We start from the raw sequence: 72,089 nt of genomic DNA, 5'->3' as shown, positions 1-72,089 counted from the left end.
GTGGTTATGTTGCAACTCCACAGCCATAATTTATTTTCTTAGGGTCAGTTCAGACTGAAGAATCAGCGCTGAAATTCCGAGCGGAATCCGCTCTAAGGTGCAGAGGCAGGCGGATTCAATGTAAGGTATAGGGCACCTCCACTCTCGGCTAAAAGAATTGACATGTCAATTCTTGGAGCAGAGAGCCGCGGCACCCTATACATTACATTGAGGCAGGTAGAATTTCGAGCGGAGTCCACGGCGGGGATTGCAGTCAGTGTAAACTGACCCTAATATAGAAGACAGTCCAGTAGAACCAATGGTACAAGGATCAAAAACAACCAGAGTCTCTGGAACCATTATAAGGTCAATATCCTACTATCTACTATTCATGTTTTCTGTGACCACACTAAATTCATAGGCTTCAATTAATAAAAGTCCTTACCTGGCTCATCGTATATAAAGCCGATGTCAAGCTAATAAAAAGAAGAAAAAAAACCAAAAACATTGTTCATTAGGTTTACTGAATAGAGGATGAGCTACTGCAACAATTCTCAAAAGATTAGGGGTGTACTTTTTATAGATGGGGGAGGCCTCTAGGCAGGAATACAATGCTCTGGATGCTGTAGACAATGGATATACAGTAGCAGATAATTATATATAAAATATAAAGTATACAGCAGAAGTCATCCTAATATTCCCAGAATATTTTTCTACTGATACAGAGATGGAAGGGATAGGGGTATTAAGGAAACTCTTTAAAGGGAATCTGTCACTAGGGTTGTGCTGCCTTAAATGAAAAAGCGAAAGAAATAATGAACAAGAGTGTGTATTACTTATATCTTCAGCCATTCTCCTGATATGCAGGAGAATGGGCTTTAGCCAGCACCACTGACTTCTCCCCTGGCTGCTGATTGAGAGCCATCTACCTATACAGAGTATACATAGACAATTGCCAGAGAGTGCTGGTGCTCATGAATATCCAGCGATACTGAGCTCATTCACATAATTGTCCTTGTAATTCAAAAGGATTTCTCTGAATCAGCTGCACAGAACAATGTCAGTGACACATCATTTGTTCAGCGTCTGTCACTAGTTTATGCTACCTTAAGAACTGTCAGCTGTAATTCATGTTTCAAACTGCTGACACTGTTCTAGAACAAGGAGACCATGGTACCTCCCATATATCTCTCTTTGCTTCCAGAAGACAGAAAAATGCTTTTATTTTCCAGTGCAAAGTGTCAAATTGCTGAAGTGCTGAATGCTCCCCTCTCATCATCACTAACTATGCTGGGATTTAGATTATAGCTGACAGTCAATTAAGCAGGGACAGGGATGGAATGGGGAGCGAGGAGGGAGCCTGGAATAGCCTCTGACAGTTGGCACTGGAGAAGAGCAGTATTTTCCTATGCTATAGAGCACAGATGGATATTTAAAGGTACCATGTTTCCTTGACCTAATAGTGTTTGAATAGACCACTTTTGTCTAATGTGCTAAGGGCTATGCATCGCCCTTACCTAAAGTGTGTTAAACAAAAAAAAAAAAAAAAACTAGAACATTAGAGTGTTCAAACATAGAGATCAAAGGAAAACTAGTGTATAATAATTAACCATATGCATTTCTTTATTTAATTTACCTTGAATTCTCCGATCAGGCTGTCTGCTCTTATGGATCCAGAATTGAACAACTGTAGAAAAGCATAAGAATAATACACTATAATAAATTGTGAACTCGAAAACTGTGTGCATGTTACAGTATCTTTACTATCTATACTATACACCAGGCAGCATCCATGAGTAAAACACAACAAAAAATAGTACTGTGTAAGTCTACATCATCAATACTGATAAAAAGATGTCACGTACCCGCAGTATGACGGACTCATCAAACAACTCCGATGGGGTCATGTTGACATTGTAGAAAAAAATCTGTTCAATAAAACACAGGCATTACAGGACACGGGAACAGGCAATGATGGTAACCACAAATATATCTCTTATATACATTGCTACGCCCTGTAGTTCTAACATTGAAATATCCACAATATACACACCACACACATACCTATGTCTGTCTTGAAATTATTTATAGATACTTAAGCCCCATACATGTTACAAAATTCAGCTGGACCAGAGCTGGCCAACTATCCAACATTTGTAATGGTCCCCCTCTGACAAACAGAGCTGTATTTACAGCCTGTAATGCTCTAGGCTCTCAGACTAAATACACCCCATTCTGGCGATTCCACATGCGTCAGAATTTTATATTCATTTAGCAAAAAAAAATTTAGCAATAAAAGCCTGATAAGGGGTGAGGTGCAATAAGATTTCCGAGTCCTATCCATTCAATCTAACCCTGTTGCAGACTAAGCTTGGGTTGTCCAAGCTTAGAAAAACACGGCTACCCTCTTCCACCTCTCATGTCCTCAGTTTGGATGTGAGTTTTGCAGCTCTAATGAAGAGCTGAATTGTAATACCCACACAAACCTGAGGACATGGGTGGTGCTGTTTGTGAAAGAAAGTAGCTGTGCTTTTTCTAATCCTGGAATCCTGGATCCTTTAATGGAACCCATGGAAACAACCTGGCAAGCAACCACTTCTTTCATAGACCAGTAACCAGATTTCTTTATGTAGATGGCTGGATTTCCCCTAGATCCAAGGAATAAATTATGTTAGAAATGTGTCACTTGTGGGAAAACCTTAACATAATTCATTGTGTCCTGAAAACTTTTATTATTTTTAATTTAAAGTGGATGTCCTAGAGTAGACAAATAGGGTTTTATTATGCTGAAAAGCACCCCTATCGCATCACTATATGTAGTGGGAATAAGCTGCAATCCCAAGGTTCATGGACATGAGTGTCACGGTCTCTGTGAGGGGAGGAGGGCAGAATATTCCAATCCAGGACATCCCGTTGCACAGAAAAGTCCTATAAATAGAGTCTAATTACAGGACTTGGAGAACTTTAGAAAATAATAAATCCCAGACAATTACCTACACGTGTACGTTCTGTAAGAGCTGCAGACGCCTTTTTGGCTCTATAGCAATAACTGGTTCCTGCACTAGATGGCACAAAAGGAACAAATACAGTAAAGTGTGATGAGAACAGACACGTACCTCATCAAAGAAGGGGTTGTTTCCTCTCTTGATTCTTGTCCTGTGGGTCTGTCCGGCCACACTGACCTTCACCACAGGCTTAATGTTGTTCCCGGATAACTGGCGCCCTTCAATCACCCGGATTCTGATCTGTCCAAGGAACATTTAAGGAAAAGTATTTGGATTACTGATAAATTGTACATCTAGGTCTAAGGGCCCTATTACATGGGACAATTATAGTGCGGAAACTGTTATATAGTACGGATTTAAACGATAATCGTCCTGTGTAATTGGAGGCAACGATCGAAAAATCGTTTGTGTGTCGTTGATTTAGATCGGACCCTAAAATCATTGTTAATCGTTCACTGTAATTCCGCATTTGTTTACTAATCCTTCCGTGTTATTGCACATCGTTCCTTCTTTTGCTGGGAAAAGATGGAGTAAACAATCTCGTTCTGTGTAATATGGTGAACGATTTCAGGTTAATGAAAAACAATGCGATTTTTTCTTTTGTTAACCGTTAAATAACGTTTCGTCTAATAGGACCCTAAGGCTGCTCATGTGCTGACAGCTATTCCCTCCAGCTCCTCCATAAAGAGGCACACTTAGGGTGGTATTACACAAAGCGATTTTTTTCAATTAACGATTAACGATAAACGATCTCCAACGATCGCAATAGCGGTTGCCTAATAATCGTTCGACTACAGGAAAGATATCGGTATATTAACAAAATTCAAGAACATCGTTCAATTTGCGATATGAACAGGGAACGGCTAACGTCTATTCAAACGACGATTGCGAACGATGTGTAAAGACAACGATAAATAGATTCAAAACTATCGACCAGCGACCAATCGGTCGTCGTTTCGTTGTCTACTTTACACTTAAAGATATCGTCAATACGAACGATGAACGATTATTCGATAATCGCTTCGTGTAATACCCTTAGGGCCCTATTCCACCGACGTATTGCGTTAACCGTAACGACCGCTATTGCGAATACCTGAAAACGTTCACTCATTTCCATGGCGATAATCGTACATGATAGTATTTGCGATCGTTTCTTCGCTTATTCGCTATTGCGTTGCGATCTATTGTGAACGAAACAATGTCTTATTCAATGCAAACGATTTGCAAACTTTTGCGAACGAGCAATGATAATATGTCCAGGTATTATAAAGGATCAACGATTTCTCGTTCGGTCGTTAATCGTTAACTGCATTTCAACCGAACGATTATCGTTTAGATTCGAACAATTTAACGATAATCTGAATGATAATCATCCGGTGGAATAGGACCCTTAAAAGGGGTACTCTGGGCTGGGGGGCTTTTTCAGCTGCACGGCCGCTTCCTGGTCTCTGCAGGGGCTTAAGACGTGATGTTTCAAGTCTGCTCAGCCAGTCAGTGGCATAGGCGGGATCCCGCCTCTGTCACTGAATGGGCTGAGCGGTCTTGAAACGTCACATCTCAAGCCTGCGTCAGTGACCAGGAAGCGGGCCGGGCAGCGCGGACCGGAGCAACGCAATCCGGGACCCGGCGCTGTGCTGTAATATGGATGAAGTCCATCTCTTACTATAACAGGGGGTATCTTGGGCCCATCAGAAACTACAATTGCCACCATGCACCGCACAGCCTTATAAGATTTCCTATGGAAATTTACCTGGAAATCTTGGGCTTTGTGGACAGGATCCTTCTGGTTTTTCTTTCCTTTTGTAAGACGTCGGGCAATTTGATTGTCTGCCTGCCCCAGGCAGCCACCGGTGTACTGGGATTGAAACCTGAATCGACAACATCTCCGTCTTCTTCATCCTCATTTCTAAAACATGCAAAAAAGGGCCAATGACAATGATGAAAGTGTTCCAGGACATCAATCAAGGCTAGCGGGCGGGGAAAGGCCCCTGGGGATCGACTCTTGTGGTTCAGGCAGCATTAAAGTGATAACAAGTTCATACTTCAGGTTCATACTGAGGAAAAGAGACAGAAATTCTGAGTGGAATTCCCACCACAGACATGTCAATTCTTTCAGTAGAGAGTGGAGACACCCTATACTTAACATGGAGACACTGACGCAGGCGGAATTCCGAGTGGAGTCAGTGGTGGGGATTCCGCTTGGAATTTCTTTCTCTTTTCCTCAGTGTGAACACAGAAGGTTCCTCAGAAGGTAATACCATGTTATCTACATACCAAAATATTGTAATTTCATTACAAATGTCAAAAACTTTTTATCTGGACTTGATCATGCAAGAACATTTAGTTTCCCTAGCTTCCTGATAGCAGCAACATGACAAGATGGAGAGATCTTATCAGAATGTCCATTGACAAGCCTCCACTTTCAGCCGGTGTGGTTTTTTTGGTTAAAAAAAAAAAAAGAAAAAAAGTGTATTCAGATGAATTATCTAGAGATTAGCAAATTACAGGTATGTACAAAAGAGACAGATTAGCAATTGTAGAGAATGCGTGACAGCTATTTACATATAGCCACTCGCTAAAGGGCAGTCACGGAAGTAACAGTACACTGTGACGTGCTAGGTTTTCTGAACACACCCAGACCGACACGGTTGGCAGTAAGTAAATGGTGATGCGTCGTGTACATCTGACTTGAAGAACAGGTTTTGACAACGGTAAACTAAGGTTTTGATTTACCATGAAACACATGCAGTGTAAACTCAGATTAGCCGCCCAGCTGGCATGTCCCGTATAGGTGCATGGATGACTATGGACAAGGATTTCCCCATGTCCCGTATAGGTGCATGGATGACTATGGGCAGGAATTTCCCCATGTCCAATATACTGTAGGTGCATGGATGACTACGGACAAGGATTTCCCCATGTCCCGTATACTGTAGGTGTATGGATGACTATAGACAAGGATTTCCCCATGTCCTGTATAGGTTCATGGATGACTATAGATAAGGATTTCGCCATATCCCGTATAGGTGCATGGATGACTATGCACAAGGATTTCCCCATGTCTCGTATAGATGTATGGATGACTATAGACAAGGATTTCTCCATGTCTCATATAGTTAAATGGATGACTCTAGATAAGGATTTCCCCATGTCCTGTATAGGTGCATGGATGACTGTAGACAAGGATTTCCCCATATCCCGTATAGGTGCATGGATGACTATAGACAAGGATTTCCCCATATCCCGTATAGGTGTATGGATGACTATGGACAAGGATTTCTCCATGTCCCGTATAGGTGTATGGATGACTATGCACAAGGATTTCTCCATGTCCCGTATAGGTGTATGGATGACTATGGACAAGGATTTCCCCTGCTCACACTTTTAAAAGACAGTTTTCATAATTGAGAATCTACTTTGTACCAAAATTTTTTTAATCTGAATAGTAAGAATACTTCCACACAATGCTGACAATATACCAAATGCAGTAATACCTCGCTCCATTCAGTATCCAAATAGTACTACCATGCAGTGGCTCAATAAAGCAAACCATTCACTGTAAACTATACTGCAATACAATGCTTAGTGTGCCTGTCACCTTTTTTTTCCAGATTTTGTAGACACATGTCAAAAGTTTTGGTCTATCAGGTTCTGAGTATCCAGACCCCAACCAACTGTTAGAAGAAGAAGGAAGTAAAGCGAGCAGCTATGAGCTTCTCTCCAGGCTCTCTGTGTGCACAACCAGGATGATCCCAAAGACTTTCTTTGCCGGTTTCAGTTATGTGGCACAAAGCAAAGAGAGATCACACAGCGGGCACTTTTTCCAGCGCTTTCTAGCTATCGATCTGTATATAATCACCCAAGACCATAGCTGACCAAAACATCTGACATGATTTTACAACAGACTGTGGCAGCCATGCCCATATCGCCAATTTAGTAAATGGAAGTCAATGAGACTACCTAGACAGATTTAGTAGCTGGCTGGAGAGTGGATGACGCTGTCCTGCCTCGGCCACTGATTGGTTGGACAAGCCTGCAACATCACAACATCAGGTCCTGCAATCGGGACATAGTGGGTGAGATACTGGAGATAAGTTATTTTTAAACATCCCATCCCCAGGCATATACACCATGGGCCCTTGCCCTCTCATTTCGTGACAGGAACTCTATAAACGAAAATCTGCAAGAAATTTGTAAGACTGACATGCTTCAAATGGCATTTTCTCCATATGCTATAAAGGTCTGGATAAGAAAAAACCTTTAAACAAGACAGTTGTATGGTCAGTGATATAGATCCACTTAAGATCTCTATGGCAAGACTTCAGAAGAGGCCATGCAGTCATGAGAAGTTCTCAGTAGTGCAGCCTTAGGCTTTAAATCTCTAAAGAATATATAAAGAATTATAAAATTTAAAGGATTATTTAAAGGATTATAAAATACAAGACAACATGTCTTTTTTTTTTTTTCTTTAGGGAAGGCATCTTTCAAGCAATTCTCTGATAACACTCATTTAAGTGTTTAAAAGAAGAAGAAAAAACATAATGCAAATAAAAGCAGTCACATCTACTGCAGGACGAACTATCGTACAGTTTGTCATTTATAAAATATTTCCTCTTTAGGTTATGGAAAGAAAAATGCACAAAGACAGGAAAGTGTCTCTATGAAATAGAACTACAGTACAATGCATCATTATGGTCACGGACATTGTTATCTCTCGACAAAACGCAGAGCTAAATTTCCTGCCTCTCTGCGCTCTCTCACCACCTGCCATCGGAGGAACAGCCACGCTAAGTGACCGGGGGATTCCAGACAATGCCAGCCTTTAATCAGGAGAAAACTAGTCCGTAAATTTCTTGAGGATGATGAAAAGGATAATACTTGAGGATATTAAATAGCCAGTAAGTCTAGATAATAATCTGACAAGCAATATGGCCGCCATTACAGCTCACGCAAAGGTTATCGCCCAGGTTCCCCAAAAAAACAAATAAGCACTGGATAGAAGTTAAACAGATCCACACAAGGTCTGCCATCCCTGGAATATTTTAAAGGAACATTCCTATCAGGAACATTGATGGCATAGACATACATCATACCATCACAAGATGGAGGCCCTCCCTACCAATCGCTCTCAGGAGCCGGCAACAATTACATGGGCTGGTTTATATAGTGTACGTAACTCCTATAGAGGTTAATAGCAGTTGCATATACATAGTTGGGCTATGTTCACACAACGTAAGTTCCGTGGGAATCCCGGCCGTTGCTACAACGGCCGTGATTCCGCCGGAACTTACGTTGTGCTGCCTTCTGAGGGAATCCCGGCCGGAGTGTATACACATAGTAGAAAATTGACATGTCAGTTTTCTGGGGCCACTATTCAACGAATAGCGGCCACAGAAAACCCTGTTAGTGCACACTGTGGAGCGAGCGGCTCCGGCCACACGCTCTATAGTGTGCAGTGGAGAGTTCTGATGTGGCCGCGCACGGATGTGCCTGCACCAGAACTAAGTAACGCTAAAGATCATCCGTCCAGTACTGCAGTACCGGCCGGGATGATCTTTTCAGAGACCTCAGAGGTCTCATACATTGTGTGAACATACCCTTGCACTGCAAGCTATGCTTTTTCCATAGCATTACATATGGCTCCCAGTGCTACACTGTTCATAGAAACATCATCGGGAGTTAAAGGGAATGTATCAACCTAAATTTCTTTTACTGATTAGAGTCAGATACTAAAAAATGTTGTTGTTTTTTTAAATGTTTCTATTTACTGACTATAGTTTTTTTTATTTTAATGTTTATTCACTGTTATGGGGGCTGCCATCTTGCCTGAGCTGTTTTTAACAGCATTAAGTGACATGCTTTACAGCAAGCCTCATGGAAATAGGCAACAATAGACAGAGACCGTCCTCTTGAGATGAATGTAAAACGTTACTGAGCGTGCTGTGTAGTGTGCGTGCACAGTCCCTTTAAAGTAAACTGGGTAATCGACTGCTTGGTTGTTTCAGCTTCTTGACCACCTCCAATGGACATAATTGGGCTTGAGGGGTTGGAGGACCCTCAAATTTGTAACCATGCCCTGTGCATATGCCATAAGCATCCAGTAACAGCAATTTAAAAGGGGCACGTCTGCATTTTTTTTTCTTTTAAATAAACTGGTGTCAGAAAGTTATATAGATTTGTGATTTACTTCTATTTAAAAACCTCAAGTCTTCCAGTACTTATCAGCCACTGTATGTCCTGCAGGAAGTGGTGTATTCTCTTCAGTCTGACACCGTGCTCTTTGCTGCCACCTCTGTCCTTTTCAGGAACTGTCCAGAGCAGTAGAGTTTTTTTATGGAGATTTGGCCATGTCAGGAACTGTCCAGAACAGTAGCAGAGGTGGCAGCAGAGAGCGCTGTGCCAGACTGGAGGACTTCCTGCAGGACATGCAGCAGCTGACAAGTACTGGAAGAGTTGAGATTTTTAAATAGAAATAAATGACAACAGAAAAAATAGCTGAACTACCCCTTTAAGCACTGTACAGGTAGTGCCCTTAGACCAACCATAAGCAACCTATGTTTAACAAATTAGCATAAACCCAGACCCTCTTCTGGTTTAAGCCGGGATATTGGAATAATTTTTTTAAACAACACATTTGTGGGGAATAAATATACACTGACAAACAAAAAAAAAAAAAACTGTCTGGCTTTCCAGGAGCAACCAATCACAGCTCAGCTATAATATTAAAACCTGAGCTGTGATTGGTTGCTTAAGAAAAGCCAGTCAGCTTGGCTGTTAGATTCATTAATCCCCTAGCAACCAATCACAGCTCAGCTTTTATTTTAACAGATGTTATTAAGAGATTAGAGCTGAGCTGAGCTAGTTGTTACGGGCAACCCGTATTTGCCTTTCAAAGTGACATTTTGCTTTCTTATAGAGAAGTGTTCTGATCAGGGGACCATGCTCATAGTTGTTTTTTATGTACTAATACAGTATATTGGTAGTGGTTGTCATTATGAGACAAACCCTTTAAATTGTAAAGGTTTTTTTTTCAATATACTTTATTAACCTGTTCAGCTTCAGTTTTCTTGTAGAAGAATGCCCCCCGCCCCCCCCCCCCCCCCCCCCAAATCCTAAATAGTCATTGCTATGCTGAATCTGTATATATCTGTATAGCTGTATTAGATGCCATTTTAGAGACTGAGAGCATTGGGTACAGCATCCAAAGCTATTTAGATGCACAAAGCACCGGTAACAGCTGTGTGCTCGCTTCGCTGTTCCCAATGCTAGCTATTAGTGATGAGCGAAAATGCTCGTCCAAGCTTGCTACTCGTTCGACTATTAAAGGTACTCGAAGATGCTCGATGCTCAGATGAGCATCTCACGATACTCGAGAAAATGGCATCATCCTATTCCTGCAAGTATGGGCGCAAATTTCTCAACCAATCAACATGCAGGAGACTCTTTGGTACATCGTGCGATGACGTGGGACCCATACATGTCGATAGCGATTGGTTGGCCAGATCAGATGACCCTGCCATATAAGTATCTGGGACCGGCGGCGCTCGGCTCACATGCATGCTGAAAAAGATAGGGACAGAGCTGCTGCTGGTCAGGGAAAGCGTTAGGGAGGGAATTAGCATTCCTGTAGGCAGGGATACTAGTCAAAGAACCCAACAGCCCTTGTAAGGGCTTAAAAAGATTTAAAAAAATTTTTTTTTTTTTATTACTCCAGACTGCTGGCTGGGACTTGCAGTGCAGCTAACACGACTTTAGTAGCTCACTGTGGTGGTCAGCTGCTGGCAGAAAGGGGACATTAGGTGCTGCATACAGATCTCAAAGAAGTCCTCAGTACCATTATATTTTATTTTGTGGCTGGTGCTGCTGCTGTTGTATATTACAATAAATAACCAACACCGCACTAAATCTATAGAATGTAACAGCTGTTGTACATTATATTGCAGTGATTTGTAGTACAGCTGCATAGAACCTCGCTGCTCATTATCCTGTGTAACAGGTGGCATACACCATATAGCAGCACTTACACACAGACTCTATATGACCACCTCCAAAAACTAGTCTGACCAGTATCTGTCGTCATCTGCAGCCAGTCTACAGGGTTGCTTTCTTTTTTAGAGCAGCCATATCCAACCTCACTGGTTATTGTCCTGTGTAAGAGGTGGCATACACCATATAGCACCACTTACACACAGACTCTGTACGACAACCTCCAAAAACTAGTCTGACCAGTATCTTTTGTCATCTGCAGCCAGTTGACCACCAGGCTGTTGCCCAGAATTAGGCATAATGGTGCGATTAGGCAGCCTCAGAGGCATCCATACATGCTGCCCCTGCGGTTTCCATTTCCGTGGTGTTTCAATCATTTTCTGAGGTTGACAGGTTTTCACGCAACCTTTCCTGGGCCGAGCTTGGGTCCTCTGCAAAAATGCTCCCATTGACTTCAATGGGGTTCGTTACTCGAAACTACCACCCGAGCATCTGGAAATATTCGTCTTGAGTACCGAGCACCCGAGCATTTTAGTACTTGCTCATCACTACTAGCTATATATTTCTTAACAGCTTCACCAGATGCCATATCCAATGCTCTCAAATCATGGGGTATACCATGTAGAGAGCACCAGAAGAAGTTCTAGTGTATGAATAGCAAAGGCTAAAGATGCTAAACATGTCAATGAAGTATAATTAATAAAAAATAAAAAAAAAAATCTGTTTATGCTAAATGTATACCGGCGCAATGACGCTATACTGAATCTATTTGGGGTCTGTATACAGTAGTTCCTGCAATTTTGAAGGTAGGAATAGGGCTGCAGACTGCATAATTGTTCCCATAAAAAAAAATTCTAAAAAACCCTACAGAAATAAGTAGGTGTGAAAAATGTGCAAATGTGAGTCATAGCACTGGGGCTAGGCGCAGGCATGTCCAAAGTCCGGCCGGAGGGCCATTTGCGGCCCGCGTTCCGAACTTTTACGGCCCCCCAGGTATCCAGCTTGCTATTATCTGCCTGTGTTATAAAGCATATAGCATGTAGCATGTAAAATGGTCGGCCCTCGCACATGTTCACTTCATCAAATTTGGCACTCTTCGAAAAAAGTTTGGACATGCCTGGGCTAGGGAGAGGTTACTAGACAGTATAAATTAGCTATACAGGGCTTCTCCCGGAGAATGACTGCCAAAGGCAATGCAGCTAAGCGGCCTTGCAAGGACACCATGAAAAAGACAACAGAGGAACTGGAGATATTTCCTGCCCATCCCCATAGTAAAAGCAAGAATTATGCATCATTTTTCCTATCAGGCTCGGGGGGGGGGGGGGGGGGGGGGGTTATAAAAGGCTTCAGAAGCCTTGGTGCCTCAGGGGCCACTACACTATGTATGGAGCTATCTGCTTCCTGCTCCTGAAAAACCCTCTAACACATGGGGGTCCAACCTGTGGCTCTCTAGCTGTTACAATTCTACATTTCCCAACATGCCTGGACTGCCACATCCAAAGCTTTGGCTCCTCAGGCATGTTAGTTCCCTAATACCTGCAAATACTTATAGCGGCTTGGCACTCATTGCTATGTAGGGGGCCAATATAAAACAGAAAAGGGTAAACAGAATGTTAATCGAAACACATAATCTGATTATGTACCTGCATCAGTTTGCACATTTGTACCTCCTGGATCATTTGGATTATTGTTAGGGGACGCAGGAGGTTCATAGGAGACCGACAAATCAATAGTGGCCTGTGAAGGAACAAAATAAGAACGTGCTAGACAAAAAAAAAGTGCTTTTTAGCCATAGCAAGTAGCAGATACAACACGAGAATTAGAAGTCTGTTATACAGTTTCTTTCGCATGCACTTCTGGGGGAATAAAACACCACCACCAACCGCTCTACATAAAACGGGCCAAAAAAAAAAAATCTATAACTCACCCCAATGGGCTGCCCCTTGTCACTCATCAAAGCTAAGCCTCGGAACGGAAGGGATCGACCGGGTCCTCCAGCAAAATCTTTAAGGGATATAGTTGCGCTTCCAATCAATCTGATGGAACCAAACAAATTTCAATCTTTCAAACAAAACATATTTATTATTTGAGTTTATTTTTATTTATTTTTTTTATAATAAAATAAAGAACATTGATTGACTTTTCATTCAACTCATATGGGGAACAATATCAAATTTCTTGATTATCCATTTTTCACAACTCCCATAGGCATTTTTCACAACTCACATAAATGTCTTTTATAGGCCGTATTAGAGTCACATAGAGCCAAAAATACTCCCCATATATGCAAAATTATGGCATTAATTTACATAATAAGGCTATGTCCACACAACGTATTACGTTATCTCTCCATCTATGGGATCCTGGCCGGAGCGTATACACATGATATACACTCCAGCCAGGACCCCTAGCGGCGCTGCAAACAACTGACATGTTTTCTGCGGCCGCTATAAGCCTGAGGGTGCGTTCACACCTACAGGATCCGCAGCAGATCCGCAGCAGATTTGATGCTGTGTTATTTAAATTAAATCTGCTGCGGAAAATACGCTGCGGATCCGGTAAGTGTGAACGTACCCTCAAGCAGTATTTGTGGCCAAAAAAAAAAAAAAAGACTGAGTGAATATAGCCATAAACTGCAGTGGTGAGTGCCGTATACATGAGTGGTCACATCTCTGTTTAGTCTCCTCCTAGTTGTAGCCACCTTTTTTTGCCTTGCATGGGAGAACAGATACCTATGGGATATTCTATATTTAAAATGGGAATATGGGAAATTTTGACTGTTCAAATTGATCAATACCCTACTAACTCCAAAAAAATGGAAGCTCCATTTGGGTGGCCTTGTCTATGTGCAAATTACTTTGTTTCGATACATAACATGGCATAGATTACCCCAAAAAAAGACCAAGATGTCATCTAGTCAAACATTAAAAGTTGTAGTGATTGTCCATTCTTCTCTGGGCCTGGTTAGGGCACCTAGAAATACTATGAAACGGAAGGAAGATAAACCAGTGGGGACCACTGATCATTCTGAGCCAGTTCATCTACTGGAAGCACAAAAAGGACCAGACAGATTGCCAGAAGGTTCAACGGCCTTCCGTGACTCTTAAAGAACAAAGTCATTAAACGCCAAGCTAGCTTGTAATATGCTTATAATTTATTGCTCAGAAAATATGTACAGTACCCCTTACAAGTTTCAGATGGAACCAAAGAAAGTTATTTTTATGTGCGGATCGCCGTATCTAAAAGCCGTTTAATTGGCTTTCCTAATAATGCGTGATAAGCGACAATATTATTCTCGTAGTTATTGCACATAGACCCCACATTACTATTTAAAATATGTAAGGCTATAATTTACACACATTAACGGGAAGGGGAGGGGGGACCGTATTTATTTGTTATAAAACAGCATCTCTATTGTCCTTAAGCTGTAACTGGTATTGCAGCTGTTTCCCATAGAGCAGTGATGTACAGGCCCTTTCCTATCCCTGGACAACCCCTGTGCAATAAATATATGCAAATACAGTGGTACCTTGGTTTAAGAGTAACTTGGATTAAGAGTGTTTTGGTTTAAGAGCTCACAGGTTTTCAAAATTGTGACTTGGTTTAAGAGCATTGCTTTGGTTTAAGAGCTCCCTGTATTGGGTGGGAGGGCAAGTTGGGGAGGGGCATGGTCTGCATAGCGGGGTCTACAGCCCTGTACTCTGACCCAGGAAGTCTCCCTCACCTTCTAAATCATAGCAGATCCACTTCAGGCTTGGGCTTGCATCAGGGGACAGGACTGTGGGGGTAATCTCTCCATAGCTGTAACCCCTCTCTCCCGGACAGAGAGCGCTGCATGTATGTGCCCACATCTGTCCTGCTCATTCCTTCATGCTCCCTGCAGTCTCTGTCAGCCCTTGTGTTTCCCATTCTCCATTACCGTACAGTAACTTATATCATCACATATTCTGCTGTTTCTGAATGTTTGTTTCATCTGTTTTACATGTTATTAAGAATAATAAATCATTATTTTTGGGGTGTGGAATCAATTGTCTGCATTTCTCTGGTTTCTTATGGGAAAATTTGCTTTGGTTTAAGAGTGGATTTGGATTACAAGCGCATTACCGGAACGAATTATGCTCGTAATCCAAGGCACCACTGTATATGTGTGTGTGTGTATAATATTATATATATATTTATATTTACATACATATACACACACACAGTATATATTTCATTCACACGACTTGTTGCGTTGCAGGCGTTAGAAGGTAGACGTGCACTGTCAGAAAGGTTACAAAGTCCTTAAAATAAAAAAACTTGAACGGATGCCCAGATGGTGCTGTAGCAAGCAAAGTTTTCTTTGGAGAGAAGTCTGGGAAATTAGCCAAAGTAACTAACTGTATACACATGAAATATGGAGGTCCTAGAGCAGAAAGGAAAAGGTCTCAGAGTAACGGTGCGTACAGGGGGAAGTTCCTCCATACAACCGAACTTAAGATCTAGCACATTCATTGCTTAGATGCAAATGAGACAACATAATTCCATCCAGTAACTCCAGGGCCTAGAAACATTAATATACATTCTGACATTTGTAGATTTTTTTCAAACTTGTTTTTATAAATTTTTACAAAATTACAGGGTAGGAAGGGTGGCGGGGAAGGAGCGTTGGAGAAAACAAAAGTTTTGTAAAGCTGTTTATAAGGTGAAATAATCCAAGATGGGTCTTCAGAGTGTGAATTACAAGTAAAAACTGGAACGGGGGAGGGGGGGGGGGGAAGGGAGAGGAGACGCACAGATCCTAATGAGAGCACAAGTGTAAAGATAGTAAGCACATTGAACCTAAAGTGGATTTAGGTTAGAGGGTCATTCCCTATGAGATTCTGTTCTAAAAACAATGTGGTTGTATTGAAGCATCTTCTCATACAATCCTTTATGTGGGGTATAAGTGGTCTGTTACCAAGTGCCCATAGGTCAAAGAATTTTTTAACTCGAGATTTCTAGGAGATGCCTCCAACCAATTCATCTGCAACAGGAAGGTGAGTTTTTGTTGATGTATTAGGTGCTAGCTAGGTTTGTAATATTGTTTTCCTAGCCACTGCCGAGATGTGAAAGAGCAGGCGTGTACAGTATGTCTACGAGGAATATTTGTGTCAGTTTCAGGAAACTGACCAAAAAGAGCCCAGGTAGGTTACAGGGGAATGTATGGGGGACATGTGTTGTGGCAAAGACATGAATGGTTTAATGTGGGGGCAATGTGTATTAGTGAGGTCCAACTCCTCCGGGATCAGCTACTTGAAGGGGCTTCAGCACTCATGCAGGTGTCACAACCTCTGTAATATGTGGCAGCTAAGTAAAACTTAAAGGTGTTTTCAACGCTAAAAAAAAACATGGCCACTTTCTTCCAGAGACAGCTTCACTCTTGTCTCCAGCTTGGGCGAAGTATTGCTGCTCAGTTCCATCGAAGTGAATGGAGCTTAATTGCAAACTGCACCTGAACTGGAGACAGGAGTCGTGTTGTGGCCATGTTTTTGTAGCACTAGATAACCCCTTTAATCGGGGTCCACATCTCTTGATCAAAGTGGGCTGTGAATAAATAGAATGTCCCTCTCTCTGGAGGACCTGTCCTGTTTCCACCAGAAATGACCCATGTGCACCAGACATAAGGCTCCATTTCTCCATAGGCAAAGCAACGAGAACAAACAGGACTAGAGCTCAGCTGCAGATTACTTTGCCTGTCTTTCCTATAAGGGATTAGATGGAGGAGGGGAATGAGAGCTGTGCAGGGTGTGTGGTCACATGAACCAGCTCCACATTGCAGGGAGGTTGCATTAGTTTGTTTGGGAATTCACTCCTATTAACAACCCTGATATTTATTTATTTAATTATATAATATAATTATATATATATATATATATATATATATATATATATATATATATACACACACACATACATATACATATACACACACACACATACACAGTAGACAGTATACATACTATAAAAAGCTATTCAGAATATAGTTACTGTATGATGAACTAAGAGGAACTATGGCAGCGCTCTGTGCAGACAATTGTGCTCAGTAACTGGACAATCACGTTCCAAGAAAAGGAAATTATATAGAAATGTTTCGCAACATTTTGGGTACAAACATTCGGGCCAGATGTAGTAGAGCTATCAGCACTAAGCGTGGCATCACATTAGGCAATGCTTTATCCATGCCTTTCATGAGGACTCTGCATTTATTAGGTGCTACCTGTGGGATCTGAATGATTTCTGTAGCAATCTCTAACTTTGATAAACCTTAAAGAGATACTCCGGTGAAAATCTTTTTTTAAATGAACTGGTTTCAGAAAGTTATATAGATTTGTAATTTGCTTCTAAAATCTCCCAGTACTTATCAGCTGCTATATGTCCTTCAGGAAGTGGTGTATTCTTTCCTGTCTGGCTACCTGCTGCCACCTCTGTCCATGTCAGGAACTGTCCAGAGCAGGAGAGGTTTTCTATGGGGATTTGTTGCTGCTCTGGACAGTTCCTGACATGGACAGAGGTGGCAGCAGAGAGCACTGTGTCAGACTGAAAAGAATATACCACTCCCTGCAGGACATACAGCAGCTGATAAGTATGGGAAGAGTGGAACATTTTAAATAGAAGTTACAAATCTATATAAATTTTCTGAAATCAGTTGATTTGAAGTAAAAAGATTCTCACTGCAGTACCTCTTTTTTTTTTTTTTTTTTTTTTTTATAATGTAGATCTACTTTGAGTTTGGCGCCAGAATAGATTACAGAGCGCCCATTCTGCCCACTTCCTGGCACATTATGAGACAAAGCATCCTGCTCCATTGCACCCATCTCCAGTAAGAGACCCAAAGTTACGCAAGTCTGCTTTTGATCTTACCCTGTAGATGGAAGCTATAGAGATGTACCAGGAAGCCCCATCCCATAAGGTATAGCAGTATGCAGTGGGGGCAGGCAGAACAAGTGTTTGGAAGCCTATTCTGGCAGCAAATTCAAAGAGATCTACATTAGAGAAAAGATTAGTGTGCACAGTGCGGCAAGATTCAGTTCTCAAAAAAAAAAACCTGCAGATTTAAGGTGTCCATACAGTTTCATACCTGTCAGCCAAAAGATTGTCCTGTAGATCTCTCCTGGTTTACTGTGAACAATCCCTTTAATCCCGAACTATAAAATAATCCCAAAATGCCCCCTTGCACGGTCCCTGAACACCCTGGATTTAAGTGTTTAATCTCTACCATTGAAATCAATGGAGTTTTTGTGAAATGCAGGAGAGGTCAGGTCCTCCTCAGTGAGACACACTCTTTGCACCTGTTACCGCACCGATTACTAGGAATCCTATACTGGAGACACCCCTCTAATAAACCCTTACATAGGAGCATGGGCAGCATAACCAACCTGTGGCAGACGATGGCAGGACTGGATTATGGTTCATATAGAATAAAGGCGGCTGCACTCAGATGGGGCGCTTCCCAATCTCAGCAGGACAAAAACTAATGATAACAGGGAAGCCTCTTCAGATATACTGAAAAAAGTGTAAGCCAGCCAGGAAATAATGAGTAACAGAGGAATGTGCAGCCATTATTGCTAGCAGCAGGGCGGACATTATCCCGGAGCGTTACCAGGAGACCACAGAGGATTCCTGGATATTCACAGGCCCATACCACAACTAATATAACCCTAACTTTCCTTTCCAAAGACAAAAAACTGTTTCCTATAGAGCCAAGCTATATTTAAGAGAGGGTTTAATAAGGAACAAATGTGTGTGCGTATGTATGTATGTGTGTGTGTGTAATATATTATATACATATATAAAAAACTTATTATATACACACATACATATACACATATATATATATATATATATATATATATATATATATATATATATATATATATATATATATATATATATATATACACATACATACATATATACATACACACACACACACACACACACACACACACAAATATACACACACACCTGTACACACACAGTACAGAGAAACCTTATATTGTACAGATGACTGTGATGGAGGGTCAGCCAGGATGTGCTGTGTGCATGTTACTTTTTTGTTGTTAATAAGGAACTGTCCATAATCCACAATCATGTGACCATAAATATACAAAGAGAATATTGTAGTGGGGGATTGACTACCCGTGGGAATGGATGAAAAACAGGGATAAGTGAATTTACAGTACTAGCGAAGCCAAGCGCTTGTAAGCTGGCTGCCTTTGAACTCAGTGCCGCTTCATGCAGCTCCACTCCGTGCCTCACAGTTTCCCAGGACTGGATTCAGCTTTTCCAGGCACACGGAAAGGAGCAGCATGGAGTTCAAAGGCTGACAAGTCGACCGCTGAGCCTAGTACTGTAAATTCGCTCATCCCTAATGAAAATACAAATCACTGAAAAGGTTCCCTAGTTGTAGAATTGTCCCCATCTTTCTTTTAGGCCGCAGATGGGGAACCTTTGGCCCTCTAGCTGTTGCAAAACTACAATTCCAATTATGCGCAATGGCACGATGGGAATCCTCATCCGCTGCCATAACAGTAACAATCCATAACTAGCCTAATAATAAAATCACAGTTTCTGGAACTTTCACATGAGTTGCATGGTTTTGGCCATATGGGAATAGTACTGCACCTGTACACAGATGCCTTGGTGTTAGGGTGTGACTTTTGTAACAGAGTGAGCCCTGAGCACAGACCAATTTATTAGCTGAAAGGGATTTTCCGGGACTTTATATATCAGGATAGGCCATCAATATCAAATCGGAGGAGGTCTGACACCTAGTACCCCAGCTGAGAGCAGGCAGTTGTACGGGAGATGTACATCAGGGAGAAGGGGCATATCTGTGCCTCCTCCCTGGCGTACGCCCAGGCCACAGCGTTCATAACTCTCCCCCTTGCATGTAGTTATGTTCCTAATGCTACATTAGGTCTGGTTACTGCATCAGGTAAGTTATGGTTTTATTACTTATTACCTAGCTGACCAGCCAAGGGCATCTACAGAACTATACTACATTCCTTTATTCCATAGTCACCAGGCCATTCTAAACAGAGACGTTAAAGGGGTATTCCACTCAAACATAACTTTTCATATGTTGCTGCTCATGGTAAGACTAATTGTTAATTCCTTCCATACTTGTTATTAACTATTCAGTCTCCTTCCCCAATTCTGAGCTGCCGCTTTCTGCTGAAGGCACAAAAAAACTGTATGCAAGCCTTTCTCTATGCCCCCCCCCCCCCCCCATTGTGAGACAGCCAATGTAAACAAGTCCCTGTCAGGTTGTATCTGCAACATTGTAGCTTCTTTTTAATGCTGGGAGGGTTATTCTGAGGTCAAGTTGGTAATGAACTCACTGTGATTACTCCTCCCAGAATTACAAAAAAAAAGCTACAATGTTGCAGATACAGTCAGCCAGAGACTAAAAAACACCATAATATAAAATGTCACCTGGGATTGCATTTTATTTTTCCCATCGACTCTAAGCTAACATGTGGCTGCAGGATTTTGAGAGAAAAAAAAGCCATCTGCCTATTATATATATTTTTAGTCCTAGTCCAGCCTAATGGAAACATTCGCACCCTTCTCTGTTTTGGACCTTCTCCTCTTCCAGGCTAAAAACACTGACCAAGCTAATACAATCCCAACCTTATACATAACCAAATGAGAGTATGCAAATAGTCATGTTTGGTAGACAAATAGATCAGATGTCGGATATTTTATCCCGATTCCCCACTGTTGTTCTCCTTTAATTTGTCTGTCACTATTCAATGCCCATTGTTACATACTGACTCATGTACAAACAGCAGCTCTGAATGTCGCTCATGGTGGGAATATAAGATCCACACCTACCGCTTGTGTATTTTCTTCTATGAGGTGAACCTCTCACCCCACCCATTCTATTTGCTGATATCAATGATACATACAAAAGATAAGCTCCCTAATACAAATATACCAGAGAAGAAGGATGTATAACACGTGAAAGGGAAACAGGAGGAAACAAACAAATGCAACCCTAAAGCCGCTATTACACGGGGCCATCGGTGGGTACAAACGAGCGCAGACATGTCAGCCGACAGCAAGCAAATAAGGGGGAGGGGGACCTGTCCGAGGGACAGAAGCCCATAGAAGATAGCGGTGGTCTGCTGCCGCCAGTCCTATTACAAGGAGTGACGGCAGCAGATCTTTGCTATCTAGATCGTTGGTTTTCAACATGTTAAATGACAACGATCAGCCAACATTTACTGGCTGGTCATTGGCTTTTAGTACACAAAGCGATTATTGGTTGTATTGGCCAATAATCAGCCAAATACGGCCGATAATCTCTTTGTGTAACCAAGTCAGTGTAAAAGTAGATCTTGGAATCTGACAGACGAGAAAAGGACATTGGTGATGTGTATAGGATAGGACACAAGCAAAAATACAATAGAGTTCTTCAGGTCATGCCATAAAGCATCACTGATCAGCAGCCCTCCAGCTGTTGCAAAACTACAAAGCTTTGGTAGTCCAGGCATTTTGGGAATCGTAGTTGTGCAGAAGCCGGAGGTCCAAAGGTTCCTCGTTCCTGCCCTAGAGGAAAGCTAAAGCACATCCAACTAAAGGTTAGGGAAATCGGCTCTCAAGACTTTTTTTTTTTTTTTTTTTAACGTTGGATGTTTTAGTTCTGCAACAGCTGGAAATCCACAGGTTACACACAATTTCACTTTAAGGGTAGCTTCACACGTACCGTATTGCAGCTGATTTCCTGCGGCGAATCCGCAGCAGATTTGACTAAATGAATGAACACAGCATCAAATCCGCACTGTAAAATCCGCAGCAGAAAATACGGTACGTGTGAAGCTACCCTAAGAGGCACGCAAGACATAAGAAAAACACATAACCTACTTGTCTTTTCCAATAGTTTCAAAATCCTTCACGACAACTTCCAAAGTGGAGGAGAAGTCGAGGGGTATTCCCTTCAGATCAAACTCAATGAGCTGGAAGATAAAAGAGCGAGGCAGGATATATATGTAGCTGTATGCTAACCACAATAAATTTACATCATACCACAGATACCAACATCACACAAAGCTCACTCTCCACCCCGGGTCATGAGATTCTAAATCCAGTTAGTTTCCTTACACGCTTATTAGTTCCAAACAGTGCTTGAACTTATGGGCAGAAGAGAGCGCTGATAGTAGGCTGGATAATCCAGGAATTAGACTAATGCTACAAGCAAAACATCACCCACCAATATTAGCTGAATAACTGCTATAGGAGAAGGGGTATCTTAAAGGGGTATTCCCCCCAAAATTATTTTTGCATTAATACGTTGCCCACCCGTAGCTTTCCATCTTTCCAATATACAGTTATTAAGGATTCTGCACAGTTTTGCTGTTATCCAGCTGCATTCACCTCCACGGATTGCAGAGAATCATCAGACCTCAGTCCACACCGACACGCTCCCTGCTCCTGGCCCGCACCCTCCGAGACGGCATCACAAGTCCTCAGTCCCAGCACAGTGAAGTGACTGAGAACACTGATGCGGTGGCTGCTGTTACAGAGGGAGACAGTGATCAGTGCAGCTGTGACTGCATCCCTCTGTAACAGCAGCCACCCGGTCACCCCAGCCCAGAGCTCACCCCCTGTGTCCAGAGCCCCCCTCCCCCCTGGCATCCCTCACTCACTCGCAGCATAGCCTCCACACTCTCGCGGCTCCGCCCCCCCGCAATCGCCGCCGACTGGCTCCGCTCCTCCCGCAATCGCCCGCGTCCCCGCCGGCTCCGCCCCTCCCACAATCGCTCGCGTCCCCGCCAACTCAGCCCTGCTACGCCGCGTCCCCCGCCCCTCCCGCAATCGCCGGCGTCCCCGCCAACTCAGCCCTGCTACACCGGCGTCCCCGCCAACTCAGCCCTGCTACACCGGCCTCCCCGCCAACTCAGCCCTGCTACACCGGCCTCCCCGCCAACTCAGCCCTGCTACACCGGCCTCCCCGCCAACTCAGCCCTGCTACACCGGCCTCCCCGCCAACTTAGCCCTGCTACACCGGCCTCCCCGCCAACTCAGCCCTGCTACACCGGCGTCCCCGCCAACTCAGCTCTGCTACACCGGCGTCCCCGCCAACTCAGCTCTGCTACACCGGCGTCCCCGCCAACTCAGCTCTGCTACGACGTCCCCCCATCTCAGCTCTGCTCCGCCGTCAACCCCAACTCAGCTCTGCCACGCCGTCACCACCAACTCAGCTCTGCTACGACGTCACCACCAACGCAGCTCTGCTACGCCGTCACTGCCAACTCAGCTCTGCTACGCCGTCCCCCCATCTCAGCTCTGCTCCGCCGTCAACCCCAACTCAGCTCTGCTACGCCGTCACCACCAACTCAGCTCTGCTACGACGTCACCGCCAACGCAGCTCTGCTACACTCTCATCATCTCCTTCATTGTCTCAGCTCTGCTACTTCACCATCATCAGGCAGAAGCATTGCATGATGGGAAATGTAGTTTCCTATCTTGGATATAGACCATGTTTTAGAAAAAGTTGTAACTCAGGAACGACAGCAGCTAGAAAGATGGGAGACGGCTCAAAATACTCAGGGGGACTTGGTGAGTAAGGCCAGCTAGGTTTGGGAGCATTACATTTTTTTAGCTCTTGGGGGGAATACCCCTTTAATGAGACAAGCCTATAAAGTAGATGACTATTATATGTGTACAGGCACCTTCAGGCCAAGCCATCTTGTCCATGATCTATTTCTCAGCCAAAATATTTCTGTGGTGTGAGAGGCAACAGATACTCCATGTTGTCTCTCTAGGGATAACATGCACTTATGATCAAGGCAATTTAGTGGTGCAGTTGGGTCAGATCACTTTGACAGCTTATGTACAGAGAAAGTTGCAACTACCAGGCTCTGCAGTATATATAAATAGTTCACTTATAATCACCCTATATACACATTCATACAGTATATACTGCAATAGAGAATGTATCTTGCTGAAACAATGACCACATCAAGGAGACTCTTGCATTATTGCAAGGCGTAGGATGTAATAACGGCTGAAGTTTCTTAAAGTGTAACTGTCGTTTCAGGGTCATTTTTCTAAAAACAATAAATATTAATAGTACAAGCAATTTTAAGAAACTCTGTAATAGGTTTTATATACCAAAAGAGTTTCCTTCTGTACTGAAAATGCTGTTGTGATGTGTTGGGTTGTGTTGTGATCATTATGGTAAAAACACTTCGCTATAGATGTTTATTAAAAAAAAATAAAAAATTGGAAAAAAAAAAAAAAAATGCTGTTTTCAGAAGAAGCAGGATTTATGTGTCCATCATGCTCTATAGAGAGGAGAGGGGCTGAGAGGAGTGAGTGAGCACGGAGCAGTCCTGCACAGCACAACACCCTGCAATCTTCTCTCAGCAAGTTCCTAGATAAGCACCGACCTTTCTGACCCCGAAATCCAGAGCTGAATTGGATTAATAGCACTCTCGGGTGCACCACCATTTATTACCTTCACATACCCTAAGAGGATGCTTAGAGAGGAGTTTTCCCTAGTTCTCAAAATTATTTGGAAAATAGAGAGATTTTTAGAATATGAGATTATTTGATATAAGCTTAGGCCTCAATCACATGTCAGTATTTATTTATTATTTTGCTGACTGAAATTTGTGTTCGCATTTTTACATCCGCAATCTGCTAAAAACCATCCGGATATGCGGATGTGTGAATAAGGCCTTAATCAAAGAACAACTCCGAGATATAATTTTAGTGCAAACCACAAAAACAACACTTCACCCGACATTACTCACCTGATTCCATACTGGGTTAAGTTCATTGTCTATAGACTTGGTTTTCTTTTTTTCTCCTGTAAAGAAAAGAATAGATCAGTACATGAAAGGTTCAATGTGATATATACAATAAATGACTATATACAGTTGTAGGTCATTGAGTATTTTACCCTCCAGGATGTGGACTCCTTACATTCCACATTAGTCATGGCAGATGGAACTAATAGATTAAATGTAGTTTTACGGAAGCGGTCACATTCACCTCTCAGCTTGTAGTTAGGAATGGAGTTTGAATAACAAACAAACAAATAACAAATAATAATAAATATCATCATCATCATCATCATCATCTATATCAGGGATGTCAAACTCAGGCCTTCCAGCTGTTGCGAAAGCTTTAGCTTTGGCTGTCCAGGCATGATGGGAATTGTAGTTTTAAAACAGCCGGAGGGCCTGAGTTTAACACGTCTGACCTACTGTATATCATCATCATCATCGAGCTTATTATAGAGCAGTGTTTTTTTTAACTCTAGTTCTTAGGTCAGGTAATACCTTGAGGCTATCCCCTATACAGAACATGTATGGCAATACCTGATGCACTTATTATACCACCATCACAATTTTCACATATACGATTCGGACACAGTGGACCCTCTAGTCATTTCTCCCCCAATAGCGACGCAATGTTGCAAAGATCCCAGCAACATTGCACATCTACTGGGGGAGAAGGGGGAGTTTGGTATTCGCTGTGTTCCAAACACATATACTGTACGATAACCCAGGCTCAGGAAATCCTCAAAACATGACCTGCTGGGGGTTCTTTGGAACTGGAGAAACACTACTATATAAATGAACATTATGGAGTTAATATATGAGTGTCCCAAAGCACTACAGGAGCATGGTATTCCCGCAGTGACCAAGAAATTTTTTTATTTCTCCTCCTTACCTTCTAAGAGTCATAATATGAGATTCCTTAGGGCAGTGATTAGAATTATTATGTTGGGGATGTTTTTTCCATTTTCAGGACTAACACAGTCTACACTGCAGCCACGGAAGCCTTCAGGGAGGCCTCCAGCTGCCATGGTAACAGACTGGCACCCTGCAACACAAATCAAGGTCCGACAGCTGCTGCACCTGTCATTTAGCCCTTTAAAGGGGTTATACAGTGCTACAAAAACATGGCCACTTTCTTTCAGACATAACACGACTCTTGTCTCCAGTTCAGGTGCAGTTTGCAATTAAAGGGATTATCCAGCGCTACAAAAACATGGCCACTTTTCCCCCTACTGTTGTCTCCAGTTCAGGTGCTGTTTGCAATTAAGCTCCATTTACTTTAATGGAACTGAGTTTCAAAACCTACACCCAAACTGGAGACAACAGTAGGGGGAAAGTGGCCATGTTTTGTAGCGCTGGATAACCCCTTTAAGCTTTATTCACCTCAATGGAACTGAGCAGCAAAACCCCGCCGAAGCTGGAGACAAGAGTGGGGCTGTCTCTGGAAGAAAGTGGCCATGTTTTTGTAGCACTGCATAACCCCTTTAAATGCTGCAATTGGTATTGATTAAACAGTCTGAAAAGAAAGCTCAAACAGCTTTTTTATTTTTAAAACTCATGTCCATTTATATATGACACCTATACTACACCTTAGAGGGGTTGTCCAAGATTAGTAAAACATGGCTGCTTTCTTTTAAAAACAGTGTTAGATCAGCCCCCAGGTTGTGTGTGGTATTACAACTCTGCTCCATTCACCTCAATGGAACTGAGCAGTAATGCCACACAACCTTAGAATAGGTGTGGTACTGTTTCTCAAAAAGGTAGAAGCCATGTTTTCTAATCCTGGATAACCCCTTTAAGCCTCCAATACACATTAAATATGAGCCATTAATACTTGCCAACCAAAAATCTTATGTGCATGGGGGCCTCCTGAATCTCTACTACAGATCAAGATAAAGAAGGATCGGGCAAATTGAATTTTTAACTGCCTGATCCCTTTGTTCTTGAAGAGATAAGCCACCAACAGAGAAGTCTAGTAATGGAATGCCACTTCCTCTCTCTATTCTGAGCATGAATAGTGTTGAGCGGAGATGCTGAATTGCTCCTTAAATAGATATAGACCATGCACCTGCAGCTCCCGCCAATGCCCGCACCACAGCCCTGGTGTTAGGATGATGTTTGCTATGGGGGCCAGGAGTGAAGATGAGAGCAGGAACAAGGAGATGTAAGTATTTGGAGAGAACATGGTGCGCCCTTTAGATCTGCCCACTGTTCCAGGTGTTTGGGAGAGTTGACATATTGATGCATACAACAACATTCCTGAGGATTAGGCAACCAATCCCACGTACTACAATATATACAATGTATCCTCAGGAATGTAGTCCCCGACCACAATATGGCTGCCTGACCAGTCTACAGACCAAAAACCAGCATGCATATTTTGGAACTGATTCATTTCTTTGCTGTTGAACCCAACATTAAGTGGATACAGCCATTATATGGATACAGTGACATTGCACTAATATACATGATCATTTGACCACAATTCTAAGAAACATGGAAATACGTACAGTGATACATCTTCACAATACACCGTGACCAATGATCCATAGAAACAATGATTGTACAGGGGTGTGAATCACTACAAAGCACAGGAAATCCATGGGTGGAAATAGTGATAATTCTTCTACTAGCGGCAGCATGTAGGCCGATGTGGTCAGTGTATTCAATGCATGAGCTAAGAAGAATAAGGGTATTGTTCTAACTATAAGCAATAGGGAAGTGATAGTTCCCTAAATCCATGACACAGAAGAATATAGACATAGCGTCATACCAGTAAGTCATGAATATATAAATATATAGAGACCTTAAACGTCCTCTTTATGTTTTTCAGGATTCCTGATTAGTTTTGGAGAAGCGTGGAGGAGTAATAATAGGATGACAAATAACAGATATGAGCAACAAGTCTTATAAATGCACAGGAGTTATTATAGTTGTGAACTGTAAGAACAGGTAGTAAAGGTAACACTATATGCCACTTTTTGATTGGTGGTGGTTATAAAAGTTAGGCCCCTTACTTATCATAACCTGGAATATATTATATAGAGTTCAAATGTTCTGTAGAAATGTATATAATGCTCAGTATTCTATTAGCAAAGTAATTTCTGTGTAGTATCACTATTTTGGCATAGAGCGGTTCAGTGCAGTATCTGGAGGTATGGGCGCGCCATCTGCATCACATTAGACCTTTAAGTTGTAAGGTCAGCTCCAGCCTTGTAGGTAAACCTGATAGTATTACTGCTAGAATCCACCAGGATTTCAGTAAAATTACACAGATTGGTAAATTACCCGACCATAAATCTCCAACTTATCCTCTTGTCTGTTAACTCTTTACTATCCAGGTATTGATGACCAAATAAGTGTGTTCAGACAGTTCCCTGCCCGCTCTGGTTGCACAGTTATAACAAATTTTAAGTTTTTAAGGGGATTTCTGAGAGAGATTTCTTTGGCACCATTTCTATAATTTTATTCATGGGTGAAATATAGAACAAGTGTACAATTTACGATGTATAAAGAAATCCTACTGCTAGGGCTTCACAGCAACTTGTTGCAAATACATCCGCAATGTTGTAGCCAGTGCTTCTATACAAGTAATGGTAGTAAATGTGATCACCTTGTGACCCCAAGTACCCTAACATATTGCCATTATTGTCCCATGTAAAAAGGCCCAGCAATCAGCTGATAATGGGCAAATGCTTGTCCATTGGCTGGTCACATCCTTTGTGAGGGTCCCAAAATCATTGTTGCACATCCCCCTATGCATACAGGAGATGTGATGCAGACAATGGCTGCACAAACTATTTAGTAATTGTTCCTGGGGCTCTCCAGCGCCAATTTCTGGCCTGTCTAAAGCATTCCTCCCGATGGTCTCTCTTTTGGAGGGACAGTCCTTAAAGGCCCTATTCCACAGAACGGTTATCGACATGTCACTTCTTTCGGCGGATAGCGGAATACGCTGGCCCATAGAATGGGGTCTATAGAGCCGGTGGAAAGGCGCACGGACATACTGCGGAATTCCGCTGAGTTTATCCGCGAGAATTCCTCAGTATGAAAACACCCAAAGGGTATATGCACACTGAGCAATTCTTGAGGAATTAAAGCAGAAAGTTTTCAGGTAGAATTCAAGCAGAATTTAAGCCCCCCATTGACTTCTATAGGATTCCTCTAGCAGATCTACAGCAGAAAATTCTGCTCGGAAATTCTGCAGTGTGAACAACAGAGCAGAAAACCCATTGAACACAATGGGATTTTTCTCTGTACATATTTTACGGGAGGAATTTCAAGAGCTGAATAGACTAGTAATTTCAAGCAGAAAACTTTCCTCTTCAATTCCTTGCCTATTCCTCAGTGTGCACATACCTTAAGGGTTTGTTCACACTGAGTAAAAGTGACAGAATCCTGTGGCAGAGCTCTTCGCTGCGGAATACCGCCTGCCTCAATGTCTGGGAGGGCTTGCGTGCCTCCGCTCAAAGAATTGACATGTCACTGGCTTTTACTCAGTGTGAACATACCCTGAGTGCCCCTTTTTGGCCATCCAAAAAGTTGGGCAGTATGATAAAAAGACACCAATGAGCACCAGTCGCCTTGTACATGGTTAATCAGCACTGTCATGCTGTCATGTGAATGGACCCTTACCACAACAAGACTTTCAGCAGAAAACTACACTTGCTGGATATGATTGTGATCTCATTCACCATCAGCCATGACCTCAGCAGGACGGTATTGCAATCCTATGTTGGGTGGGCACATTTGTACCCTAGCCCAATACAACAATGAGGTGTTTATCTTTTTTAAGTTTAAATAAACTTTAGTTATGGGAAGTGCATTTTATTCAGGACTCAGAAGTGGCACAATCTGTGCTATAAATGGTAATGCCCCTTTAAGGATTATGTTGAAAAGGTTATAATAAGCAGAAGCAGAAAATGAACCTGTAGTAAATAAAAGACAACGACTATGTAACTATCTTTAATTTACTTTCTTTATGGACAGTGTAATCTGTTCGGACGAGATAATACAAAGTATATACAGTATATCTACACACTTTATAGATCTATCTATATACTGAAGTAGATATTCTGCTTGTTAAATAGGTTTCTCCCAGTACAAACAATGCAGTAACTATTAATAACCTATGGAGAGAACTCGTACAGCGCAATACTACACTGAGGAAACGCTGTGTACACAAGGGAGGGGAACACAGCTCAATTGTCCAATGAATAAACAGAAGATGAAAAGAGGTTAGGCAAATAGCCGGCTGCGAAGAACGTGAGGTTATAGGGCCCGAGCCAGCCCTATGGAAGACGACAAAGCCTGCAATGTCCGCCACACGTCCCCTGTGCCTCTGGAATAAACAGGGAAACTCCAGAATCTGCTTTGACAACATGCGGCAATCTTTATGAGGCAACTGAAGTAATAGCAATTCCCTATTACAGTCACTGCATTCATAGGCCGAATGATTCATCTGAAGGGCTGCACGAATTGTGTCAGCCAAAGGAATATAATATCTCATGCTGAAATCTACAACATGGGCATCTACATGGATTACCAAGTGCAGTGTACAGGAAAGCTGGGGCTGAACAGGTCACCATTTCATTATACTACCCATGAGGAGACGACCCAGGCCTTCCCTCAGGGATTCTTATATCAGGATGTCTTTCTATTTAGAGCCGTCTGCTGAGCTCAGACATTGTGGTTGGAAAAACTGCCAACATTTAGCTTATTCTGCATTAGCCGTGTCAGGGGAAAAAGTAAGAATTTCCCACAGAGCAATCATTTAATAGGAACGCCTCAAGTGGATGACCCCTTCCTTAAAGCTTTAGCTTTGGCTGTCCAGGCATGATGGGAGTTGTAGTTTTGCAGCAGCTGGAGAGCCAAGGTTCCCTACTCCATAATTGCCAACAGTCCGGGACTGTCCTGATTTTGAGGAGACAGCCACGACAAAACCATGTCCTGGGTATGTCCCGTAAAGCCCAGTCCCCACCGTGGGAAGCCCCACCCCTTTCCAGTGTGAGTGATGTCACTCATGCAGAGCAGGGAGAGGAGTCCCTGGAGGTGTGTAATATACTAGGGACCTAATACTGGGGTGTGTAATGCCTCTTTTGTGTTGTTCTGACTGTAAATTCTAACTGGAAAATTTTAAACCCACATCCATGATAGGCCACACCCCACCGAGACCACACACCCAATAAGCCACACCCCTTTTAGCGCTAACGTGTCCCTGGAAAAAACTGTTAAATGTTGGCAACTATGCTACTCCTGGCATATGCCATAATAAGGAACACATAAAGGGGTTGCCCTGTCCTGCCCTTATGCAGATGTTATAGGGGTCCCCAGGTCAGGCCTACCTTAAAAACCCAGGTATGAAACCCATCCGAAGGACTACGAACAACCATATACTCTATATTCACCTTCAGTATGTAGGTAGAAACACACAAAGGCTTAACAGACAATCAGAAGCAACATGTATAAACAACACAACAACATGCCGAGATTTGTGTCTAAAGGTATTCTACAGTCTGAATTCTACGTGCCCACAGGATATAAAACAGGTTATGGAGGAGCCAACACCCAGACTAGCACTGAAATGCTGAGTGCTTGAAAGCAATGTATGAGCCGAGCTACCAGCGGTAAATACCAGACATATTTATGGAAACTATTCACAAGCACTTACATGGGACGGGCTGGGCTTTATAGGTTGCCTAAAATACATCATTATATGGTAAGTAGGTGCATGATTATACATTAACAAGAAAGCGAAAAAGTCCCGGGAGAAGGTATCATAACCATTCTGGGCATTGTATTATGCCACTTTACAAAACTATAAGAAGTCTGGATTGGTGGAGGTCGGATGCTGAGGCCGAGAAGAGCCAAGCAGAAATTAAAGGGCACAGTGCTCATCAGCCTTTTTAGTCATTAGTAGGGATCTCAGCACCCGGACCCAGTGGCGTAGCTACTATGAAGGCAGGGAAGGCAGTTGCTATGGGGCCCCGCACTACAGGGGGCCCGGGGGCCCACCTCCGCTGTCTTCAAGGTAGCTATGCTACTGATAGTAAAGCACCCTGCCAGAGATGCAGAAGGGAGCGTCTGCAATCCCCTCTGAAACACCTCCGCACCTCCCCCTGACACAGGCTCAGAGCGTCCTGCACCAGTGTCCCCCTCTACACAAGTGGAACAGTCCTGGGACGTTCCGCTAAGCCCCGCCCCCATAACGGCAAGCCCCGCCACCAGCGCCTACCGCGGCTGGGATATTCGCTCATGGCAGAGTGCACAGGGCCTGAGGAGGAGACACAGCAGGAGGATGGTAACTATCACTGCCAGCTGGAAGTCACCAGCTTCCCTGGCATCCTGTATCATGGGGGTCACTCAGGCTCAGCTTCCCTGGCATCCTGTATCATGGGGGTCACCAGCTTCCCTGGCATCCTGTATCATGGGGGTCACCAGCTTCCCTGGCATCCTGTATCATGGGGGTCACCAGCTTCCCTGGCATCCTGTATCATGGGGGTCACCAGCTTCCCTGGCATCCTGTATCATGGGGGTCACCAGCTTCCCTGGCATCCTGTATCATGGGGGTCACCAGCTTCCCTGGCATCCTGTATCATGGGGGTCACCAGCTTCCCTGGCATCCTGTATCATGGGGGTCACTCAGGCTCAGCTTCCCTGGCATCCTGTATCATGGGGGTCACTCAGGCTCAGCTTCCCTGGCATCTTGTATAATTGGGGTCACTCAGGCTCAGCTTCCATGGCATCTTGTATAATTGGGGTCACTCAGGCTCAGCTTCCCTGGCATCCTGTATAATGGGGGTCACTCAGGCTCAGCTTCCCTGGCATCCTGTATAATGGGGGTCACTCAGGCTCAGCTTCCCTGGCATCCTGTATAATGGGGGTCAGCAGCTTCCCTGGCATCCTGTATAATGAGGGTCACTCAGGCTCAGCTTCCTGGCATCCTGTATAATGGGGTCAGTCAGCCTCCCTGGTATCCTGTATAATGGGGTCAGTCAGCCTCCCTGGCATCCTGTATAATGGGGTCAGACAGCCTCCCCGGCATCCTGTATAATGGGGTCAGACAGCCTCCCTGGCATCCTGTATAATGGGGTCAGACAGCCTCCCTGGCATCCTGTATAATGGGGTCACTCAGCCTCCCTGGCATCCTGTATAATGGGGTCACTCAGCTTCCCTGGCATCCTGTATAATGGGGTCACTCAGCTTCCCAGCATCCTGTATAATGGGGTCACCCAGCTTCCCTGGCATCCTGTATAATGGGGCCTCTCAGCCTCCCTGGCATCCTGTATAATGGGGGTCACTCAGCCTCCCTGGCATCTTGTATAATAGGGTCACTCAGCTTTCCCTGCATCCTGTATAATGGGGTTATCCAGCTTCCCTGGCATCCTGTATAATGGGGTCACCAGCTTCCTTGGCATCCTGTATAATGGGGTCACCAGCTTCCCTGGCATCCTGTATAATGGGGGTCACTTAGCCTCCCTGGCATCTTGTATAATTGGGTCACTCAGCTTTCCCTGCATCCTGTATAATGGGGTTATCCAGCTTCCCTGGCATCCTGTATAATGGGGTTATCCAGCTTCCCTGGCATCCTGTATAATGGGCTCACTCAGCTTCCCTGGCATCCTGTATAATGGGGTCACTCAGCTTCCCTGGCATCCTGTATAATGGGGTCACTCAGCTTCCCTGGCATCCTGTATAATGGGGGTCACCAGCCTCCCTGGCATCCTGTATAATGGGGTCACCAGCCTCCCTGGCATCCTGTATAATGGGGTCACCAGCCTCCCTGGCATCCTGTATAATGGGGTCACCAGCCTCCCTGGCATCCTGTATAATGGGGTCACCAGCCTCCCTGGCATCCTGTATAATGGGGTCACCAGCCTCCCTGGCATCCTGTATAATGGGGTCACCAGCCTCCCTGGCATCCTGTATAATTGGGTCATCCCGCTTCCCTAGCATCTTGTATAGTAGTCAGTATAATGGAGGTCACCCCCCTAGACTCAGAGCTGCCCCAACCAGCAGGGACTCCAAACGGCCTGCTACCACTCACCCACCCCCACCGCAGGGCACAGCGTCTCAGCGCTGCCGAAGGCAGGGGGACAGCTCCATATCGCCGGTACAGGTAATATGTTGGGGGGCCCCATACACTTTTTTTGCTATGGGGCCCCATGAATCCTAGTTACGCCCCTGCCCGGACCCCTTGTGATCCAAACTTCTGACCTGTCTCTATGAAATGCTATAAGTTTCTTGAAGGTTTAGGTACACTTTAAAGCGAATGTATCATCAGGTACAGAGGTACAGTGTAGCATATCAATAGAATGGCGCTGGCGCAGGGAAGGTGATGCCACAGTCCTTTTTATAAGCAGCGGCCCGATTCCTGCGCACGGCGCCAGTCTATTGTCAGGCACCGGCCCAGGCTGAAGCATTGGAGGGGGGCAGCCTGTCACCAATGGCAGGAAACCCCCTCCCCTCCATGACGTGGCTCCATTGACGTAACCAAATTATGTCCTTGTACTTGGACATGCAGAAAACTTAAAAGCAAATGGACCATCAGGTCACTTCCCATACAGGCCAAACACTAGTTTCAATGATAGCCATAACTTTTAGGGTAGCAGACATAACAATGGGTATTGGGCCCAATAGCTGAGAATCAAACTGCTTTATTGAAGTAGATTGTAAGGTGCGTTTATAGGTACGGAAATGGATGGGACGCAGTATACTGTAAAATACAAAGCACTGAGATACCAAAGAGGGCAAGAAAGGATGTAGAGTATGAAGTAATGACTATAGTATTTATACCCTTTGATTTCTTAAAGAAGGATAATAGTGGTTATTACAGAGGTTTTTCTACAGGTTCCACAATTCGTCCTTGGATAATGTCCAGTTCAGGCCATCGTCTGCCTCATACATTTACACGGACACACTATACAGACCAGAGACGTGAGCTCCTGATGTATGCAACTCATAGATAATTACCTGCATTAATGTGGAATAATACACTCTAAGCTGTAAAAAAAATCCACAGTCTCTCTACGGTAGGTTTGTAGGTTCTCAGTCTCTGGATGTAATAGAGACTGTGCATATTCCCTGACCGCTAGCAGATATACTAGATATACTAATATATATTATATATATATATATTTATTTATTTATTAAGAGGTATTAAAACACTAAGAAAGCTGCTATATTCAATGTAGTCATCAGTTTCTCAGCTCCAGATTCTTTCAGGATATAAAACTCTGACTGTAATAAAAGGAGAAGAGATGCCAAACCACCTGAGGGTAGTACACAGTTGGTAACCTCATCAGAATAACTTTTATTGTCATTACACAACTGTGTAGGAGCACTGCATGACTACCGTATGGACAGCATGGGAATTATATGGATTCTAGTAAACTGAGTAATAAGAATATAGAGTAGATTTTTTTTTTTTTCTCATATGGGGAAAACGCAGCGTGTCTCCTTTACGGCTATATATAAAGTCTCTAACCAATGTGCAAGCAGAAGTTAAAAGCCATGGAATCAGTTTCACAGTCCTTTGCATGCAATCTAGTAGACGGAAGGAAGCGTTGTAATTTATTTTCTTCACTTTTATTTCGAGTCGAGATATGATGTTATTTTTCTAGGATGTGCGATCAATGGTGATCCCCAATGATCATAAGATTGGTGGGCTGGTGGTCGTAAATTGAATGGAGGCAAAGTGTAGTACTGGACTCAAGAGCACCCATGTGTCTAGAAATGGGATTGCAGGACTCCGGCTATGGCCCTAGGCTCTCATGATCTATGGAGGGCCTTTTAAAGTGGTGACAGCCCCGCTCTTGTAGGGTCCCCTTGTTTAGCCTTGAATTTTACTATCCTCACTGTATAGGAGTATCTTGCAGTTCACCTCCAGTCCCATGATCCTTTGTTTTCAGCCTTCAGAGCAGATAAGCTTCGCTGCAACATGTAGTTTTACGCTTCATTTGTGGTATACATCAGCAAACCAGTGTAGTAAAAAAGAAAAAATGTGCATGCTTAGAAATGGACAGCATAGTCCCCTTTAGACTATGTTCACTCCACTGCAATTGTAAGCATGCTGTGGTATACGTGGACATACAATACCAATGGCATTGGAACAGATGTGAATTTATCCTAAAAGGGAGAACTTGCCTGCTGACAGTCTCCAGCCCCTGATATACTAAGACCTGATGCTGGGGCTATTCACCAACTCTTCTTACAGACATCCACACTGAGACGCTAGTTACCCTTGGGGTTGCTATAATAGAAACCAGATGCAACCAGTCATGTGACAAGGGTCGTCATTTAGGTATGTTTACACAGTTCAGTATTAAGAGACTGGAAAACATGTTAAAAAAGCTGGTAAAATGAAGGCTGAGCTCTGACTGGATGCAATAGGGAAATTACATTGGTAAATCTGGGCCTTGTTCATGGCGTTCTATTAGCTGTGGTTTTTCCCTTGCACAATATGGATACCACATGGTATTGTATAACCAGAAGCAGTGGATAAATGCTCCCATATATTCCTATTGTCAGTACTCCAGTGTCCCTATCTCTCTGTATATGAATATAGATAAATATTAAACTTAGAGGGGTTGTCCCGGCATACTCTGCTGCCTGATCTGATCAGGTGTTCACACAAAACTTCACACTGGGCTGTCTGGTTGCTGCGGTGATCATTGGACGCTCAGTGAGAATAGTGCATTGGGTCGCATTTATTAGAGCGGGATCCCTGCTCAGTACTTGTTGGGTGTCATATGGTCGGCTTGACAACCCAGCCACACAGTATGCAGTATACCTGCACAACCTACTAAAGGGGTTATCCAGCGCTACAAAAACATGGCCACTTTTGCCCCACTGGTGTCTCCAGTTCAGGTGTGGTTTCCAATTAAGCTCCATTTACTTCAATGGAACTGAGTTTAAAACCCAACCCAATCTGTATACAAGAGTGGGGCAAAAGTGGCAATGTTTTTGTAGTACTGGATAACCCCTTTAAGGAAAGCTATACATTACTCCTGCAGCAGCTCCTACACAGGAACTGTAATATTACATGGTGGCCATCTAGGAAAATAATACATTGATTACCCAAGTCCACCATAGCTGGGCTCATACAGGTAGCATCTTGAGTACCCCTCTACATCAGACAACTCTTAACATTCTCAAGCAAATTAAAGGGAAGGTCCACAGTTTTTTTTATAATGTATTTAGAATGAATAAAGCAACTGTAAAATCTAAGGGACACATTTATTTCAGTGCTGCACAAATACTCACAGACCTTGCTCAAAGTTCATCATTAGGTACACAGGCTTTGATGAATTTTGCACATCTTTCGTGTGCTTGCACAATTTGTGGCTAACAAAACCTGACTAAAAAAAAACGATGCCCAGGTAGGAGTGGAGAACTACAGCACAAAAAAAAAAAAACACACCACACAACACAAACACATGATAAATCTGTCCAATAAAGTAGCAAACATGAAACCACACCCCCACAGAGCGAAAAAAATTAAATGGCACAAAGATTGCTCAAACTGCTAAAAAATTAGTAAGGTTGCAGAGTCAGACTACGCTCAATTTGTTGGTAGTCTGTTACCGTGGAAACACAGAGCTGCATACTGGAAAATATAAATGACTTTTGCTTTGTCTTTCTAGAACATGTCATGCCTTGCCAAAAAGGAAATACATTGGCAGAGATTTAAGGTTCTTAAATAATATAAGAACAATCGTTAGGATAATGGAGGGCTAATACAAAGCTGGACAGGCCTGTTGTCAGATTAAAATATCAAGTACTTGTAAGTGACAGCAAGTTGGCAGCAAGCAACAATGTAGAAAGGAGAAACAGTAAAGCACAAAAACAAGTCAACTTCTGTTCACACGACTTTTCCTCTTTTGTTAACAAGATCTATGGGATAAAGATCCTAATGGATCCCAGTGACCAATCAGAATTCTGCTTATTTTAATGGACAGAATAAAACAAACTACTGCCAAACAGGATAATGAGAAACCTATGGGATCAGCCCCTAACCACTAGAGTGAACACAACCTTAATCTGCTACAAATCAATGTCACTGCAGAAATTCCAGACGTTCCATGTTCTAGAAGCTCTAGTGATTTTGACTATGAACTATCCCCTTAAATTACAGAAACATAGAAGATTGTCAGCAGAAAAAGACCTCCATCTAATCTGCCCTTTTAGTATTTCCTTTTCTATTATCTTAGGGTAGATATAGGTTTATCCCAGGCAGGTTTATATTCTATTATTGTAATGAGCTCCTTGTACTAGAAGAGGTGGAGAATAAGGTATGGCGACAACCAGGAAAGACATTCTTGCTTTTCTACATGTTCACTGTAGTCACAACAGTCAAGTATGAATTTTATTATTTTAAGAAGTATTACATCTGTGTGCCCGATAAAGAAGGCACTGAAATATATGGAGTTCAGAGGGGCACTATTACTGTGTGGGGGCACCATTACTGTGTGTGGGCACCATTACTGGGTTATTTGGGGGGGGGCACTGTTGTTGCAGCAGTAGTACTGAGTGATTAGTGTGGTAAGAGGCTGTTGGAAAAGCAAAAATCCAAAGACATCTGGTCAGCAAACTTTGCAGAGACCAGTTATGGCTGGGAGACGTTGTCATGGAGGTTTAGGTCACATGGAAAGAAAAGGGAAAGTGACTCCATCTGTAGTAACTGAACAGAACTGCATTGTTTTCACAGTATGATTATACTCTGCAGCTCGCCTGAGTAGATCTGGTATGTGACCCCTTTATAGGCACTGTATATATTATTGGTTGTAATAGCCTCTGTGATAGGTATATGTGGTCATGGTGTGGAGGTTTCCCCTTCTGAGTCATTCCTTGCACATTGTTGGGTGTGCATGACCAGGAATTATCCTGTGGCTCAACGGGATCTCAAGTTATCTGAGCAGAGCATCACTAACATTTATTGTTTTGTGACGTCTATTACTTATTAGTAACTATACTTCATGCTCAGGAAGCCAAGTCAACCCTGTAACTATATAAACAGCTGTTCACCATCAGTCTCAGCCACATGGAAACTCTGCATAGATCTCCTGTTCCCATTATAGTATATACAACACAGGGAATATCCCAATATCTTCACTAAAGGATCAAGATACAAATATTTCCCTAATGAAGTGTAAAGTTATAGTAGATAAAACACATAGGACGAGGAGGTTTCTCCCCTGCTGCAAGTCAAAGTCATTACAAGGAGGAAAAAAAAAAAAGGCAGTGATTCAACAGAAAATTATGCAGGATATAACGTCTGCCAGAACGGGCTCAGATTTCAGCATATAAGGGGAGAATGGTTTTAGGACTTGAGCACACAGGCCACAAGGGCCTGGTATTTGTTTTCCCCTCCCTTAAGGTCAGTTTCCTTCCCCCCTTGTTTGCAAACAGTCTCTATCCTATATACAATGGAATCCTGCACAAGTTCCCACCATTCAAAAGCATAAAGCATGGGACCAACCATAAGATTACACCAAGCTTGAAATAGCCATATCCAATCCTTTGGATAGTTACCAATATTGGACCAGTTTGGGTTCAACTCCCAGCACCCCTACAGTCAGCTGATTACTGGGGGATAAGGTGCTGATACATCTACATCACCAGCCACAACTCTGTATACTAGTAGCAGCTGTACCTGGTATACAGCCTAGACCCATTCACTTAAAAGGGTTTAACAGGCCTTAAAAAAATGGCTGCTTTCTTCCAGAAACTGCAACTCTCCTGTCCCCAGTCCCATTAAAATAAATGGGCAGAACTGTAATACCACACACAAACTGAGCACAGGAGTGGTGATATTTTTTTTTTTAAAGAAAGTCACTGGGAAAGATTTATCAAACATGGTGTACAGTGAAACTGGCTCAGTTGCCCCTAGCAACCAATCAGATTCCACTTTTTCATTCCTCACAGACTCTTTGGAAAAGGAAAGGTGGAATCTGATTGGTTGCTAGGGGCAACTAAGCCAGTTTCACTTTACACCATGTTTGATTAATCTCCCCCATAGTGTGTATTCTAATCTTGGATAACCCCTTTAAATGGAATTAAGCTGCAAAGAACCTACAGTATCAGTATATAGGATATCCCCAAAAATGCCTTTAAATTGTTCAAAGAGTGCAGGGCGTGAAGAAAAATTGCTGCCAGCCACACGAGCCAACAGCTATCTAATGTGTATGGCCAGCATTATACAGCAACTTCCACCATGAGTCATGGCAAACAAAGTCATGACATGTTATTTTCCACAGGAATTTATAGTCATACTGTGCACACAATCCAATGGACAACTATAAGGGCACAAACACACACACCGTATATGCAGCGTATTTACTGCTGCGATACGCAGCAGATTAGATCTAAATAACTAAACACAGCATCAAATCTGCTGCAGATCTGCTGCGTATCTGCTGCGTATACGGTATGTGTGTTTGTACCCTAATACATAGTAGCTCCTGTGCACAGCGATGGAACCAGTGTCGGACTGGTCCACCAAAGGATCCTCAGCTTAAGAATCTGAACAAACACTGACTGCCATGCTGTTTCTAACTGGTTCTTTACTGGTGGGCCCCCGGGATCATTTCATCTGGTGATACCCCAGTCTGACACTGGATGGAACAGAAAGTAATCTTGGGGCTCCATGAAATCATGCGGGATTGGGCATCATATTACATCCCAATGGTGGAAGTCTTCAGGTTTACATAGATATCACTGTCTCTGTGTGCACAGTCATTGGCTTCCTCATCACTGTTCTCTCCATTACCCATAGTTATCCCTAACCTCTCAGGCCCCTCTTACATCAGAGCCGTCTCCCCCCAGCTGTTGGCCCCTCCACAGATGCTCGGCCAGCTACGTCAGTAGTTTCAGGACTTCAAAGTCCTGTAAAAATTCATGTTGCATCACAAACTGGGGCCAGATGTTTTCTTGTTGTCATCTGGGATTATCATATGGTAATTTTTCCCAGACACCACCATACCTAGCATAGAAAACATGGCAGAAATGTGTCCCATCGAAGGCCAGCAAGAATGAAAAGGTCATGTTCAAACTACTGTCATGGATGTTTTAAGATTTTGAGGACTGAATTGGAAGGGACCACTCAGAGGCATGCTATATAGCTAGAAGGGTATGTTCACATGGTGCATTATTTCCAAGGAGTAGCCTTAGATTCCTGTCACATATTTTACTCTCCATCATGGATGCTGTTTAGACACTTAAAGTGACTGTACCACCAGGCCCAGGCTGAAGCACTGGAGGCGGGCCGACCCACCCCCAGTGGAAAGAAACCCCAGCCCCTCCATGACGCGATTCCATTAGAATCAATGGAACCCTATCATAGAGGGGCTAGGGTTTCCTTCAACTAAAGGGGGGGGTCGGCCCGCCTCCAGTGCTTCAGCCTGGGCCTGGTGGTACAGTCACTTTAAAGGGCTACTCCAGAGAAAAAGGATTGTTTTCACATTAACTGGTGTCAAAAAGTTGTACAGATTTGTAAATGACTTCCGTTTACTTATAGAAAACCTCTCCTGTTCTACACAGTTCCTGACTGGGACAGAGGTGGCAGCAGAGAGCACTGTGTCAGACTGGAAGAATACACCACTTCCTGCTGGACATACAGCAGCTGAGTTTTATGTATTTATTTTTGTAATACAAGTAATTTACAAACTTGTGAAAGAAACTCTTTTATGTAAACCGACCTAAGGGGTGCAGTGGTGGCAGTTATACCTGGGCATTACACCCATAAGATTCTCTTTCATATAAGAAAGCGCCAGTAGTATAAATAGCAGACAAAAGGTACAGTCCTGTTACACTGAGCACAGGGGACCAGAAGCTCATGGTTCTCCAAACTGCGGCCCTCCAGTTGTTGCAAAACTACATTTCCCATCATGACTGGACAGCCAAATCCAAAGCTTTAGCTGTCCAGGCATGATGGGAGTTGTAGTTTCCCAACAGCTGGAGGGCCACAGTTTGGAGACCCATGCTCCAAGGTTTGGTACTACTCTTTCAGTCAAAAACACTAGAATAAGGAAAAAAAGAAAAAAGTAAGGGGGTGGGGGGAGTACTGTGCAGTAATGTGAACCTAAACACTTAAAATACTTGAAGGGGTTACTCCATGACAAACATCTCAGTGATATAGGCTGACATCTGTTCACATCTGCCATATTCTCTGTGAGGGGTTCTAGTGATTGTGATGAAAGATTAGAGCCAGACCGTGAAGGTCATGAGTCTCACTGCAAGACCTGTAACAGGGCTTAAAGGGGTAGTCCGGCGAAAAACTTTTTTGTTTCAAATCAGCTGGTTTCAAAAAGTTATATAGATTTGTAATTTACTTCTAGAGCAGGAGCAAATCCCCATAGAAAACCTGTCTCGGACAGAGGTGGCAGCAGAGAGCACTGTGTCAGACTGGAAAGAATACACCACTTCCTGCAGAACCTACAGCAGCTGATAAGTACTGAGATTTGAGATTTTTTAAATAGAAGTAAATTACAAATCTATATAACTTTATGAAACCAGTTAATTTGAAAGAAAAAAGAGCTTTTCCAGAGTACCCCTTTAACCTACTATATGTCTTCTATAATACTTATATTTTCATGGAATATCCCCACTCATCTATAGTAGGGATACTACCAATAGTGAATTTTACACATTGCATTCATTGCATTCACTACTAGATGACGCATCCCAATAGATCGTCCAGAGAGCTGGGTATGTGGACTATATATTCCTGTGTGGACATGCTTCATGCAGACTGACAACAAACAGGGAGACCACTCCTCCAATGTTTTCATTCCATCAGCTGATGGGGGGTTAATGGGTTAATAGTACAAAGCCACCCATAATAGGAACCATACAGTCTGCTGTTAGGTTTCTCCTCTACAATAAGTAACTGTATTAATTCCTTCAAGGGTCAAAGGGTTAAGAAACAAAGAAGGTTAGAAAAACAGCAAACAGTAAACTAGGCTGGATACAATTGTAGCAGACTGCTGGGAGAATATAAGGTTGGGGACTTCTTCAGCCACTGAATGTAAAACATGTTCCAATACACTGATAGCGACACAATAAGGAATTGTAAGCAGCACAATAAGTATTGGCAAATATCATTGCGGTATTAACTCATACTGGTTTAACACAGGCCTAACGCAGATGTACTTTTGTGTCTGTATTACGGCTGCAAACCTTGGGCTAGGTTCACACAACGCCTTTTATGGCCATTCCGCAACCCTCTTTTTGGATATTCGTCATTTTGATGCCAAATCACGTCTGTTATTTTGAAATCATGGACATCGTTGTAAAATAACGGACGTTATTTGGCCTCAAAATGACGGAAGTTCAAAAAGTTACCATAAAAAAAAAAAGAGGTTGGGGCTGATTTATGAAACGTGTTGTAAAGTAAAACTGGCTCAGTTGCCCCTAGGAACCAATCAGATTTCACCTTTCAAGAGTCTGTGAGGAATGTAAAGTGGAATCTGATGGGTTGCTAGGGGCAAGTGAGCCAGTTTCACTTGTGAATTTAGCCTTGGCCTGCCGGGGGTCTGACTGCCTGAATCAATACCAGTTTGTTGGCTCACCAGACCCACAGTCAGGCCAGGACTTGTATCTGTCATACAGCAGCCAAATGGCATGTAATACACTTGGGTTAAAGTGACTGTACCACCAGGCCCTGGCTGAAGCACTGGAGGTGGGCCGACCCCCCCCCCCCCCCCTTAGTGGGAGGAAACCCCTGCCCCTCTATGATAGGGTTCCATTGATTCTAATGGAGTCACGTCATGCAGAGGCTGGGGTTTCCTCCCACTAAGGGTGGGTCCGCCCGCCTCCAGTGCTTCAGCCTGGGCCTGGTGGTACAGTCACTTTAAACCTAGATTAGTGGTGGTCCAACTCCCCAACAATCAGCTGCTTGACAGCCTAAATAGTCATTGTTATTTCAGTTTGGTGTGCCTCCCTCCATAGCCGTGGCTGAGCATGTGTACTGTCACTTAATTCACTCTGGTGATAAATGACATCGGTCTCCATGATCAGTGGGGGTCCTAGTAACCCAACAATCAGCTAACGATCCCTTGTGGACATGTGGATAGAGGATCATTTTTAACTTTGTAAAAACCAATTTAAAGGGATTGTCCAGATTTTTAACATAGCTGCTTTCTTAAATAAACAGCGCCACTCTTGTCCTCAGTTTGTACGCGGTATTGCAGCTCAGTTCTATTGAAATGAATTGAGATGGGTTGTTGCACCGCACAGAACCTTGAGGACAGGTGTGGCACCGTTTCTAGATAAAATAATTAGTATAATATTGCTACTTTCAAGTTCTACAAGCAGGCGCCACACTTTGTAGTGCACAGGTGTCAAACTCAGGCTCTCCAGCTGTTGCAAAACTACAACTTCCATCATGACTTTGGCTGTCCAGGCATGATGGGAGTTGGAGTTTCGCAACACCCCTGTGGGTCTATACTCCACTTAGGCTAATAGGGGGGAGTCCTGAGCAAGGGGATCACCTCTGATATCCATATGGCCAGGGGATATCCTAATAAGACAACATCTTTAAGTTTTATTTTTGAAAAATTTGAAAATTTGTTCAGTTTAGGGGTGGGGGTGGCGGGGTTAACTCTTTAGTAACGGTTTTAGTGCATAAAACTGATGCCATGAGATTGTGCCATTCATTTAACATACGGATCCATCACCCCCACATTCCCATCTCATACAAAGCAGCATGTGCCACATATTTGTCACGCCCTGTGATGCTCATTCAAAAAAGAGGAGAAAAGATGCATAAACCTAATCGAAAAAAAAATCCAATGTGCACAATAGACAACCTAGCAACACGGACAGTTTACACCAATAACACCGTGTACAGCTACTGACATATTTCCATAACCAACAATGGACTTAACTCTTTATTATCCCTGAAAGACCAGACCTGTGGCATTCCGATAGCTCAGAAGAACAACAAGTCACAGCATGCTAGGTAGGGATTCTGTGACTTGTACGTCTACAGACTTTCCCTAATACCAAGTGGCATTAGAAGAGCAGCCATTGTGCGTAATGCTAGCTAAAGCATAGCCAGACCTATTACCATTCATAGCTCAAAGGCAGTTTTGTCCTTGGTAAAGAGGAAAAAAAACAGCTTATTACATGGAAGTTATGGGAAGCTGCAGGACTGAGGAATACTGTGTATACAGCTGCAGACAGTACAGGCTCCCAAATATTAACTGGATGTCTGTACAGCTCCATAGTACAATGCCTGGTCCTTACCTCTGAAGGTGAGGGTCACTATAGGATCTGGCTTCCCAAGCTTGGTTTTAGGGATATTCACAGCAGATTCCACAAAGACCTTCAGCATGGTTGCAGGGCTTGGAGGGAGTCTTGAGTAAAATAGTGACTTCAGCTGCAGAGAGCTCCCTGGCTTGGACTACTCATCTGCTGGCTGCAGTGATACAAGTGGGAAGCTGCAGCACAAAAGGGATTGTTACTTTAAGAAAAAAAAAAAAAAGTTGGGTGGATCTTATGAGCAATAGAGGAGGCTGTGAAAATACCTGTAAACTGATCTCTATGCAGCTTAGTGCTGGTCTAGTCATTGTGCAGGTCCCAGCCTGTCAGCTTACTGTATGGCCCAGGGAGGGAGAACACATTTTTCCTATGTATACATCACTGGCAGTGGTATATACTGTGCAGGCAATAACACGCTATTAGTGGTGGAGGAGGAGAAAGATTCAATGTCTGACCGCCTCTTCATTAAGTTTACATAGGAAAAAAATCTTACACAACAGTATCTTAGCGAACAGGTTTACCAATATAGAAAAAAAGACATTGATGCAATATGGCTGCTGTGTTTTATGAACGTTTGTGGACATATTTTGAATGTATTCTGAGTTTTTTTGGACACCAAATACTGTATACATGTACAAAAAACATTAATTTAAAGGGAATGTGTCACCTAAATTTTCTTTTACTAATTAGAGTCAGATACTAAAACTTTTTCTTTTATTCTAATCTGTTTCTGTTTTCTGACTGATTTTTTTCTACATTGTTATGGGGGCTGCCATATTGCTTGGTCTGTTCTTAACAGCATTTAGTGACGTGCTTTACAGCAAGACTCATGGACATAGACAACAAAACACCGACTTTGTCCCCTTGAGATCAATAAAAAAACAAAAAACATCACTGTGTGCTCTGTGACCTTTGGAGAGAGCATTCCACAGGTAGCTGCTATTGTCTTGTATTGATGCTATCTATCTACTGGCAGGGGCGGATTAACTTTACCACAGGCATCGGGCTGTTCACCCCCCCCCCCCCCCACCCCACTGTAACTATGGTAGTACTAGCCTGGCGTTCATAGTACAGGACAGATAATGCCATGATGTCCTGATTTGTGCAAAATTGCCATTAAAAAACAGTGATTTTTTGCAAATCATGGCGGAATTGTAGCCAGGAGACAGTAAACCACTGAAAGTATAAGTCTTTTTGGGAGGTCATGGGCCCCCCAGGAGTTCAGGGCCCCGGGCTGCCGCCCGAAACGCCCCTATTATAATCCACTACTGTCTACTGGTGTCACATGACGCTGTAATGCTGTACAGATCACTTTACAGCATGTGGATGATTTGTTACAATTTCTTCCACTATACTGCTGCTATAAATTACAGCAGGTTAGTTGCAGGCCATTATTACCAATAATACCAGTATACAAGGGGCACATAATACCAGCACACCATCACCTCTACCACTACTCTGCTAAATAAACTTTTATACTATATGATAACCAATATCCCCCTATATAACCATATATTGGTAAATACCAGCTCTACACAGGCTCTGCAGACCAAACGAGTGCACTTACAGTATATCCAGTGACGTCTTCTCTAATCACAGTCATTCACTTTCCTTTCTCCTTTCCATCTGGCCCAGGCTTCTCTGCCGAATCTGCCAGAAAAACATATTAGGTTCCTTGCTTCAGCATATATGATTGGACCTCCTCTGTGCCCCCATATAGAAGTTAGGTCGCTATGTGCCCCTATATAATAGTTAAGCGCTCTCTATGCCCCCATATGGTAGTTAGATCTCCTCTGTGTCTCCATATAGTAGTTAAGTCCCACCATGTCCTTATATAGTAGTTAGATCCCTGTGTGCCCCCATATCGTAGTTAGGCCCCTTCTGTGCACCCAAATTGTAATTAGGCACCCTCTGTGCTCCCATATTGTAGTTATGTCCTTTCTGCACCCCCATATAGTAGTTATTTTCTCTCTGTTCCTCCATATAGTAGTTAGACCCTCTCTTTGCATCCATATAGTAGTTAGGTCCCCTCTTTGCCCCCATAAAGTAGTTAGGTCCCCTCTGTGCCCAAATAAAGTAGGAGCCCCCTTTGTACATCCTAATAGTTATTAGCTTCCCTCTTTACCCCCACATAGCAGTTAGGCCCCTTTGGGCCCCTATACACTACATTTTTTTTAATGTTGGGAGTTAGTGCATAGACCTTTGGAGAATTGGCACTTTCAAGTTAGTCATTTCTAAAGACCCTTTTACTGATATTGAGCACCAATGTGACTGGTTGGTGCTTGTTTGTGACCACTGATAGTTGGAGATTAGGTCATATAAAGGGGTCCTAAACAAAACTTGTCCTACTGATCTGTACTTATAGGACGTGTTTTGCAGAGACAGCTACTTGTCTAACAGGCATGCTAAAATGAGATTAGCTGATTACTGTATTTAGGCTTCTCTAATCTTTAGAGACCATGTGACATTTAATGGGGGTATTGCATGTGGTCATACATTTCCCCTGTGATGACCATTTCAAAAGAACCATGTTATTATATGCTGGTGATTCAAATAAATGGCTTATCATGTTATTCATGGAATGGTCACAGCAACTCTCCTTTCTGGCTTATAGAGGGTTTTCCCAAGTGGGCTATACTAAAATATACATTTATCAAATGCACAATATACTGTAAATATAGTAATTGGGCCCACTCTATGCATCCTAATAGTTGTTAGGTCCTCTCTTTACCCCTTATAGCAGTTAGGCCCCCTTGTGACCCCACATAATAGTTAGGCCCCCTCTGTGTATCCATATAGTAGGTAAGCCACCAGTTGGTAGTATCCTCCATGTAGATACTCCCTGTAGTTAACCCACCCCCAGTAGGTAGTGTTCCTCATGTAGGTAATGCCCCTGTAGGTAGCTCCTTGGTAATTTCCCCCCTGGGCCCTGGTAGTTCTCACCAGTAAATAGTGCCCCCCTCCCCATTATGATAATCCCTGTCCAGTAAGTAGCTAATCCCCCTCCCTAACAACCATGTAGGCAACCTCCCCCTAGTAATATAAAAAAAAAACAAAAAAAACTTTGGATCCTGCACAGTCCATCAGATTCTGCAAACGGCACTGAAGGGCCTCACATGTACCTCGGAGCTCAGTGGATAAAGAATCTTCTTGTGACTACAGGCAAAATGCTGCCTGCAGCCACAATAGTGAATAGCAGGACGGGGAGCCAATGACTCCTTGCTTTGTCAGTGTGCCTCATTTAAAGCGACTCTGTACCCACAATCTCACCCCTCCCCCCCCCCCCCCAAAACCGCTTGTACCTTCATATAGCTGCTTTTAATCCAAGACCTGTCCTGGGGTCCATTCGGCAGGTGATGCAGTTATTGTCCTAAAAAACAACTTTTAAACTTGCAGCCCTGTGACAAACGGCCATGGCCTAGAGTATATGTGCTTTGCTCCATCCCTTTCATCCCTCCTCTTCAACCTCCTCATCATTCGTAATGCCACTGGCGGGATTTTTCCTATTCCTCTGCAGTGAACACTGCACAGGTGCCTTAACAATCCAGCCCATGTGCCGTGCTTACTAGGGTGAGGAATAGGAGAAAATCTGCCTGGAGCATTCCTAATGATGAGGAGGGATGGAGAGGTTGTGCCAGCCTAATGCACAGACACTCTAGGCCCCGCCAGTTTGGCACAGGGACGCAAGCCTAAAAGTTGTTTTTTAGGACAATAACTGCATCACCTGCCGAACGGACCCCACGACAGATCTTGGAGGTACAAGATCAGCCATCCGAAGGTACAAGCGGTTTTGGGTGGGCAGATTGTGGGTACAGAGTCACTTTAACTATAAGCACTCATTACAGAGTACCTGGTGCATACATGTAGTATATACCTACTATGTATATCACAATGCAGCTGCAATACATAGGGGCCCATGTTAAAAAAAAAAAAAAAAAAGTATACTGCTCAGAATGTGTTGTTTTTTTGGGCTCTAAATATGGCTTTACGGAACCTTTAACATTTGCAACAGGACTGTCCCAGCCAGGGGCTTAACTAGAAATGTCTGGGCCCCATAGCAAACTTTTGATTGGGCCCCTCCCAACTGACCACAAAACACATCAAGTGTAGTCATGACCTTTAACATTTAACTGCAAGTGCTTATCAGGAGCACTTACAGTTAAAGGGATATATGCAGCACCCTGAAGGCCACTGGGTGCTGCAAATTATGACTTCTCAGGGGGCCCAGTGTATTGCAAGAGTGGGCCACTGGGCTCCCTGATGCGATGGGCCCCGTAGCAGTTGCTATGGCTGCTATGGTGGTAGTTATTCTCTTGGTCCCAGTGCTTGTGCTAAATGGAGGGTGATGGATAAAAGACAGGCTAAGTGGCAGCTGCCTTTAGGCTAGTTCCACACTGTGTACAAGGCGACAATGGACACAAACAGAGCTTGACAGACCTCAAAAACTTTAATGGGGTCCCTCAGGTTTTCTGTTTGTGTCTACATTGTTGCAGTCACCCAAGGTAGCTCCAATGATCCACTGTGATAATTTCAATTGCTGCTCTGTGGGTCTACCAGTTGCCACTTGCAACAACATCTGTGATGCCCCCGGTGATTAACTTAATTAACGTTTTTATTTGACCCTCGTAAGTTTTCTTTATTCATGGACGAGGAGACAGAAACCAAAGACAACACTTTATTATGTAGGTCTCACTCTTGCTGCACTTTATACAGGAGATACGGGAGACCACTGGGTTACCATAAGCTGTGGCTCTGTGGGGGCACCGGTGTAGGTAAGTATTTGCTTGTTATTTTCCAGCCCGCCTTGTTTTTTTTTTAGGTTTTTGTTTTGTTCATGATGAGACTTTTCAAATATGTGTGAATGTATTGAAGCCTGAGGCTGTGGTCTTCCTAAGGATTGTAATAAGGAAGTGTTCACTGTGCCACCTCCTTGCACAACAACCGCAGTTATGTGTAATAGTGACCATCAGGCCTTTTAATATACTAGTATTAGGGATCCTCAGGAAACTATTGCCTTTGACCTTTTTTCGCCTGGGTTTCTTTATTTCTTGTCACTATTGCTAGTATATGTGTTAGTCTTTTGAAATAAACTACATGTATTTATACTGATTAAAGAAACGTACATCTCTGCTTTTGAATATATTTTTACTGTTTATACGAGTAATATACTGGTAATAAGGTCAGTAGTGTTCAAACAATGTACCAGGAGCGGAGTGACTTCTTTCTCTAAATTCCCTATTCCATGGGCCGACTGTGAGGAGCAAAGTAGCGCTGTCAGTGCTCGTTTGCTCCTCGTTCCCCGCTCGCTGCCGCCGCCACTACACACGGCGGCAGCATGCGGATGAGTGTGGGAGGGGATCTCTATGGCTGCATTCCCACGTTCCGTGATCCTGATGGATCACGGACGTGGAATGCATGTACCGGAGTCCCCCGGTGGCCGGACAGCATCTGTAATTAGATGCTGGGAGTAAGGGAAAATTGTATTCATAAGCGCCGCGCTGTAGTAACAGCACCGCGTGGCTGATTCATTACAGCACGGCGTTTATGAATACAGTCTCCCCCGCTCCCAGCTCCCAGCTTATGAATACAGTCTCCCCCGCTCCCAGCATATACTGACTGAAATATACGTAGTGTGAACCCAGCCTAAAATAACAAACAGAAAATAAAAACTGATACACTTAAAGATACAAAACACCCTAAGGTTACAAACCCACTTGCCGGATCTGCAGCGAGTCTCCATGCTGCGTTTTTGCAGCGAGACTCGCTGCAGATCCCGGCCCTATACTTTTAATGGCAGACAAATACGCAGCAGGGATGTACATCCCTGCTGCGAGTTTGTCTGCAGCCCACCCCATTAACCCCCCGGCCGCCGGAGCTGATACTTCACCTGATCCCGGCTCCGGCGGTTCCCGATGTCTTCAGCAAGCCGGAGCGGGGACCAGGTGAGGTATATGCTCCAGCCAGCCGGCCGCCCGATCGCCCCCCCGCAGCCCCGGCCGCCCGATCGCACGCCCCCCGCAGCCCCGGCCGCCCGATCGCACGCCCCCCCGCAGCCCCGATCTTACACACGCCCCCGCAGCCCCGATCGCACACACGCCCCCCCGCAGCCCCGATCGCACACACGCCCCCCCGCAGCCCCGGCCGCTCGATCGCCCCCCCCCCCCGCAGCCCCGGCCGCCCGATCGCACGCCCCCCCGCAGCAACGATCGCACCTCCCCCCCATGATCGAGCAGCCGGGGCTGCGGGGGGGCGTGTGTGCGATCGGGGGTGCGGGGGGGGGCGTGTGTGCGATTGGGGCTGCGGGGGGGCGTGTGTGCGATCGGGGCTGCGGGGGGGCGTGTGTGCGATCGGGCGGCCGGGGCTGCGGGGGGGGCGATCGGGCGGCCGGGGCTGCGGGGGGGGGGCGATCGGGCGGCCGGGGCTGCGGGGGGGGGGGGGCGATCGAGCGGCCGGGGCTGCGGGGGGGGGGCGTGTGTGCGATCGGGGCTGCGGGGGGGCGATCGGGCGGCCGGGGCTGCGGGCGGCTGGCTGGAGCATATACCTCACCTGGTCCCCGCTCCGGCTTGCTGAAGACATCGGGAACCGCCGGAGCCGGGATCAGGTGAAGTATCAGCTCCGGCGGCCGGGGGGTTAATGGGGCGGGCTGCAGACAAACTCGCAGCAGGGATGTACATCCCTGCTGCGTGTTTGTCTGCCATTAAAAGTATAGGGCCGGGATCTGCAGCGAGTCTCGCTGCAAAAACGCAGCATGGAGACTCGCTGCAGACCCGCCAAGTGGGTTTGTACCCTAAAAAAGTTACTTGAACATTAAATTTGGACAAGTAAGGAAATAAACATGAGCTATGTGTGTAAATTCTGCCTCTTTTTTTTATTGTTGTCAAACTTTCAGGGTGTGTTCACACTGAGGAACCAGTGCCACGGATTCCGCCGCTCACCTCGTATGCTCCCGCTTGACTCATGCCATAGACTCATGGCATAGACTCCATTCTAGGCTCAGGCCGATTCCGCCGTCCGCAGAAGGCAGAATCGACCTGAGCCTAGAATGGAGTTCATGGCATAGGCGGAGAGACGAGCGTGCGGGGTGAGAGGCATAATCTGCGGGATGTTCTCCACGGATTCCTCAGTGTGAACGCACCCTAAAAGGGAAGAACGGAGCATTATAAAATCACTTTCTCCCATAGATTCTTACATCAGATTACCAACAGTAATATCATAGTATCACAATTAACATCCAATGGATACCAAACCATACTTTTGTACCAAAGAGAGGACTAGGCGGGTGTCCTGAGGACAATACCATTATCTCTACTCTCTAACTGTAATTTCTTTCTATCTAGCCCTCTGTTCTATATATCATGCGGTAGGTATTCCACCCATTTATCTTCTACCCGTAACTCCTCTTATCTCCTGGACAGGGGACTCGAAGCTCGCAGATCCGCACTCACCTTCTCTGTGGGCTGTTATAAATTTTTAAAAGAAATTAAAGATAATTTATCTTTATATTTTAATCTCTCAGTCTATATGTTGTCCTTTAATAGTGTATATAATAGTGTATATACTATCATCATAAATTCTGCCTCTTCACCAGCCCACGGTTACGAAATATATAGACATTTCTTAGGCCTTATTCACACGTCCCGTAAAATTGTCCGTGGTTGTAGATCCGCGACCACAGACAATTTTAGGGCCCATTAAATCCTATTTGTGCATTCATACTATTTGTGTCGTCATCTGTGCCGTGATCGTTGCCGCAGAAAAAATAGGACAGGTCATAGTGCGGATGGCGGCATGGATGTCCCCGCTTCTGTAACCGTTCCTATCTCCTCGCTCCTGTCACCTACTCCCATCTCCCCCACTCATGTCACCGCTCCCATCTCCCCGCTCCTGTCACCCACTTCCATCTCCCCCACTCATGTGACTTGCTTCTATCTCCCCCTCTCCTGTCACTTGCTCCCAACTCCTCACTCCTGTCACCCACTCCCATCTCCCCCGCTCCTGTCACCCACTCCCATCTCCCCCGCTCCTGTCACCCACTCCCATCTCCCCCGCTTCTGTCACCCGCTCCCATCTCCCCCGCTCCTGTCACCAGCTCCAGTCTCCCCCACTTGTGTCACCCGCTCCCATCTCCCCCGCTTCTGTCACTGCTCCCATCTCTCTGCTCCTGTCACCCGCTCCCATCTCCCTGCTCCTGTCACCTGCTCCCATCTCCCTGCTCCTGTCACCTGCTCCCATCTCCCTGCTCCTGTCACCCACTCCCATCTCCCCCGCTCCTGTCACCCACTCCCATCTCCCCAGCTTCTGTCACCAGCTCCCATCTCTCTGCTCCTGTCACCTGCTCCCATCTCCCTGCTCCTGTCACCTGCTCCCATCTCCCTGCTCCTGTCACCTGCTCCCATTTCCCTGCTCCTGTCACCTGCTCCCATCTCTCTGCTCCTGTCACCCGCTCCCATCTCCCTGCTCTTGTCACCTGCTCCCATTTCCATGCTCCTGTCACCTGCTTCCATCTCTCTGCTCTTGTCACCTGCTCCCATTTCCTCGCTCCTGTCACCTGCTCCCATCTCCCCGCTCCTGTCACCTGCTCCCATCTCCCTGCTCCTGTCACCTGCTCCCATCTCCCTGCTCCTGTCACCTGCTCCCATCTCCCTGCTCCTGTCACCTGCTCCCATCTCCCCGCTCCTGTCACCTGCTCCCATCTCCCTGCTCCTGTCACCTGCTCCCATCTCCCTGCTTCTGTCACCTGCTCCCATCTCCCCACTCCTGTCCCCTGCTCCCATCTCCCTGCTCCTGTCACCTGCTCCTGTCACCCGCTCCCATCTCCTTGCTCCTTTCACCTGCTCCCATCTCCCCTGCTCCTGTCACCTACTCCCATCTCCCTGCTCCTGTCACCCACTCCCATCTCCCTGCTCCTGTCACCCACTCCCATCTCCCTGCTCCTGTCACCTGCTCCCATCTCCCCACTCCTGTCCCCTGCTCCCATCTCCTCACTCCTGTCCCCTGCTCCCATCTCCCTGCTCCTGTCACCTGCTCCCATCTCCCCACTCCTGTCCCCTGCTCCCATCTCCCCACTCCTGTCCCCTGCTCCCATCTCCCCCGCTCCTGTCACCCACTCCCATCTCCCCCGCTCCTGTCACCAGCTCCAGTCTCCCCCACTTGTGTCACCCGCTCCCATCTCCCCCGCTTCTGTCACTGCTCCCATCTCCCTGCTCCTCTCACCTGCTCCCATCTCCCTGCTCCTGTCACCCGCTCCCATCTCCCTGCTCCTGTCCCCTGCTCCCATCTCCCTGCTCCTGTCCCCTGCTCCCATCTCCCTGCTCCTGTCCCCTGCTCCCATCTCCCTGCTCCTGTCCCCTGCTCCCATCTCCCTGCTCCTGTCCCCTGCTCCCATCTCCCTGCTCCTGTCACCCACTCCCATCTCCCCCGCTCCTGTCACCTGCTCCCCTCCCCCCGCGCCGGTCACCTGCTGCTATCTCTGCCCTGCTCCTGTCACTGCTTCCGTCTCCACAGCCCTTGTCACCACTCCCCCGACCCCAAACCCAGCGCATCCGAATGGATGCAATTTGCATGGTTGAAGGCCTCACTTACATGTCCAGTGTTTTTCACGGAGTGTGATTTTGTCCGCTCCGTTTAAAACACAGAACATAGGAATGAGGCCTTAAGCCATGCAAATTGTATGATCAGGAGCACAGGTAAGTCTGCTCTACACCTCCCAGTGCCTATTCAGAGCTGGCAATAGTTTTGCCAGCACATAACTCCCCTCCCCCCATTCACTACTGCATGAATTAATCATTGCCATATGAGTTTCTACTCATATTCGTGTGGGTTTATAGTAGAATGGATAAGAGGGCTGGGGAGGGGTGAGGTGGTTTTGGTGGATTGTATATATCCTGCATTATATTTGCACACAGCAGCACAGTGCTCAGTCCTTCTCATTGTGGGAGACAGACAGCATAGCGCATAGGTTGGCTAATATGACTATTACTCAGATTAGTGGGAAATTACATACAAAGTGTTGTGTCCTGTGTTCCTTCCAGTGAAGTATATGACTGCATCAACAGCATTTACTTGCATCCTATTAAGGTTATGTTCATACTGGTTTCATTGCTACTTTTTTTTACGGGATCTATTAAAGATATGATCCTAAAAAATCTTTTTCTTTCAAATCAAATGGTTTCAGAAAGTTATATAGATTTGTAATTTACTTCAATTTAAAAATCTCTAGTCTTCCTATACTTATCAGCTGCTGTATGTGCGACAGGAAATGTTTTTATTTTTCAGTCTGACACAGTGCTCTCTGCTGCCACCTCTGTCCGAGACTTGAACTGTACAGAGCAGGAGAGGTTTTCTATGTGGATTTGCTTCTGCTCTGGACAGTTCCTGTCTTTGACAGAGGTGGCAGCAGAGAGCAGTGTGTAAGACTGAAAATAAAGTAACATTTCCTGCAGGACATACAGCAGCTGATAAGTATTGGAAGACTTGAGATTTTTAAGTTGAAGTAAATTACAAATCAATATAACTCTCTGATACCAGTTGGTCTGAAAGAAAAAGATTTTCGCTGGATAACCCCTTTAATTTTACTACTGAATTTCCTCGTTATATATAAAAAAATTATTCTCTAAGTCTTCGTTCCCACTGAGCAAAACTAGCGGAATTCCGCGAAGGAATTGTTCGCCGTGGAATGCCGTTAGCCTCCCTCTCATAATGGGAATCTATTCTTCAGCGCGGACAAAGCAGGAGCGAGCGCCTACCATAGATTCCCATTATAAGAGGGAGGCTAACGGCATTCCCACCGCGGAATTCCGCTAGTTTTGCTCAGTGGGAACGAAGCCTAAATGTAGAGAAATATAATGTTGTGCAAATGTTCTAGGCAGTTGTCAAAAAAATGCTAAGTAGTTTGCTTCCCATCAGAGAGGCGTCTGATCAGCACCAAATTTTCATTCTGCAGGAGGACAACCCCAAACATCCAGTGACAGCCCGGCCAGCCAATCACTGGCCACAAGAGAAACAGATTGCTGAATATAGATCATTTAGAATATAGATATTTAGCTTCTTTTGACTAAATATAGATATTAAGGGTATATTCACACGAACGGTCTCGCAGCGAGATTCTCGCTGCGAGACCGGCAGGTCCTGGCAGTTCCCACAAACTATATACTCGCTGCGATCTGAACGACCGCAGCGAGTATGTAATTCTGCCGTTCTTAACCCCTTCTGCTCCCCCGCTGTAAGCATACATTACCTCTCCTCGCTGCACGGGTCCGGCGTCCTGCTCTTTCACCTGGCCAATCAGTGTGTTGCCCAGCCACAGCCACTGATTGGCCGGACGGGAGAGCAGGACGCCGGACCCGTGCAGCGAGGACAGGTAATGTATGCTTACAGCGGGGGAGCCGGCCGGGAGCAGAAGGGGTTAAAGGCGGCAGAATTACATACTCGCTGCGGTCGTTTAGACCGCAGCGAGTATATAGTTTGTGGGAACTGCCAGGACCTGCCGGTCTCACAGTGAGAATCTCGCTGCGAGACCGTTCGTGTGAATATACCCTTAATATCTATATTTAGCCAAAAGAAGAACAAGAAGTAATGATATGCCGCCCACAGAGTCCTGATCTCAACATCATCCAGTGGGACTGTGTGGGACTACAAGATGAGACAGAAGGACCTGAGCAGCCACATCTACAGAAGGTCTGTGGTTACTTCTCCAAGATTAGAGATGAGCGAACTGCGTTCGGGTTTGAGTCCATCCGAACCCGAACGTTCGGTATTTGATTAGCTGGGGCTGCTGAAGTTGGATAAAGCTCTAAGGTTGTCTGGAAAACATGGATATAGCCAATGACTATATCCATGTTTTCCACATAGCCTTAGGGCTTTATCCAACTTCAGCAGCCACCGCTAATCAAATGCCGAAAGTTCGGGTTCGGATGGACTCGAGCATGCCCGAGGTTCACTCATCTCTATCCAAGATGTCTGGAACAACCTCCCTGCCAAGCTCTTCCCTATATGTACAAGTACTGAGAAGAAGTAATGCTGATCTGAAGGCAGAGGCGGTCACATGAAATACTGATCTCATCTCTTTTCTGCTTATTCACTTTGCATTTTCTGCTCATACTTGCTTTGCAGAATTTTGCTGATCTGTCCCTAAAACCTTAGCACAGTACTGTATAATGCTCAGCAAGAAATCGAAATATATTGTAAGTAAAAGGACATTATTACTAGACAACAGATTCAGCACTGGGCAGCTCAGAAACCTTGTGGCTAGCAAAGTTTCTTCACAAATTGCCACAAGGTGGGTTGGTCTTGCAATGGGAGTTAAGTTTCCCAGGCTGAAGCTCATTGGCTGGTTCTTATGAACAACAATAACATATGCCGACCTTGTTTTAAAGCGACTATGTACCCACAATCTGCCCCCCCTCCCCCAATTCGCTTGTACCTTCAGATAGCTGTTTTTAATCCATTCTGTAGGCAATGCAGTTATTGTCCTAAAAACAACTCTTAGACTTGCAGCCCTGTATCAAATTGGTGTGGCCTAGAGTGTCTGTGCCCTAGGCCTGCACCCCCTCTCCATCCTCCTCCCTGCCCTCTTCATCATTAGGAACGCCCCTGGGTAGGATTTCTCCTAATCATCTCTTGTCTGAACACTGCACAAGTGCTGGATGATTAAGGCACCTGTGCAGTGTTCAGACAAGTGGTAAATAGAAGAAATCCTGCCATGATTAAGAGGGTGGGGAGAAGGGACAGACTGGTGTCACAGGCCTAGGGCACAGACACTTTAGGCCACGCCAATTTGACACAGGGCTGCAAGTTTTAAAGTTTTTAGGACAATAACAGCATCACCCGACACTTATAATAGGAAACTAACCTATATTGCATTTTCCCTGCACTTACTACAGCATGGCTTGTTCAGGTCTCTGTAAAGTTGGTGACGTCACGTCACATAAACTGCCGACTTCTGCTGCAGCGGTGGGACAGACTGGAGCAGCAGGAGTAGGCAATTTATGTGATGTGACATCAACTTTACAGAGACCTGAACATGCCATGCTGTAGTAAGTGCAGAGAAAATGCTCTATAGCTGCATTTCCCATAATAAGTGTCTATTAGTAATTTTCAACTTTTGTTGAGCAATAACATATCTTAAAATTATTTTGCGCTGACTTCCCCTTTAATATGAAAAATCAAGGACACAACTGGAAGCTGGCTCTCCTCCCACCATGTTTGTGGTTTCCCTTTGCTATATGCATCAGGAGATATTTCATGCTAGATAGAATTACTGTTATCATGACTTTGCACTGTACATAGATATGTAATTGTCTGCATTGCCTGGAGGTGTATCTATCACCTAGATAGTAATTTCCGTCAGGGTGTGTTCCTCCATATTTCATTCCTTCTAGACTTAAGTATAGGTACAATGGCTGGAATACTTAATAGTAGAAACATAGCAACCAAGTGCAGCCTTAAGATTCAGTTACTACTACTAAAGCAGGTCATCGGCAATATGGTCACCTTCAAGCTTAGGGCCATATTAGACAGCCCCAAAATTTTAGAGCAAGCGAGTGTCGACCTGTCAGCTGAGCACTTGCTTGCTTCTTGTTTCCTGCTTACTGACAGGGCTATTACACACACCGACAGCGAGTGGGGAGGTGCAGTGGGGGCACAGGAAGCTGGGGTGGTGGCCCATAGGAGAGAACGGCGGTCTACTGCAGCTGCTTCTATGACACACTGTGGTGGCCAGCAGACCGTCGCTATCGTTATCAGGATTTTAGGTCATTCTTTAAATAAACGATTAGCCAACATCGTGCCTGACGGCTGATTGTTGATTAAAAACATGACCTATTAAACAAAACGATTATCAGCCGGAGCAATCGGTAATCGGCCAAGTACGGCCGATAATTGCTTTGTGTAATAGTACCCTGAGAATAAGCTAAGCTAGAATGGTGGAAAAAGCCCCCCTGCTCCATTTACTCTGGCCTTTTAGTATTTCCCTTCTTAACTTAGGATAGATATATGTTTATCCCAGGCAGGTTTACATTCAGTTATTGTAGATTTACCAACCATATCTGCTGGGAGTTTGTTCCAAGCATCTACTACTCTTTCAGTAAAGCAATATTTTCTTACATTGCTTCACGAGTTCAGTTTTTTACTGTTTTCTTTACTTATTTAGTCCTGTAACATACTTAAAGGTTTCGATCATGTCCCCCTTTCTCTTCTTTCCTTCAGACTATACAGATTCAAATCCTTAAGTCTTTCCTAATATGGTTTATGCCTGACACCTTCCACTATTTTTGTAGCCCATCTTTGGACCCGTTCTATTTTATCAATATTTTCGTTGGTGAGGTCTCCAGAACTGGTCACAGTATTCCAGATGTGTTGTTACCAGAGCTCTATACAGCGGGATCACAATCTCCCTCTTCCTACTGGTTTTACCTCTAGCTATACAGCCCAGCATACAATTATTTATATATATATATATATATATATATATATATATATATATATATATATAAAAATATATATATATATATATATATATATATATATACAGCCCAGCATACCATTATATATACAACCCAGCATACCATTATATATATATATATATACAGCCCAGCATACCATTATATATATATATATATATATATATATATATATATATATATACAGTGGTGCCTTGGATTGCGAGCATAATTCGTTCCGGGACCATGCTTGTAATCCAAATCCACTCTTATACCAAAGCAAATTTTCCCATAAGAAATCATAGAAATGCAGACAATTGGTTCCACACCCCAAAAATAATAATTTATTATTCTGAATAACATGTAAAACAGATGAAACAAACATTCAGAAACAGCAGAATATGTGATATTATAAGTTACTGTACAGTAATGGAGAGGATGGGAAACACAAGGGCTGACAGAGACTGCAGGGAGCATGAAGGAATGAGCAGGGCAGATGTGGGCACATACATGCAGCACTCTGTCCGGGGAGAGATTACCCCCACAGTCCTGTCCCCTGATGTAAGCCCCAGCCTGAAGTGGATCTGCTATGATGTGGAAGGTGAGGGAGACTTCCTGGGTCAGAGTACAGTGCTGTAGACCTCACTATACAGGCCATGCCCCTCCTCCACTCGTGCTCCCACCCAGTACAGGGAGCTCTTAAACCAAAGCAATGCTCTTAAACCAAGTCATAATTTTTAAAAACTGTGAGCTCTTAAACCAAAACACTCTTAAACCAAGTTACTCTTAAACCAAGGTACCACTGTATATATATATATATATATATATATATATATAGCCCAGTATACCATTTACTTTCCCCACTGCCTGGTTGCACTGGTGACTCATTGTAACCATTACATAGCTCTCAGTGCATCTCATAGCTACTCTAAGAAACAATGGATGTTGCATGCTCTGAGCTTCAGAATAGTATTCACTGTATCCTAAAAAATACACCATTTTCTAATGTACTTAGAATTTATACATTTTATATCTAAATAGTAGGGTCTCAAGAAGTTGAACCTGATAAAAGTTTTAATAAGCACTGTTTATACTAGCTAGTTCCTATAGTATAAATATAGTATAATATAAAATACAGACAAAATAGTCTAGAGCCAATATTGGTATATATCAATCAGTAGCTGGTTCAGCAGGGCCCTTACAAAGCCACCTCTCCGTATTGTATTAGTAGTCTCTTACCAAACATACAGATAGCATGTATTATAACTTGTTGTATAGTCCTGTATAGTTGTATATAGTGTATAATACTGTTAATTATAGTTTGTAGCCGTAGTTGTTTGCACAGTTGTAAAGATTTCTGCTTTCTGTCATTAATTAAGATTTTCCATGGTCTACATCCAATGGTGGACACTCTGTCATGTGATGGATGTGCAAGTGGGGGCCAGGCTGCATATTCTGTTATGGAGAAGAACCAAGCAAAGAGGAACTCGGAACAGAAGAACACACGCTTGTTCATTTCTGGGTATAACATCAATGAGAGATGCAGTCCACTTATCGTAGACTTATCGTAACTCACTATTCTCTTTACTTGGGCAAAGATGCATTAACACTTCCACTTCAAAATGAAGGCACATACTGGGGGCTGAAGCAAGTTTTTCAAGATCCAAATTCTGTTCCTTTCTTTAACTTTAATAGTCAGGACTCTTATATGCAGGTAAACATTGCATGGCTCACAATTCCCCTCAAGTAAGTCTCAAAATAGTGCACTTCCCAGCTGCAGGGTGCAGGCCTTCAAAATATGCAGCAATTTAGGTGCTCAGCCAGGCCTGGGGCCTTGTCCTCCATCCTCATTCTTCACTCTTCTGCACTCAACTCCTCAATACACTGACTGACTTCATCCCAAAGAGAGTTGGGCTAGTCTAAGCTCTGCCTCTCTTTCTTAATTTTTTGATATTTTTAATATTAGGAAACACCTTCTTAACCTATGCATTTTACAGTCTTAAACATTGTCCCATGTACCCATCGTTCACTCGCCGCTCTTTGTCAGTGAAACAGTCGGGCTCTGTAGACTTACATTAGGAGCCCGACTTATCACCAGACACAGTGCTCCAGCCGCGGCATTTACATCTCAGCACATGGCACTCTTTCTGTTCTACCAACCACCAATGTATACCAGTTTCTAGACCTAAACGTCCGTATAAACTGTGACATAAGGAATGCATGTGCTTTACCTTGGAGCCATCTTGTAATGTATATACATATTGAATAAAATAAGAGCATGAGAAAAATGAAAGAGGACTTTTGTACGGTGTGCAATTGATATTATATAATAGTACATTGAGGTTCTAATTGCACCCAAGAGTGTGCGCAGATATACTACTATCAGAGCCGGGAGACGACACTGCTTAGCGCGGTCTTCTCCCGTCTCGTTGTCACAATCGGTACAAGTCTTAACATTCTCTATGACGTGTCAAAAGTTTTTCCAAACAACAGGTACACTTTAAACATACATTATATGGTACAAGAAATGGTGTTAATAACATCCATCAAAACACAATTCCCCTAATGGCGATGTCAGTGATAATGGATGAAGATGTGGATGAAATATAGAAAACTCTGTCACTAAAAAACGCTGGATTGGGAAGAGGTTAAAGTCCTTGAGTACACAAGCGTTTCCACTTGTTTCCACTCCTCACGATGGTTATAGTCATATATTACTCTCAGAACATTCTTTTCATTCCTCCTTTGATCTCTGAGTATCATGAAGCTTAATGAAGTGGTAAATCCAAGCAGTTTCCTCCTCCAGCTCCCCACAGTTTACTTTCCAAAGAGAAAATGCTCCTCCAACAGCCAAAGTAGTATTAAGAGATGACCACTAGATGTTGCTGTATTGAGTATTGAAGTATGGAAGCTGAATTGTCTCAAAGGGTTATTGTGTTTGTGTCTACCAGAATCTGTGAACCAGTAGGATCTTTACTTTCTTCTGTCCTATCACCTTTTCTCTTTCTGCTCTTCTGTTGCACTCTTTCCACCCAACCACAGCGTGCCTTACACGCTGGATAGGAATTTGGTCCCCTGGGTAAAGGAGGAGTCATTGTCGAGATTCTGTGGAGGAAGGCCGCAGACCAGATAGCTCTCCACAGTGGTCCTACCTGGGCCCTGGACCCCTGCCAGGTCCCCTCATAAAGAAGAGAAGTAGTCTTAGTCAGTATCCTGCATGGGTAGGACGCAGGACAGAGCTCTATTACAAATTTCTCCCACAGTGCCTATACCCTGCATGATGCAGTGTTAAACCCCTCAGGAGAGGACTAGCCAACAGATCACCTCAACCCACACCATGGACTAGGAGAAACAAGAGTGCAGGACAATATCCACTAAAGAGCCAAAGAGCTAGGAACTTATCCGGGTGGAGCAAAGTTACTGCAAAAGTCTAGGAACTCCATCTCGCAGCACGAATGTCAGCCAGTATCCTCTCTAACGCTACCTCAGTACAACTCTACCAACACTACTACATCCTACTTATCACGCATTTCTGGTGGTTTTATGTTTAAGTATTTATTGGAACTCTAGTGTATATCCGAGCTCATCTGTATCACCTGTTGCACATTTGCCAATAGTAAAGCAAGTGAACATTATCCATAGAGTCTGTGATTATGTACTACCACCTACACAGCATATACACTGCAACCTTGGGACATTTCCCCTTTCTGTGGGTGGCGGGTCCTACTCTCCGGGAGGGTCATTACACCGCTCTGGACACCTGTGACTACATCATCCGTGACTACACTATCCCAAGGGACCCAGTAGCAGCCCGACAAGGCACCGACCACAGAGGAAAGGTTACAACCGGCCTTACACTTTAAAAGCAGGCATGCCATCACACCTGTGTGCCCACCTGGCACTGGCGTCACGTGACAAAACCTTAACCCTTAGACGACCCAGGGCGTATAGTTACGCCATGGAAGTCTGTCCCCAGACGACCTAGGGCGTAACTGTACGCCCTGGGTGTTTCTCCCGCTATGAAGCGTGCTCCGGAGCGAAGCGCGCTTCACAGCAGGTGGGGGCCGGCTGCAATCAGCAGCCAGGACCTCACCGGTAATGACACGCTGCAGCGATCACGCTGCCGCGTATCATTAACTCCTTAAACGCCGCGATCGCGGCGCGACCGCGGCGTTTAAGTGTAAGTGACAGGGGGAGTCCCCTGTCACCTACCGATCGGGACCCCCGCAGTGTGACTGCGGGGGTCCCGATCGGTAAAACGGACTGCCGGAGGTCTCTCACCTGCCTCTGTGCGGTCCGATCGGCGATCTGCTACACTGAGCCTGCACAGGCAGGCTCAATAAGCAGAGCGCCGATAACACTGATCAATGCTATGCCTATGGCATAGCATTCATCAGTGTAGAAATCAAACTAGTGTATGTACAAGTCCCCCAAAGGGACTTCAAATGTGTAAAAAAAAAAAAGTTAAAAACACTAACACACAACCCCAAAGCCCCTCCCCCAATAAAAGTTGAAATCACCCCCTTTCCCATTATATAAATAAAACATATAAAAATAAATAAACAAATAAACATATAATATACCGTAGCGTGCGTAATTGTCCGATCTATTAAAATATAACAAGCGTCATTGCGAACGGTAAACGGCGTACACGAAAAGAGGGAAAAAAGTGCGCGGATTACCGATTTTATGTTACATTATATATAAAAAAAAATTAATAAAAAGTGATCAAAACGTCCGATCTTCACAAATATGGTATTAATAAAAACTAGAGATCATGGCGGAAAAAATGACACCCCATACAGCCCGTAGGTGAAAAAATAAAACCGTTAGAAGCGTCACAATAGTCCCATTTTATTTATAATTAATTGCCAAAAAAAAAGGATTTCATTTAAAAAAAATATATAACATTAGAGAATCTGCGTAACCTGCATATGGTTGTGTTCGGGCTGACCTATAGAATAATAGTATCATGTCGCTGTTACCATATAGTGCATTACGTAGACACAGGAACCCCCCAAACGTTACCATATTGCATTCTTTTTTGCGATTTCACCAATTTATATCTTCATAAATAATATATTTGGAATTCCATCATACATGTTATGGTAAAATGAATGACGCCATTACAAAGTACAACTATTCCTGTAACAAATAAGCCCTTACATGGCCTTGTAGATAAAAAACTGAAAGTGCTAGAGCTCTTAGAAGGGGAGGAGGGAAAAACGGAAACACTAAGATCAAAATTTGCGCGGTCCACTGGGTCATTTTGGGCCTGGTCCTCAAAGGGTTAAAGCATAACTGTCATATATTTTTTTTTATTGCAGAAATCAGTAGTATAAGCGATTTTAAGAAACTCTGTAATAGGTTTCATCAGCCAAAAAAGCCTCCTTCTGTACTCAAGAAGCAATCTCCCAGCCTCCCCCCCTGACTTCTTATCTGTGCATTATCAGGCAAACACGTCTTCATTACAGAGAAGCCAGTGAAGACGGGCTCTGCTCTCTCCCATTCTATCCTTATGGAGGGGGAGGGGCTGAGGGAGATGAGGGAGCAGGAAGAGGTGACATGAAGGTCAGCTGTCTGTAGACTCTCTGGGCACCTAAAACGCTGGATTTAGGTTTCAGAAAGGTCAGTGCTTATCTATGAACTTACTGAGAGAAGATTGCAGGGTGTTGTGCTGTGCAAGACTGCTCCGTGCTCAGTCACTCCTAACAGCCCCTCCCCTCTCCATAGCCACATAATGGAGACAGAAATCCTGCTTCTTCTGAAGTGAGGGGGGAGGCTGGGAGATTGCTTTTTCAGTACAGAAGGAAACTCTTTTGGTTTATAAAACCTATTACAGAGTTTCTTAAAATCGCTTGTACTATTGATATTTAATGTTTTTTTTAAAAAATGGCCCTGAAATGACAGTTACGCTTTAAGGTCCGGCTGTATCTCGGCCATCCACCTCAGGAGTTGCGTCACACTTCCATCTAGCAAGTGAGCGGCCGTCCCACTGCTATAACACCTTCCGGGGGATCACCACATATATGTGGTATTCATCCTTTCCAAATGTTACAACTAAGGGCTAGTAAAGAAGAAAGGGGGGGGGGGGTGATACTGGCCAGGCTGGGACTAGTGGTGCCACAGTTACTTCCTGCACTGGGATCTTTAGTCTACATGGGAGAGGAGGAGCTGTAAACCTCCTCAGCTGCCAAGTTATCTGGCCTCTTAACCTCCTTTTTCAAGATTATTAGGGGGGCCAAGTGGTCAGATTCCAATCATACACTTATCAGCAATAAGTGGGACAACCCCTTCAAGAATTTATTAAGTTGATTTCTGTGGTTATGTGTAAAGGAGACATAAATGGTTACCTGAGGATCTACGTTCTGCTGCAGCCTCGCACTATAGCTCCATTCACACATTCCACAGTCTAATTACAGACATACTAGGGACCTATATATTTGAATGGCCCCATTCACACATCTGTACGTGTTACAGGGCTGTGATCTGTGCCACAACAAAATGGTCAGGTCCTAGTATGGACCCGCAATTGCAGTACGGATCACTATTTTTTATGAATGGGTCTATGGATTGCAGACGTGTGAATGCAGCCTAAGGGTTGAGAGAATTTTCTCGCTCAGTGCCAGCACCTCTGTTTATTTCTTACTTTTGTTAAGAATTGTACTAGCTCCATGTAAGATACTGTCCACCCTCACAAATAACTAAGTTTGGAATTGAATTTTAAATTATTTTGGTTGTTTTAACTAACTTCAAACTTCATAAATCATTACTACAACTGAATGGTTTGATTGGCTGCATACACTGCTCAGTACTGCTCTGTAATGTCCTCCATACCGCTGCTGCTTCTTAGGGTGTGCTATGGAGATATAGGGAAGTAATGTCTCCTTCTTTCTGTGTGCTTGCAGTGTATGGAAGACATCATAGACATTGGGCTTTATCCACTAGTTCAGGGACAACAGAAAATAGATGAAGCCTGCAGAGTAGAAAACTAGAGAACATGCCATACACAAGTAATAAAATGGGCCAGTTACATCACAGTCTGTACAACTCATATGCACACACACAAAATGTTATCCGGAAAAGTTATGGTACTGCATCATTACTATATACAGTAGCTATGCCAGTACCTGCAGCTCTGTTTATTAACTACCATTACTAGGTATAGTATTAGCTAGACTAGTCTCTATACTAAACTATAACAAGCATTACCTCGAACATAATGAGAGCTTTTAATGGAGCCTTTACACAGAGAGATTTATCTGACAGATTTTTAAAGCCAAAGCCATGAACAGACTATAAGCAGAGAACAGGTCATAAAGGAAAGACTGAGATTTCTCCTCTTTTCAAATGCATCCCTGGCTTTGTTTTTAAAAATCTGTGTAAAGGCACCCTAACTCTTGAGAAATGGCTGATAAAAGTAAAAACAAAGGGGACTACACATCACAAAAAAGGGACTACCACAATGTTCTTTCACTCCCTTACGTTTTTAGCCATTGATTTATTGTCCATTCTCTGAATTGTTATTTTTGACCAAAAAAGCTTTTGTTACATGTACAGCCTAGAACATAGAACATGCGCCATCTAGTGGCCAAAGTAGGTAAAAGGTTGCATAAATTGGAGTTCTGTATATGTAGCGCACAGCATTACTGGCAGCCAATGACATCCCCCCCCCCCCTGAATATTTTAATAGGAATTTTAATGAGGAAAAATAGTCTGCTAGGCAGTGTTCACATTGGGTGGTTTTCCCATGACTTTTGTTCATAAATGCAGTGAGAAATTGTTGCACAAACAACAGCCGTTATTTGTTATGAAATACAGCCGTTGTTTTACATAGTGTGAACGTAGCCCAAGGCTGTATTTTCACATTGACGTTTCATTGCAGTACTCTTTCAGTGCAGTTTCAGGCTATGTTTACACATTGTTAAACAGCGCCCTTTTTTTTGACACGGACATTGTTTGCAGCATCAAATAATGGCTGCTATTTTACATTTTCCTGCAGCCGATACTGCCATATGAGCCACAGGTACATTATTTTATTTCTATTTTTGCGGGCAACTTTGGGTGTGTCTGCAATCCAATTGGCCATAGATAGTGTGCACAGAGGGTTAAAAGAAAATTCCAGTGAAATTTTTTATTAAAGTATTATATTGCCCTCCAAAAGTTATACAAATCACCAATATATGCTTATTATGGGAAATGCTTATAAAGTGCTTTTTTCCCTGCACTTACTACTGCATCAAGGCTTCACTTCCTGGCTAACATGGTGATGTCACTTCCTGGATAACAGTGATGTCATGATCCGACTCCCAGAGCTGTGCGGGCTGTGGCTGCTGGAGAGGATGATGGCAGAGGGATGCTCAGTGTCCCTCCAGTGCCCTGTGTCCGTCAGTGTTCCTCTGCCATCATCCTCTTCAGCAGCCACAGCCCGCACAGCTCTGGGAGTCGGGTCGTGATATCACCATTTTATCCAGGAAGTGACATCACCATGTTATCCAGGAAGTGAAGTCTTCATGCAGTAGTAAGTGCAGGAGGAAAAAGCACATTTTCCGTAGTAAGTGTATATTGGTGATTTGTACAACTTTTTTTTGTATAACTTTGTATAACTTTTTTGTATAACTTTGTAAGTGTGTTATTTTGTGAATAATTGTTTAGCGCCGCACAACCCTTCAACTACGGCTGCGGTTTGCTGAACTGTGGCTGTAGAAAACAGGCAAGGTAATTTTTTTCTACGGCCGTCGCCCACAACAGCTGTAGGGCAGCTGTGTGTGGGCACTACGGCCATTGTTGCATTGACAGCAGGGATTTTTTTTACCGCAGTGTGAACATAGCCTCACGCTGTTTTTGCATAATGTAGGCAGCATCCCAGGCTGCTTGGGTTTCACACTGGAGACCCATATATATAATCTCTGCTACAGCCCATATGAACCCTAAGGACTCATTTATAATAATCACACAGTTATATGAGATATAACTGAGCAAGTTGCAGTGCAATGACAGCAGAAAACGCGAGTTTCTTGGATTGTCCCTTCTCGGACACCGTCCTGCCTCTGCCGTGTGTCAGTGAGGAGGCAGACTTGTCAGATGACGTCACCGCGGACCGCGCGTTTTTCAAACAGCCCGGAAGTGAGTGGTTGTTGTGATGCGGGAGGACCCGGCAGGTGCTGCTGTCTGTGCCGCTCGCTCTCAGGTCAGTCCCGGGGACCGGGGGGGGTGTTCACAATGCGCGGCTTCTAGCGGCTAGTGCTGCGTTATACTGTAGCACAGGTTATCCGTGTCTGTACATTCACAGACTGCACTATATACAGCAGCTATTGCAAAACTACAGATCCCATCCTTGGCTTCGCTTTAGCTGTCCAGACATGATGGGAGTTGTAGTTTTGCAGCAGCTGGAGGGCCGCAGGTTCCCCATCCCTGATATACAGTATTGGCTTATATACGCCTCATAGAAGGAGGGGGCTGAGCAGTTAGCGGGTTCTCCGCTGGGGGCAGTGTGGAGTTTTAATGATTGAAAAAACATAGATGACACGAGCATGATGGGAGTTGTAGTGTGACACATATAAACATGGGCAGTAGCTGGAGTATGTGCTGTAATCCCAGGCTCTTGTAGAATCCTCCACCTATTATTATGTAGTAGTCAGGGGGATAAAGATTACAGAGAGTAGCTGCCATGTGTGATCAGTACCTGGGCCTCTCCGTGTGGGATCACAGGATAGGAGGCTCTGATGGTGGAGGAACGAAGAACATGCTGGTTGTAGTAGGAGCATTAGTGGTACATGTGACATACGTGGGGCCTGATATGGTGTAATACATCTTACCTGTTGTAGTAGTATCAGTCTTACATGTGACATGCGTGGGGCCTGATATGGTGTAATACATCTTACCTGTAGTAGTAGTATCAGTCTTACATGTGACATGCGTGGTGCCTGATATGGTGTAATACATCTTACCTGTTGTAGTATCAGTCTTACATGTGAATGCGTGGTGCCTGATCCATTGTAATACATCTTACCTGTAGTAGTAGTAGTATCAGTCTTACATGTGACATGCATGGTGCCTGATACAGTGTAATACATCTTACCTGTAGTAGTAGTAGTATCAGTCTTACATGTGACATGCATGGTGCCTGATACAGTGTAATACATCTTACCTGTTGTAGTAGTAGTATCAGTCTTACATGTGACATGCGTGGTGCCTGATACAGTGTAATACATCTTACCTGTTGTAGTAGGAGCATCAGTCTTACATGTTAAACGTTACATCTTACATGTTGTAGTTATGCTTTCACTAAATATTTATTTATTTTTCTTCTCCTTTAGAATATTTAGAAAAGTAAAGAAATGAACTCCAGAAATGTTAATAACAAGCTGCCTCCTAAAGCCGCCGTCCCTAAACCGAACAATGATCTGGAGAAACTCAGGAGGGAAAATGCCATCCTAAAAAAGAAGCTGGAAGAATCCGCTAAGTCTAAGCTGTCAGGGGCTGAGAGGACCCGGCTACTGGAGGTATTATACATACTGGGGCACAGACACTTTACTCTTAGGGTGGTATTACACGAAGCGATTTTTTTCAATTAACGATAAACGATCTCCAACGATCGCAATAGCGGTTGCCTAATAATCGTTCGTTTTACTACACGGAAAGATTATCGGTTATATTGGAGCAACAAAATTCAAGAACACTCCCCTTTCAATTTGCGAATGAACAGGGAACGGCTAACGACATCTTATTCAAACGAACGATGTGCGAACGATGTGTAAAAGACAAACGATAAAAATAGATTCAAAACCTATTAAACGACCAGCGACCAATCGGTCGTCGTTTAATCGTTGTCTACTATTACACTTAAAGATAATCGTTCAAATACGACCGATTGAACGATTATTCGAACGATAATCGCTTCGTGTAATACCACCCTTACACATTATTATGGAGCGAGTCTGTATTCATAAGATCTCTAAAGATAAGACATAAGAGATTCCTCTTCCTTCTCTTTCCTGAGGTGATTAAGGATGCCAGTGTATGATATAATATAGTGTATGGTATGATATAGTGTGTAAGATATATGAAGTGTATGATATAATATAGTGTATGACATTTGAGGTGTATAATATGAGGTGTATTCTATAATACAGTGTATAATTGAGGTGTAGGATATAATACAGTGTATAACATATGAGGTGTATGATATATGAGGTGTAGGATATAATACAGTGTATAACATATGAGGTGTATGATATATGAGGTGTAGGATATAATACGGTGTATAATATATGAGGTGTAGGATATAATACGGTGTATAATATATGAGGTGTAGGATATAATACAGTGTATAATATATGAGGTGTAGGATATATACAGTGGTACCTTGGATTAGGAGCATAATTTGCTCTGAGAACATGCTTTTAATCCTAATCATTCATATAGCAAAGCAAATTTTTCCAAAACGTGAATGATTTGTTTAACAACCCTAAAATCATTATAATACTAATGGCAGGCAGCGAAGTAGGGGGATAACAGGTACTGTATGGTTACATTCCCTCGGTGCACAGTCCGATGAGACCCCGATGCAAGTAGTGGCTGTGCAGGTCTCCCGACTCTGGGGGAGATCGGTGGGGGCGGATTAAGATTTTCACAGGACGTCCCAAACCTGCCCTGACAGTGTGTGCCCACCATATTCCCCAGTAGGTGCCCCTGCAAAGCCACAAGCAGTAGATCTGCAGCGGAAGGAAGCAGACTTGAAGTATAGAGGTAGACAGTTTTTGCCAAGCCCCCTCACCCAGTACAGTACCTGCAATATCCAGTAGGGGGCACAAGCAGGAGCTCATATTACAACACTTTGCTCGTACACAGAGTTACAATTTTTTAATAATGTGAGCAGATTGCTCGCCAACCATATTACTCATAATCTGAGATTCCACTGTATAATATATAATGTGTATGATATGATACATTGTATATTTCTAAAGGTACATTGACACGTCGGTTTTGCAGGCAGATTATGGACCCATTCATTTCTACTGGCCCACTCACACACCCCATGGTGTTGTGAGTCAGCGTCGCAAAAAAAAAAAATTGAGTCCGTGCTGTCGGGGATGCACATATGATGTCTGTTAGCTGCGGGTTGGCACCAACAGACAGTAGTAGGGATGTGTGAACCATGGCTTTGTCTGAAATTTATGTAATTATGTAAAATCTTATTTTTTTTTGACAGTTCAGTATTATTCATTTTAATGTACAAAAAATGGTGAAACCACATTTTCATGTATGTGTAAAAAAAAAAAAAGAAGCATTTCAGTCCATTTTTTTTTTTTTTTTTTTTTTTTTGCAAGTCAACGGAAAGCAGGCTCTTATTTTGCAGTACGGCATTTATCTGTTTTACCATCCTTTAATAAATCCATTTTCTCCCTTTTTAATGTATCTGTCAAATGGGAACAGATGCTGTGTGATGCCGGCCTTCTAATGTAGATGGAAATAGGGCCTGACTTTTAACATCTCACTCAGGTTTCCCTCAGGTATTGGATGATTTTGCCAGATAAAATATTGCAGTTTGCTACATGATTAACAAATCTGATGGAAAAGATTAAAATCTAATGTGA

At 43.9% G+C, this 72,089-nt stretch overlaps 2 protein-coding genes and 1 long non-coding RNA gene across 4 annotated transcripts in view; 1 reads left to right on the top strand and 2 right to left on the bottom strand.

Moving 5' to 3' along the window:
* Window positions 1–4,754, bottom strand: part of LOC138777128 (uncharacterized) — a 5,193-nt gene extending 439 nt beyond the window's left edge. Inside the window, exons 1-5 of the long non-coding RNA XR_011360825.1 lie at window positions 4,735–4,754; window positions 3,096–3,224; window positions 1,845–1,907; window positions 1,616–1,666; window positions 425–455 (exon numbers count right to left, since the gene is read on the bottom strand). This is a non-coding gene — a long non-coding RNA (uncharacterized lncRNA). The remainder of the gene's footprint in view (window positions 1–424; window positions 456–1,615; window positions 1,667–1,844; window positions 1,908–3,095; window positions 3,225–4,734) is intronic.
* A 7,836-nt stretch (window positions 4,755–12,590) lies between these two features.
* LOC138777127 (myoferlin-like) lies at window positions 12,591–45,218 on the bottom strand. Its single transcript, XM_069956237.1, has 5 exons — window positions 45,038–45,218; window positions 24,758–24,813; window positions 21,864–21,955; window positions 12,898–13,006; window positions 12,591–12,707 (listed from the first exon to the last, which is right to left on the bottom strand). Exons 1-5 carry the CDS (start codon window positions 45,123–45,125, stop codon window positions 12,606–12,608), a joined length of 447 nt encoding a protein of 148 aa, XP_069812338.1. The 5' UTR covers window positions 45,126–45,218; the 3' UTR covers window positions 12,591–12,605.
* Window positions 45,219–68,556: 23,338 nt separating this feature from the next.
* Window positions 68,557–72,089, top strand: part of LOC138777125 (centrosomal protein of 55 kDa-like) — a 19,275-nt gene continuing 15,742 nt past the window's right edge. For both annotated transcript variants that reach the window (XM_069956234.1, XM_069956233.1), the window contains exons 1-2: window positions 68,557–68,680; window positions 69,810–69,995. In XM_069956234.1, coding sequence (XP_069812335.1) covers window positions 69,831–69,995 — 165 coding nt within the window. In that variant the 5' untranslated portion in view covers window positions 68,557–68,680; window positions 69,810–69,830. The remainder of the gene's footprint in view (window positions 68,681–69,809; window positions 69,996–72,089) is intronic.

This window comes from Dendropsophus ebraccatus, unplaced genomic scaffold (genome assembly GCF_027789765.1).
Source record: "Dendropsophus ebraccatus isolate aDenEbr1 unplaced genomic scaffold, aDenEbr1.pat pat_scaffold_507_ctg1, whole genome shotgun sequence".
Taxonomy (NCBI): Eukaryota; Metazoa; Chordata; class Amphibia; order Anura; family Hylidae; genus Dendropsophus; species Dendropsophus ebraccatus.
The sequence above is the reverse complement of the archived record's forward strand: the minus strand, read 5'-3'. Positions and strand labels throughout refer to the sequence as shown.

Coding starts and splice junctions, on each gene's coding strand:
- LOC138777127 (XM_069956237.1), bottom strand. CDS start 45,125: ATGCTGAAGGTCTTTGTGGAATCTGCTGTGAATATCCCTAAAACCAAG. Junction 24,814..45,037: donor AGTGACCCTCACCTTCAGAG/GTAAGGACCAGG, acceptor TTTTCTTTACAG/GAGAAAAAAAGAAAACCAAG. Junction 21,956..24,757: donor TTAACCCAGTATGGAATCAG/GTGAGTAATGTC, acceptor TTTATCTTCCAG/CTCATTGAGTTTGATCTGAA.